At 47.4% G+C, this 70,933-nt stretch overlaps 3 protein-coding genes and 1 non-coding gene across 5 annotated transcripts; 3 read left to right on the top strand and 1 right to left on the bottom strand.

Moving 5' to 3' along the window:
• Window positions 1-2,129: 2,129 nt before the first annotated feature.
• On the top strand, window positions 2,130-2,235 carry LOC128057020 (U6 spliceosomal RNA). The gene has a single exon (XR_008200216.1). It is a non-coding gene; the product is annotated as a U6 spliceosomal RNA (small nuclear RNA).
• Window positions 2,236-13,361: 11,126 nt separating this feature from the next.
• CDKN1A (cyclin dependent kinase inhibitor 1A) lies at window positions 13,362-21,692 on the bottom strand. Its single transcript, XM_052649783.1, has 3 exons — window positions 21,542-21,692; window positions 16,609-17,055; window positions 13,362-15,176 (listed from the first exon to the last, which is right to left on the bottom strand). Exons 2-3 carry the CDS (start codon window positions 17,042-17,044, stop codon window positions 15,127-15,129), a joined length of 486 nt encoding a protein of 161 aa, XP_052505743.1. The 5' UTR covers window positions 17,045-17,055; window positions 21,542-21,692; the 3' UTR covers window positions 13,362-15,126.
• LOC128056952 (uncharacterized) lies at window positions 20,183-22,013 on the top strand. The gene is made up of 2 exons (XM_052649782.1): window positions 20,183-20,629; window positions 20,792-22,013. The coding sequence occupies exon 2, from the start codon at window positions 21,107-21,109 to the stop codon at window positions 21,827-21,829; it is 723 nt and encodes a 240-aa protein (XP_052505742.1). The 5' UTR covers window positions 20,183-20,629; window positions 20,792-21,106; the 3' UTR covers window positions 21,830-22,013.
• A 17,101-nt stretch (window positions 22,014-39,114) lies between these two features.
• Window positions 39,115-51,845, top strand: LOC128055131 (40S ribosomal protein S4, X isoform-like). Of its 2 annotated transcripts, none has more exons than XM_052647519.1 (2): window positions 39,115-39,333; window positions 50,937-51,845. In XM_052647519.1, exon 2 carries the CDS (start codon window positions 50,939-50,941, stop codon window positions 51,728-51,730), a length of 792 nt encoding a protein of 263 aa, XP_052503479.1. In that variant the 5' UTR covers window positions 39,115-39,333; window positions 50,937-50,938; the 3' UTR covers window positions 51,731-51,845. The 2 variants fall into 2 exon arrangements, with proteins under 2 accessions (XP_052503479.1, XP_052503478.1); XM_052647518.1 differs by having other exon boundaries at window positions 50,932-51,844.
• The last annotated feature ends 19,088 nt before the right edge of the window (window positions 51,846-70,933 follow it).

Raw genomic sequence — 70,933 nt, forward strand, 5'->3', positions numbered from 1 at the left:
ACTGAAGAAAGCTGTAGTGGGTGGAGAGACCCCTGTAATCAAAGGCTCAGAAAAGTAAGGTCACCCAGTTCTCAATGGCAAAGTCAGAACTTGGACCTGAGTCTCTGGTTGCCAGAGGGATGCTTCAACTTATCCCAACCAGAGTGTTCAAGAGCATAGTTACGGCTAAAGCCAAGTGTATATACCATGCCTTACCTCAGATCCTCACACTCAGACCAGGTCTTGGAAATCCAGGGGAGGCCCACACCCAAAGTATCCTTTAGAGAATAGTCTAACCTAATACCAGAATTTACTGTTGAACTACATCCATTAGAACTGCATGGTTCAGTTCAGTTCAGTCACTCAGTCGTGTCCGACTCTTCGCGACCCCATGAACCGCAGCACGCCAGGCCGTCCTGTCCATCACCAACTCCCGGAGTCTACCCAAACTCATGTCCATTGAGTCGGTGATGCCATCCAACCATCTCATCCTCTGGCATCCCCTTCTCCTTCTGCCCGCAATCATTCCCAGCATCAGGGTCTTTTCAAATGAGTCAGCTCTTCCCATCAGGTGGCCATAGTATTGGAGTTTCAGCTTCAACATCAGTCCTTCCAATGAACACCCAGGACTGATTTCCTTTAGGATGGACTGGTTGGATCTCCTTGCAGTCCAAGAGACTCTCAAGAGTGTTCTCCAACACCACAGTTCAAAAGCATCAAATCTTCAGCACTCAGCTTTCTTTATAGTCCAACTCTCACATCCATACATGACCGCTGGAAAAACCGTAGCCTTGACTAAACGGACCTTTGTTGGCAAAGTAATGTCTCTGCTTTTTAATATGCTATCTAGGTTGGTCGTTAACTTTCCTTCCAAGGAGTAAGCGTCTTTTAATTTCATGGCTGCAATCACCATCTGCAGTGATTTTGGAGCCCAAAAAATTAAGTCAGCCACTGTTTCCCCATCTACTTCCCATGAAGTGATGGGACCAGATGCCATGATCTTCATTTTCTGAATGTTGAGCTTTAAGCCAATTTTTTCACTCTCCTCTTTCACTTTCATCAAGAGGCTCTTTAGTGCTTCTTCACTTTCTGCCATAAGGGTGGTGTCATCTGCATATCTGAGGTTACTGGTATTTCTCCTGGCAATCTTGATTCCAGCTTGTGCTTCTTCCAGCCCAGCATTTCTCATGATGTACTCTGCATACAAGTTAATAAGCAGGGTGACCGTATATAGCCTTGACGTACTCCTTTTCCTATTTGGAACCAGTCTGTTGTTCCATGTCCAGTTCTAACTCTTGCTTCCTGACCTGCATACAGATTTCTCAAGAGGCAGGTCAGGTGGTCTGGTATTCCCATCTCTTTCAGAATTTCCCACAGTTTGTTGTGATCCACACAGTCAAAGTCTTTGGCATAGTCAATAAAGCAGAAAGAGATGTTTTCCTGAATCTCTCTTGCTTTTTTGATGATCCAGTGGATGTTGGCAATTTGATCTCTGGTTCCTCTGCCTTTTCTAAAACCAGCTTGAACATCTGGAAGTTCACAGTTCACATATTGCTGAAGCCTGGCTTGGAGAATTTTGAACATGACTTTACTAGCATGTGAGATGAGTGCAACTGTGCAGTACTGAAGCATGAATACAAATGGATGAACTAATGGGGACAAAATAAAGAATAGAAAGGAATAGACTCACTTTATGTGGGAATTTATTGTATAAAAAAGATGGCATTTCAAATTAGTAGAGAAAAGATGGTTTAGTCAATAAACTGTGAGAATGGCCTCAGTATCTGCCAAAAACAAAGTTGGAACTCGAACTCTAAAAGAATTCCAGAGCAAAAGTTCAGGCATGGACTTCCCTGGTGGCCAAGTGCATAAAAATCTGCCTGTTAATGCAGAGGACACAGGTTTGATCACTGGTCTGGAAGATTCCCCATGCTGCAGAGCAACTAAGCCCGTGTGCAACAACTACTGAAGCCCGTGGCCTACAACAAGAGAAGCCGCTGCAACGAGAAACCTCCAAACCACAGCCAAGAGTAGCGCCAGCTCACCACACCTAGAGAAAGCTCGAACAAAGCAACGAAGACCCAGGGCAGCCAAAAATAAATAAATAAAGCATTCTGGCTAAAAAAAAAAAAAAAAAATTTAAGCATTCCAGTGCTCACTTCAGCAATACATACTAAAGTTGGAATGATGCAGAGAAGATTAGCATGGCCCTTGCCCAAGGATGACATGCAAATTCATGGAGTGCTCCATGTTTTTTAGTACAGAAAGACAAATATCATATGAGATTTCTCGTATATGGAAATCTTTTTTTTTTTAAGGGTACAGATGAACTTTTTTTACAAAACAGAAGTAGAGTCACAGGGATGTAGAAACAAACTTATGGTTACTAGTGGATAAGGTGGGAAGGGATAAATCGGGAGATTGAGATTGACATATACATACTGTTATATACTAGGGCCTTCCCTGGTGGCTCAATGGTAAAGAATTCACCTGTCAATGCAGGAGAAACAGGTTCAATCCCTGGTCTGGGAAGATCCCACATTCCTCGGAGCAACAAAGTCTGTGAGCCACAACTGCTGATCCTGTGCTCTCGAGTCCAGGAACCTAAACTGCTGAGCCCATTGACTGCAACTACTGAAGCCCAAATGTTCTAGAGTCTGTGCTCCAAAAAAGAAGCCACTGCAACGAGAAGCCCATGCATCACTACTAGAGAGTAGCCCCCACTCGCCACAACTAGAGAAAGCTGTCGAAGCAGCGAAGTCCCAGCACAGCCAAATAAATAAATAAAATTATTTTTTTAAGGTAAAATAGATAACTAATAAGAAATTGCTGTAAAGCACAGGAAACTCTACTCAGTACTCTGTAATGGCCTGTATGGGAAAAGAATCTAAACAAAGAGTGGATGTATGTATATGTAGAAACCATTTTGCTATACACCTGAAACTTACACCGCATTGTAAATCAACCGTACTCCAATGAAAAAAAATTAAATAGAAAGAAAGAACTCTCTGCCAACGCAGATAACTGTTTAATATACTGAAAGTGAGTGGGAAATCAAAACTATCTGGAATTTCACCATTGTTATTTTTTGCACCTCTTTACAAATATACCATTTATGTTTTTTAAATTTTAAACATAAAAAAATTCATACGACTTTATGTTGTTTGCAGTTTGCTTCAAAATAGTCAAGGGATGGAGGAATGGGTGGGGCATAGCTGAAATGAGACTGAAGGTGAAAGTGTTAGTCACTCAGTCTTGCCCCACTCTTAGAGACCCCATAAATTGTAGCCGACCAGGCTCCTCTGTCCATGGGATTTTCCAGGCAAGAATACTGGAGTGGTTGCCATGCCCTCCTTCAGGGGATCTTCCCAAACCAGGCATCGAACCCGGTTCTCCTGCATTGCAGGCGGACTCTTTACCTTCTGAGCCACGAGAGAACCCACTCTGCCCTGTTCTGATTGCCGCTGAAGCTGTTGAGGGTACTGCTGCTTCCTTCCTTCTCTCTACTTTTGTGTCTGTTTGAACAAATGCCAAAAGAAATTACTGGGTAATTTAAAAAAGAATCTTGGAGCATTCAAGGCCTTTCCAGTCACGTCACCAAGCGTTAGAAGCCATAAAAGAAAAGACTGAGCTAGTCCACTAGATATCAATTTTTTTAAAGAAAAAAATTAAATAACTGAATGGCAAAAAAATTCACCATTGATGCAGCAAAAGGTAAACAAACTATGAAAAAGTATTCATGTAGCATAGAAAATAAACTAATTTCCTTTTTATTAATATATCACGAGTTCCTATAGATCAATGAAAAACCAGTAATACATATGAGAAATTGGTATCATTTATGAATATACAATTTGTGAGAAATAAAACAGCTTTCAGATACATGAAGAATGTTTATCTTCACTTATGATAAAGGAAATAAAAAATAAAGCTATAATGAGATATCATTTTAAGTTAACCAGTTGGTAAAATAAAACAAAAAGGGGATAATATGCTGTGTTATAAAGGATGTAGAAACACATTTTCACAAGTTGTAAGAATATATATTTGTACATCTTTCATGAAAAGTAATGTGATAATATCTGTCAACATTTAAAATGCAAAAAGCTTTTTACTCAGCAATTTCACTTCTACTCATTTGTCCTACAGGTGATGTACGAAATAACGATATAAAAGGCTATTCATCACAGCACTGTCTGTCGTAGCAGAAGATTGGGAACAACCTAAATTTCCACCAACAGGAAACTATTAATACTTAATAAGTTCTGATATAAGCATATGATGGACAACGAGAAAGATCCAGGCAGACTTTCAGAAGATATGGAATGACCTTCAGAAGATACTGTTGAATGAAAAAAGTGAAGTGCAGAACACTGAGTATAGTGTGTTTTGCATGAAGAAGTGTATGTGTGTGGACGAATGTATGCTATATAAATGCACACGCAGTTGTACATGTTTGTAAATGCATAGGATATTTCTAACAGAAAAGACAAGAAGCTGGTAACAGGTAGGCTGGAAAGAAGTATTGTGATGGACAAACAGGGAGATTTATGTTTCATTGTTTATTTTCTACCATCTTTAGACAATATCCATTCAAAAATAAATTTAAAATCCTTTGTACATATTCAAAGAGAAAGTGATGAAGAAAATGTAGTAAAATGTTAACATTTAGGGACTGTTGGTGAAGGCTCTATGGGAATGATTCTACTATTTTTGCAGCTCTTCTGTAGGTCTGAAATGATTTCAAAACAAAGAGTTTCCAAGATGAATAAACTTAATTTCTAAAAAAATACTCTCACAACCATCACTTTCACTCCCTTCTTACTGCTGAAAAATTGGTACTCAGAGTTTCCATGGCATTATTGAGCTAAATAAAAATTCATTTTTAATACAACAAAAATTTTTTCACAATTTTATTCTTGTAATTTTTATTGGTACACAGTTGATTTACAATGCTGTGTTAGTTTTAAGGGTATAGTGAAGTGATTCAGTTATACAGATATGCATATCCTCTCTTTTTTTTTTTTAGACTTTTTTCCCATATAGGCTATTACAGAGTATTGAGTAGAGTTCCCCACACTATACAACAGGTTCTTCCTACTAGTAATTTCATATATAGTAGTGTGTATATGTCAATTCCAATCTCCCAATTTATCCCACCCCTGACCCCTGGTAACCATGTTTTCTTTCTATATCTATGACCCTACTTCTATTTTGCAAATAAGGTTTTTCGTACTCATTTATTTTAGATTCCGCATATTATGCAATATGATCTTCGTTTTTCTGTGTCTGGCTTACTTCACTCAGTATGACAATCTCTAGGTTCAGCCATGTTGCTGCAGAAGGCATTATTTTGTCTTTTTGTGGCTAATATTCCATTCTATATATGTACCATATCTTTATCCATTCCTCTGCTGCCAGACGTTTAGGTTGCTCCCATGTTCTGGCTATTTTAAATAGTGCTGCAGTGAACACTGGGGTGCATGTATCTTTTTGATTTACGGTTTTCTCTGGGCAGTGCTGAGGAGTGGGATTGGTGAGTCATATGGTGGTTCTATTTTTAGTTTTTTAAGGACCCTTCATACTGTTCTCTGTAGTAACTGGACCAATTAACATTCCCACCAATAGTGAGGAGGGTTCCCTTTTCTCCACGCTCTCTCCAGCCTTTACTGTTTGTAGATTTTTTTTGGATGATGGCTATTATGACCTGTGTCAACAAATATTTATTGAGTGTCTAATATGAGCCAGCACTGAGGATACAAAAGTGAGAAAAATAGGGAAAATCCATATACAATATAATATAGTCTGATAGCAATAGGTGGTATGGAGAGAAGTAAAGCAAAGCAAAGGGATTGAATGGTGAGGGGTATATTTTAGATGGTGTCGGGGGTGGCGGTCAGGAGAAGTCTGTCCGAGGAGCTGATACTGGGATAGAGTATGTGAGGAAGGAGTTTTGGAAGAAGCATGTTCAGGGAGAGGAAACAGGGAGTGCAAAGCCCTGAGGCAAGGACTTGCCTTGTGTACATGAGAAGCAGTGAGGAAACCACTGTGGCTGAAGCAGGTAGTGGAGGGCAGAGTGAGATGAGGCCAGAGGTGCGACCCGTAGACCCTGTAAGGACACGGTTTTTTATTGTAAGTGAGACAGAAGCCACTTGGAGGATGACAAGATCCTGTGTGGGTTTTAAAAGGATCTTTGTGGCTGCTTTCATTGTGGAGAATAAACTGCCTTAGGCAGAGGCAGAACGAAGCGGGAGACCAGTGAGGGGGCTGCTACAATAATCCGGACAAGGGATGGCTGGGAACAGGGGGGCAGCTGCAACTAACGAGAGGCAAGCGGACTCCGGATATATTCTGGAAGGAGGGCCAGCAGTGCTTGCTTCTGCGTTTGGGCAACTGCAGGAGATCTGGGACCTTTTTCTCTCCAGCAAGGGACTCCCCCCACTTCTCTGACAGTAGAGTGCGTTTGGATTGTTAAGATCAAGTACCCAGGATCTCAAGGCATCCCGAGTCCATTTTCTCCCACCCCCACCACCCCACCGCCCAACAGTGGAAACAAAGCGGCAGAGAAACAGCAGGAGGAGGTCCCAGCCGTCTCTGCTGGAGCCTGTGTCACAGAGTCGGATCTGTAGGTGGGGAGAGCTCAGCCTGGCCTCCCCTTCACACCGGCCCCTGGGGAGAAACCTGCCCGTGAGACAGCTGGCAGGAAGACATAGCTTGATGCTAGGGGGAAAATTAGATGCAGGCTTTTTGGGACACAGTAGAGGTAACTTGAAAATGCAACGTCACTGGAATGAGCTCGGAAACTAAATTTTACAAAAACGGAATGAAGGAATGAGGATCAAAGACAGTGAGACGGTTTTTTGAACGTGAAAGTTCCACGCTCACTGATTTTCTTTTAAAATTTTTTTATAGGATGAAAGTGACGTCGCTCAGTCGTGTCCGACTCTTTGCGGCCCCATGGACTGTAGCCTACCAGGCTTCTCCGTCCACTCAGGCAAGAATACTGGAGTGGGTTACCATTTCCTTCTCTAGGAGATCTTCCTGACCCAGGGATTGAACCCGGGTCTCCCGCATTTTAGGCAGACGCTCTACCGTCTGAACCACCAGGGAACTGTTGATTGATTGATTGACTTTCATATGTATTTTTTTAGCTGTGCAGCATGCAGTGTCTTAATCCTCCAACCAGAGTTAACCACAGGACCTCCAGGGAATCCCTAATTTTCTTTTTCTTTTTTTTTTTTTTCAGCTTTTTATTTTTTATTGGGGTATAGCTGATTAATAATGTTGTGATAGTTTCAAGCGAACAGGGAAGGGAGGGAGTCCCTAATTTTCAATTCCCTAAAGGGCTTCCTTGGTGGCTCAGACGGTAATCTGCTTTCAATGTGGGAGAGCTGGGTCCGATCCCTGGGTCAGGAAGATCCCCTGGAGAAGGGAATGGCAACCCATTTCGGTATTCTTGCCTGGAGAAATCCATGGACAGAGGAGCCTGGCAGACTACAGTCCATGGGATTGCAGTCAGACACGACTGTGTGACAAACACTTTCAAAGATGCTTGGATTCACGTCACAGTTTAGTAAACTGTGAAGCAAGATACTCTCTGTTCTGGGGTTCAGTGGTGAGAACTGGGGCTCAAACCGGGAGACCTGGGTTCCTGTGTCCAACTCCCAGGTCCAAATTATTTCTAGAATGAGCTTAGATGAGCTGGTGATCTCAGGGGAAAGGAAAGCCAGGGAACTGGTTAAAGTTACATTTATATAGCACGTTTTACCTAAGACTGAGAAAATCTAAGCAGCAACAAAAACCCAGGAGGGACACAGAAGGAGACAGGTGCCCTAGGCTCCTCTGAAGAGCTGTCACGCAGCTGTAGCCCTGGGCGAGGCACTTCCCCTTTCTGGGTTATCCAGCAAGCAATATGACCTGGGTCATCAGCGTGAATATCCTGGCGCCCCACCACTTCCTAGGGGTGTGATCTCAAGCATGTGACGTAAAGGTTGGTTGCCTCAGTTTTTTATCTGTGAAATAGAGGCAATAATGGTGCCCACCTTGGAGGTGTGTGATAAGGATTTGATGCTATAAACCTTATAAAGCACTTGGAACCATGTTTGGCAGATGATAATCAGTGTCAGCTGTTGCTACTTTTGTGGCTGTTAAAGGGAGACGGAGTTACAGAACTGCCAATGTCTCCATCCTAGCACTTGGCCGGTGGCCTGGTTCACACGCCAGACTGATTGTCGAGGGATGAGGGGCAGTGACGTGGAAGCTGGGATGGGGTGGGGGTGAAGCTGAGAACGAGGGCGAATGTTCAGGTCAAGGAAATTCAAGCCCCAGTGAATTTCAACAAATACTGGTCCAGCACCTATGATGTGCTGGGAACTTTCAAGGTGCTGGAAGACAGCAGTGAATACAAGAGGCAAAGACCTATCTTCGTGGTGTTCGTGCTTCTGTGGGCTGAGTGGGAAGGGCAAAGCTGCAGTGATCTTTGCTACCCTGTTCACCCAGACCCTAGGCTGGCTGAAGGGTTATTCACCAGAAGTTTTGGTAAATGATTCCTGGCAGGGATACAGCATCTCATCTCAAATGCTTGCATCTTTCTGGTTTATTCTGGCATCGCGAAAACTACATCCACCCAGGGAGCAACCTGAATTTGCTCCTGGAGGCTGCTCTCAATTGACAATGGCTGGCGTCCGTAGTTACGTACCCCAGAGGTACCTAGGCAAGTACCCTGAGAGACAAACCTAGGACACGTTCCACACAGTCTCCTCAGACCTCACGGTTGCACACAGCAGAATTTGCTCACCAATATCTCCATTGGCCTTTTTTTTTGAAAGTGAAAGTCGCTTAGTTGTGTCCAACTCTTTGCAACCCCATGGACTGTACAGTGCATGGAATTTTCCAGGCCAGAACACTGGAGCGGGTAGCCGTTCCCTTCTCCAGGGGATCCTCCCAACCCAGGGATCAAACCCAGGTCTCCCATATTACAGGTGGATTCTTTACCGCCTGAGTCACCAGAGAAGCCCCCCTTCTTTGTTATTATTATTTATGTATTTATTTGGCTGCCCAGGTCTTAGCTGTGGCATGCAAGATCTAGTTCCCTGACCAGGGATCAAACCCAGGCTCTCAGCACTGGAAGCACCCAGTCTTGGCCACTGGACCACCAGAAAAGTTTCCCCTCCACTGGCTTTTGCCTTTCTTTTCCTTTCCCACATTCCCCACTCTCCATGCTTCTAGAGCCACTTCCCAAGTAAACCACCTACATACACACCCATGTCTCAGGTTGCTTTTGGGCGGAAAAAAAAAATCTAAGAAAGTTGGTACCAGAAATGGCAGAAGGGCTTCTGAAAATGGCTCCCTTACCAGTGAGGTGACTATGGGGCCTGGCACTGGCGGTGAGTGGGGAGATGATAAGTTCCCTGCAGGCTGCGGCCTCCTACTGACCGAGACCCAGCTGTGGGAGATAGACCTGGGAGAGGTACAGAAAATACAGGGCTTCCCTGGTGGCTCAATCAGTAAAGAATCCGCCTGTAAAGCGGGAGAACTGGGTGCAATCCCTGGGTTGGGAAGATCCCCTGGAGGAAGGCATGGCAACCCTCTCCAGTATTCTTGCCTGAAGAATTCCATGGACAGAGGAGCCTGGCAGGCTGCAGTCCGTGGGGTCGCAAAGAGTCGGACACGACTGAGCACCTAAGCACACACAGATGATAATATGAGGACTGGGCACTGGCTGACCTCTGTTAACTTCCCTAGAAGTCTTGAAGAAAGAGAATCACAGGCTCAACTCAGGGCAGACCATGGGAGACAAAGAGACCCCCCACACGCCCCACAATCAAAGCATTTGAAATGGTCCTCATCTCTTGTGGCCCAAGGGCAGACTGTGCTGATAATCAGCCTCAGTTCAGTTCAGTTCAGTTCAGTTCATTTGCTCAGTTGAGTCCGACTTATTGTGACCCCCATGGACTGCAAGCCTGCCAGGCCTCCCTGTCCATCACCAACTCCCGGAGTTCACCCAAACTCATGTCCGTTGAGTCGGTGATGCCATCCAACCACCTCATCCTCTGTCATCCCCTTCTCCTGCCTTGAATCTTTCCCAGCATCAGTGTCTTTTCCAATGAGTCAGTTCTTCCCATCAGGTGGCTAAAGTATTGGAGTTTCAGCATCAGCATCAGTCCTTCCAAAGAACACCCAGGACTGATCTCCTTTAGAATGGACTGGTTGGATCTCCTTGCAGTCCAAGGGACTCTCAAGAGTCTTCTCCAACACCACAGTTCAAAAGCATCAAATCTTCAGCACTCAGCTTTCTTTATAGTCCAACTCTCAGATCCATACATGACCACTGGAAAAACCATAGCTTTGACTAATAATCATAGCTAATAACCATAGCTTTGATAATCAGCCCCAGAGTTTGGTATAAAGGTGGTAGAGCTACAGGAGAGATCATGCGTGGCTGCAGCCAGCAAAGAGAGAGTGGGGCTCTGAGTCCTGGAACGGAGGTGTTTAGATGGGTGAATCTTACACTCCCTACTTCCCTGAGCCTTCCAGGCCTGCAGAATGCCCGTCCCCTGCTAGAGGAGAACACACACCCATCACTTTTAAGATTCACCCCACCTCCCCTCTCTGCCTGTAGACGAGAGTCAGCAAATGCTTTAAGGGCAAGAGAGGAAATATTTTAGGTTTGTGGGCCACATGGTGCCTGTCGCAACTACTCACGTCTGCTTTTGTGCTACTTAAAGTATAACAGCAGCCATAGACAGCAAGCAAATGGGTGAGTCAATATTGAAGTAAAACTCTACAAAAATGGGCAGCTGGTCCCTGGAGGTAGGGTTTGCCAGCCTCGTCTCTTAGACCAGTAACTGGGTCAGGTCTCAGCATTGCCGGAGTAGAAAAGGTAGAATTTCTGCTACTGGAGGAGACAACTTGCCCGAATGCTACGGGTCTGACCGATATGTTTTGGCAGGAACAGGGTGAACATATGGGAGGAGATCTCAGGGGTGTGGGACTGGCACTGGGGGAGAGGAGGAGTACAAGGCAGCCAAAGACAGTGTTTATTGAGCCCTCTCTCTTGACTCGATTAAACTTCCCAGGGAATTCCCTGGTGGTCCGGTGGTTAGGGCTCTGCACTCTCACAGCCCAGGGCCCAGGTTCGATTTCTGGCTGGGGAACTAAGCTCCCATAAGTCATGCGGTGCTGTTCCCTCTTGGCGTCCAATGGGTCCAAACGAGTCTGTGGCTACTTCCCAGCCCCTGAATGCAAATCGGAATGGATGTACTCAGCAAGTAGCAGAACGCTCAGATTGTTTCCCTAACCGGTGAAATAAAAGCCATTAGGGAAAGGACTCAGTAGAAGTCTCTTCAGTTATCCCACTGGTCAAGATGGTAAATCAGAAGCAGTACCACGTCCCTGGTAGAATTGCAAAGGTTAATCCTACCCTCAGAAACTTAAAGGACACAGTGTTTCCCAATCTGCCCTCACCTGCTCCTACAAAAAAACAAACAAAGCATGATGACTGATAACCGTCACGACAGCCCTAGTTGCAGCCATTATATCATAAAGTATGGCATGTCTACTAGAATAGTCTCCAGAGCTCTGATTGTAAGAAGCTAATAACATGGCCAATGCATTCTTTCCAATCCATATCAGGAAAGTAGATCAAAAGTCATGACCACATTTCCCACAAAAATTCAGGAACTTATATTAGTTAAGATTTAAATGGCCAACTGAGTTGAGGCATGCCGGGACATTCCCCCTATGTTATTGTTCAGTCACTCAGTCATCTCCGAGTCCTTGCGACCCCATGGACTGCAGCACACCAGCTTCCCTGTCCTTCACTATCTTCTAGAGCTTGCTCAAACTCATGTCCATTGAGTTGGTGATGCCATCCAACCATCTCATCCTCTGTCACCCTCTTCTCCTCCTGCCTCCTTCAAAAGCATCAGGGTCTTTTCCGGTGAGTCAGTTCTTCGCATTAGGTGGCCAAAGGATTGGAGCTTCAGCTTCAGCATCAGTCCTTAAAATGAATATACAGGGTTGATTTCCTTTAGGATTGACTGGTTTGATCTCTTTGCTGTCCAAGGAACTCTCAAGTCTTCTCCAACACAATTCAAAAGCATCAATTCTTTGGAACTCAGCCTTCTTTATGGTCCAACTCTCACATCTGTGCATGACTACTGGAAAAACCATAGCTTTGACTAGACTGACCTTTGTCAGCCAAGTGATGTCTCTGCTTTTTAATACACTGTCTACGCACCCCATGTGGTTAAAGGACAGATTATTATACTGTGGACATCCTACCACTAAAAAGAGGCATAGTTCTAGTGGCCAATAGGGACATTGGAGGCAGTATACTGAATACCGCTCCAGCTCATGTATTGGATGACTTATTTATTAAGTGGAGTCCAGAGCTAAAGAGGCTCTGCAGTAGGTCCTCACTATGGGGAAAACACTTGGGATGTGACCCAGCATATCCCATAATACTGGAAATATCCACGGGAGATAAGCAAACTGTGTAAAGTCTCCCAAAGCCCCAAGGGCAGAGCCTCATCTCAGACCCTGAGGGTTCTGGAGCAAAGCCATGGTCCACAGAACAGAAGATTATTCAGTATTTGAAAAGCAGTTCTTGGCCAAACTGCAGGATCCAGAGCAAAGAAATGATTACTGTTTTAAGCTACTAAGGCTTCAGTCAGTCAGTCTTAGGGTTGATAAATATAAATAGATAATCAGAAGATTCATGTAAGAGTACTTTGTTCTTTTTAATGTCATATAGGATTCCACTATATAGATACCACAGTTTATGTATTTGTTCTTATGTTCTGGACATTTAGGTTGTTTCATAGGCTGTTATGAATAACGCTGCTATAAAAATATCTTTAGGCACAACTGTGTGTTTATTTCTCTTGAGAACAAACCTAAGAATGGAATTTCTAGACATCATTCCTCCCCTAGGCTTGAGGGGAGGCATCTTTAGAAGATATTGCCAAAGAGTTATTCCAAAGGAGATGAAATAGTTCATGCTTCCACCAGGAGGTATGAGTTCCAGTTGCTCTGTATCCTCACCAACACTTGACATTGTCAGTCTTTTTCATGTTAGTCATTCTGGTAGATGTGTATTGGTATTTCATTTGTGATTTTAATTTGCATTTTTTTCTGATGAGTCACAATGTATTCTTTACTTTTTAAAAAAACACACACAAGAACCCACAATACTGACAGTGGCAATCTGTAGAGGTGTGATGACTTATTGTTTTGTTATTGTCTGCTTTTTGTTTTGTGGTCTTGGTCTTTCCTTTTGCTAAACTGTTTTGCTTTTTTATTAAGTGAGTATTTAATTTAAAAAACCTCCACCTACTTGTTCTTATAAATAGTAAGGTATACCAACCACAACACTAATATTATGAGTAAAGTCATCAGGAGTATTTATTGAGCACCTGCTGTATACTCAGCACTGTGGGCGGGGCTTTGAAGCGCACAGAGCAGTACAGGACTTACTCCCTGCCCTTGAGGGGCTTCCAGTCTAGGTGGAGACAGAAGAAACAGGACCTATGGGAGCCAGGAGAAAACAGTCCAGGCCAGGATGCTACAGGAGCTGGAAGGCGTCTGGGCTCAGGCCCACCAAGTGGTTCAGCGCCAGGAAAGACAATGACTCACAGCTCCCAGACCCATATTTGCCCACTTAGCATATCCTATCCACAGCCTCTGCTCCCGCCATCTGACTCCTTCAGCTGTTATTCAAAGTGCAATGAAATGGGGGAAGGGGTGGGGCCAATGGAAAAAGTCCTTGGACGAGTTCCAGGGGCTGGTGTCACACTGTCCCTCCTGGAAAAATCTGCTCCTCACCCACCTACCCCTAACACAGAGAGATCCCCATTCAAGGAGGCCTGCCTGACCACCCAGGACCCCCCACCCCAAGAGCTAAGAGGAGGAGGCAGTCGCTGCTTGAGGTAGAACTGGGGAACCCTACGTCTAGCATGTCCCTTCCCCCACCAGTCCACTGAGTTGGGGGTTAGGGCACCCCCTCAGAGCTGCCACCCAGGGCTGAGAAGATACTAAAGGGAAAGGGCATGGAGGAAGGGAGAGGAGCAGAGAGGGACTGAGAGCCTGGCTGGGAAACAGGGGCCTCTGGGGCTCCTGGAAAAATGCAGGGGACAGGGAAGCCAAACACTGAGACTGGCTCCCCTGAGGATGGGGGTGGGGGGGTGGGAGGCAGGGGTGGTTTGCTACGGGCCCCTACCTTCCCCATGCCTTCACAGGACAGAGGTGGGAATCAAGGGCCAGAAGGGTGTCCAATCCCGCAGCCCCATTTCCAGGCTGTGCCCACTTCAGGGTCACCCTGCCCAACCTTAGAGGGGCAAGGGGAACCCAAAGTTTTGATGATGCCTCCAACTCTGTTGGGCCCCCTTCAAAGTGCTATCTATTTACTTCTCAGATTGTAAGGAATTCAGGTCTGAGAATGCAGGAAAGAGGGGGCGAGACTTCAAGACTTCGTAACACCCATCAGATGGCAGGGGGGAGGGAGCCAGGCCCCTCCAGACAGTGCCACCCAGAGGATGGGGGTCACGTCAGCCTCAGAGGAGCGAGGACGAGGAAAGCAAAGAATGCTGCTGCTGCTGCTAAGTCACTTCAGTCGTGTCCGACTCTGTGTGACCCCATAGACGGCAGCCCACCAGGCTCCCCCGTCTGTGGGATTCTCCAGGCAAGAACACTGGAGTGGGTTGCCATTTCCTTCTCCAATGCATGAAAGTGAAAAGTGAAAGTGAAGTTGCTCAGTCGTGTCCAGCTCTTAGCGACCCCATGGACTGCAGCCTACCAGGCTGCTCCGCCCATGGGATTTTCCAGGCAAGAGTACTGGAGTAGGGTGCCATTGCCTTCTCCGAGCAAAGAATGAAGAGGGTTTAAATAACGGTTCATATAATAAAAATACCTAGCAATCTAATAAGCCTATTTTTTCTGCTAATTTTTTTCTTTTTTAAATAATTCTAATGCCAGAGGCTGGGGGTGTGGGGAGGGTGGCAGCAAGCAGGGTATGTACAAGAGGAGGCGTTTAAATTAAAACACAAATAATAATTAAGACGCACAAACTGAAGGACCAAGGCAAAAGTAGAGAAGGGGCCTGCAGTGGGCCCCTGTTTCCACGAGGACGTGCTTCCAGCAGCGGGGTTAGGGCTTCCTCTTGGAGCAGATCAGCCTGCGTTTGGAGTGGTAGAAATCTGGGGGGAGAGAACAGACGTCAGCCAGGTCAGAAGGAAGAGGGCCCAGCAGAGTCACCCTCGCAGTGCAAACTGCAGAGGGGCCAGGGACCCCTCCCCAGGGCCAGAGAGACACACTGCCAAGTATAGGGAAGAACTCTGGAAACTTCTAGCCTCTCTCCTGGAGGGCTACATACATACAGAATATCCCCCCACGCTTCACAGAGGTGATCAATAACAGACTTTACATGCATGGGCCTGCTTTAAGCCAAGCTGCCCAAATGCAGTAGTCGCTAACCCTAGGCGGCTGTTTAAATTAACTAGCATTAGACTAAAAGAAAAATTTAGTTCCTCATGGCAAACACTCAGCAGCGATATGTGGCCAGCGGTACTGGGCATCTGCTTCTTTGCAGAGCCTGATATATCAGAGAGTGTTGTGCATGATGTCTGAGCCATATAAAGGTTAGTTATTATTATTATCATTATTGTTAGTTTTGACCCAGCTGCAAATGTGCTGTGGGATTCTTGGCTGCACTGCTCCAAGCTTCCATTTCCTCACCTATAAAATGAGGATAACACTGGTACGATGCTCGGAGGATTAAATGAAATGTTTCCGGAAAGACCTTGGTGGGGACTTCCCTGGTGGTCCAGTGGCTAAGACTCCTTGCGCTCAACAGAGGTGGCCTGGGTTCTGTCCTTGCTCAGGGAATTAAGATCCCACAAGCTGTACAGCCAAAATAATAACAGTAATACATTTGTAAAGTAAAAAATAAAAAGACGTTGGCTGAAGGCCTGGCATAGTGTTCAAATGCCAGCCTCACTTATTCCATTTCCCTCAAGCACCTACTATGTGTCACACACCATCCAAGGTGCTGAGGACTCAATTATGAACAAGAGAGATACAGATTTCTTTCTTGTGGAGATAGGATCCTATTTGGGAAGATGGACTATATCAAAATACGGAAGTAGCTGTTGATAGTTTAAAAAGTGCCAAAAAGAGAAAAATAGGCTGGGAAGTCCAGGTGAAGGTGTGTATGTATGAAGGGGAAGGCGAGTTAGGTTTGGATAAGGCAGCCAGGAAATTATCATTCATTTACTCTCCATGGCAAATTCAGTGTGGGACCTAAGGCAAATCATTCTACCTCTCAGAGTCCTGTTCCTTTGCCTATAAAAGGATGCCAAGAATGTCCTATGATATTAGATCACTATAAGGACTAAAAGAAATCTAGACACTTATGAAAGGTCCTGGCACATAGTCAATGTTCCAAATAAATGTCAGCTAATTGGTCTTGGTAGTAGACTTGCTGTGTGACCTCAGGCAAGCCACTTCCCCTCTCTGGGCCTGTTTCCCACCCCTCAGAGCGATGAGTAAGCTGGGCCAGACAGGTCAGCCCTGGCACAGTGAGTTCTGGGAGTCCTAGTCCCTTGCCACCCCCTCTGCTCCTGTCCTCACCTGTCATGCTGGTCTGGCGCCGTTTCCGGCCCTGGGAGGGGCCAGGCCCACCAGGGGTCCCCTCGGGCCGCTCAGGGGAGCGAGTCACGAGGGTGCAGGACAGCGACAGGTCCAAGTGGTCCTCCTGAGACGTGCCCTGCAGCAGGGCGGATGAGGGGCTCGGCCGCTTGCCCCCTCCCACGTCGTCTCGGGGCCCCACGGGCAGGTAGAGCTTGGGCAGGCCGAGGCCCCTCACGCGCTCCCAGGCAAAGTCCCCCTCCAGGGGCGTCTCGGTGACAAAGTCGAAGTTCCATCGCTCTCGGGCCTCCTGCACGCAGCTGGCCATGAGGGCGTCGCAGTCCTGGCGCAGCTGCTCGCTGTCCACTGGACCAAAGAGGCAGCGGCAGGCCTTGCTGCCGCGGGGGATCTGATGCGCGTCCCTGGACGGCTCAGACATGGCACCTGTGGCTGGAACACAAGGAAGACCCGGGGCACGTGAGACACTCAGGAAGTCGGATGCTCCCTCTCCGGGCCATGCCGCTGCGTAACCTCAGGCGCAGTCTCCTTACTAGAAAGTGAAGTGAGAGGGGCTCTTGGGTTCCTCCCACAGGCTCTCCCAACCTCCACCCACAGAAAGGGTGTGAGGGGCAGAGTCAGTCAGCCTGACTCCCCCAGGGAGTGGGCAGCTGAGGGCAAGTTTATGTCAACAAAGGCAAGTTTATTGCAATAGCAGGGATCAGGGTCCTGTTTGCCACCGGGTGTTATCAGCTAAAATCAATTTGTTTTTCCCACTGAGGTGTCCCTCATGGGTGTGAATGCCCCCAGGTATGTGTGAATTGTCAGAGTCCAGCAGTTTCCTAACTCCAGGCCTGGCCGGGGAGGTCAGTTCCCAAGAAAATGGACGCCTCCTCTCAAATCCCTCCGTCTAGATGCTCATGTGGAGTAATCCTGCTCAGTGACTTAAAACTACTCTGGATTTGGGGGTTAAAAGCACCTGGGTTCTAGTCCTCGCTCTGCCACTTCCTACCTCAACTTTCAAAGAGTCACTTCAAGTCCCCCGGCCTCAGTTTCCTCATCTGTAAAATGGGACTGCATACATGTCTAAAGAGCAGGACTGTAGACGCAGGCGCAAGGAAATGATTGGCGGGCCCCGCCAGGCAAGGCAGATGGAGCAGAGTTGAACGGCTGTATCTTGGTGGTTCAAGGTGAGGGCTTTGGAACCAGGCCACTTGGGTTGGAATCCAGGCTCTGCTGGGCAACCTTCGACAAGTGGCTTAACTTCTCTGGGTTCTGTTTTCCTCCTGTATAAGATGGAGATTTCCATGTGTAGAGTTGTCTCTTGTGTATGTTGGACGAGGGTGTTTGCTGTGACTAGTGCGTTCCCTTTGCAAAACTCCGTTTGCCCTGCTTCACTTTGTACTCCAAGGCCAAACTTGCCTGTAACTCCAGGTACCTCCTGAGTTCCTACTTTTACATTCCAGTCGCCTGTGATGAAAGGGACATCTATTTCTGGTGTCATTTCTAGAAGGAGATAACAACAGCGACTGTCTCAGAGGCCAGATGTGAGAATTCGCTAAGCGGTTATAGATAACGCCCTCTGAGCCGTACCAAGTACAGAGAAAGTGTTTGGAGAATATTATTTCTCTCTGCCTTTAGTTGTGGCTGACTCCTCCCCATCACTCCACCTGGGCCACCGCCTCCTTCAGACAGCAGCTGACAGGTGTTGTGGGCTGAGGGCCTTTCCCAAGGATGTCATCAGGCAGGCAGCCTGCGGGTAAGGAGGAGCCAGGCAGGGCAGGGCAGAGCAATGATTTCTCCCAGGCTGAGCCACATCCTGCCAGGTACATCAGGTGACCTGAAGTCTAGACAACCTGGAAGCCCCTGCCCCATTCTGCCTGCATCCAAGGAACCCGTTTTGCAGGCAAAGAAAATTAAAGGTACCGGTCTACCTGGTTCCTCTCCTCCCACTAAAGTGGGAGAGAGAAAACTAAAGGAGAGGGAACACTGAAGGTGAGCTTGCCCATGAGGGGGTGCTGGCACCTCCCTGCCCGGCTCTGGCTTGACTCCAGGTCTGAGCACCTGCATGACTTTAACAGGGACCGGGTTTTCCTGGGGACAAGTCCTGATTTGCAGGCTCTGAAGGTGAAAGCCCTGCTGAGGGTCCTCCTGGAGCAAGCAGCTCTGGACCCACACCATACCTACGTGTCCCCACTCCACCTCTCACAGTGAGTGAAGCCCACAGCTCCAAGTCTCAGCACACAGGGGAGGGGAGGGCACTAGATGACCTCTGACCAAGTTTAAAGGGCAGGAGTTTTAAGACTTGCCCTGAACCCACATGGTTAAAAAGATCAATAGCGTCTACTCAAGCTGCCACATAGACAGAGGGGTTACATAGCACAGTGGACAAAGCCCATAAATAACCTTTGCTCACTCTCTTCAGGGGTAAGGATTGAGACTTATCTACACATTTTATGAGCCAAGAGCTGTTGTAAAAAAGTTTATGGATATTAATTTTCGGAAGAAACGGCTATATCAGCTCTTTTACGGAAGAGGTAACCAAGGCTCAGAGAAATTAAGTAAGTTTCCCAAGGTCACACAGCTCACCAGTGGCACAGTCAGGATTTGAACCCAGCCCCGAATGCCCTGTGTTCTGCGTGCTGGTGTTGAACCCTACTCCCTCTCTAATTCTGAGATTTCCTCACCAGAGAGGAGCTCCTCACCACTTGAGGAGCTTTTTCAAAATGTAGATTTGACAGGCCCCTTCTTCCCCAGATGATTAAATTCAAGGGCTTGACAGTTCTCCAGATGGGCATGCTTGGGGTGCCAGCCAAGAAGGGACACACAGAATGGCTTGAATAGACACTACAAATCTCAGGGCTTCATTGGCAAGAGGAGGAACCCTGCTAGGGTTTTATCATGCCTTGGACTTCAACCATATTTTCATTCCCAAATAATCAGTAAGCACTCAGTAAACACTGCAGATCCAATGGGGGCACTACTTTTAAGAGAGGAGTGGGCAAAGACTCAGCATCAGTACCAGAGCAGATTACATTGGGAAGCAAAGGCTGGTGAAGACTCATTCCGCGGGAAGGCGGGTTAGCTATTAGCGATGTGGCCAGAAGAGGGCGCCGGTCTCCAGGAAATCACGCGCGGAGGGGGAGCTGCGTGGGCAGAGCTTGGGAGGCCGGCAGCGAGCTGTGATGAGTCAGTTTCCTGCAAAGCGCTACCCGCCCGCCAAAACTTCGCTTCCACTCCCGCTGCACGTCACCCTGGGGTGGGGAGGGGGAGTGGGAGGGGGATCGGGGGCCGCGAACACGTCACGCTGAGCCAGTCAGGCTTCCGAAACGCCCGCCACTATTGGGAAACAGCGCGCTCTCGCGCCGCCTCTTGTGAAACACACGCGCGCACGCGCGTACATACACACACACACACACACACACACACAGCACGCACGCAACAAGCGCGCCGAGATCTGGTCCCTCCACCTTATCTCCACGCCCAACGCAAGGGATGAGTCAGATCCCTGAAAAATAAAAATAGACGGGAGCAACGAAAACAAAATCGCTCTTAAGTCCTCCCCGAAACGCAACGTGGAGGAAGAGGAAGGAGGGAGGGAGGGAGCTGCCCGGGCGCCCTAAAGCACCAAACCCAGTTCTAGGATTCTTGTCCCTACGGGGAAAGCGCAAGTGTCCTCCGAGGGCCCCAGACCAGGCGGACAAGGCGGACGCACTACAGTCCGCGCTGGGCGGTGGCGTCCGAAGGGCGAATCGCCCTGCTCTGCTAGCCCTGTTGTCCTTGGAGAGGGAATTCCGGACTGGCTTGGAGTCCCTGAAAGCAGGTGACCGGAGGCCCGGAGCAGCGACGCCCCTCGAAGCCCCATCCCTCAAACACAGGACCTTTCCTTCCCTTCCCCCACCGCCCCCGTCCTGGGCTGGGTGCCCCCACCGCGCCGCAGAGCAGAGCTCGGCTCCCGTCCCCGAGTCCGTCCGGCCGACCCAAGGGCAGGCTGGGCCGGGGTTCTCACGGCAGCGCTGGGAGAGAGGTAGGTCTGGCTTCGGGGCTTCCCTAACTGACAGGCTGGCGCAAGCCCACCCAGCGCCCGGCCGCGGCTCCGGGTCCCAGAGGGCGCGCCTCGGGGCAGGGACCGGACACCCGGTCTTGGACCTCCCGGTGTCCCGGTTTCCCTGAGAACACTCTGTGCCAGCCAAATAGGTCACTGTGCTGATTGATGGTGGCGGCGTGGGGGCACAGAGACCGTGGAGAGGGAGAGAAGGGACTTCTGGCGGAGCCACAGTCTCCCAGCCCTGGCGGAGTTCTGATGTCACCCGGCTCGTTCCCCGGGGTCTTCTTGTCACCGTGAGTCACCTCCCAGCTTACTCTTAAGGAACGTGTCCCGACACGTTCCCAGGGGCCCAGGACACAGCCGGAGCTGACCTCAGCAGCACCGGGGACTCCGACCTCGGTTCTGGGCCAGGACGACACCGATCGGATCTGAGAACCGCCCGGGAATGGATCCCAGATGAACCTGTTCGGCTTGGCTTTCCCCGCCCCTCCCGGAGTCCTGCGCGGACCGGGCTTTGTCCCCACGCAGCGAGCGTGCCGAGCCTGGAGTCCCGGGCGCACCCTCGGCCGGGTCCACGCCTTCCCTCGCCCCGGCGGAGTTTCCAGGGGAGGGATCGCAGAGGGGAGATCCCTAGTACTTGGGCGCCTTCTCCGCGCCCGGAGCCTCCGACGCATCCCGGGCCCTGTCCCCACACGCGCACTCACAGCCCTTGGTGTACTCCAAACCGAGACCCGCGCGCAGGGCCCCGCGCGCCATTCACCTGTGAACACAGGACACACGCGCCCCCGCGGATACACACCCCCCAGGGGCACGGACAAACACGCGGACTCGCTCGGCTCGGCTCGGGAGCCTCAGCTCGGGATCCGCTCTGGCCCGCCCCGGCTCCCTCACCTCTTCTGGGGGTCTCGGGACGTCTCCGTGAATCTGCGCGCAGCGCCGGGTCTCCCAACCACGGTCTCCAGCCGCTGCTCACACCTCAGCTGGCGCCGCCGGGTGCCGGGCGCCGGGCTTATAAAGAGGCTGGAGGCGGGACCGGCCGCTCCGCCCACAGCGGCGCTTCTGCTCCGACGGCTCCCCGATGACTCCGCTGCCAACCTCACAGGCTGCAGGGGGGCGCTTCCCTCCTTCCCACTCTCCGCGCCTGGGTTTGTGCACTTGACATATTTCCGCACGAACTGAGTCCCAATTCTGTTTTTTTTTTTTCCCCCAGTGCGGGGTGGTTGGGGTGGGGAGGGCGAGTTGGACCTCCCACCAACGTGACGGCGGCGCTATTGGGACCAGACGGACTAGCCCCCCCTCTCTGACCCACCACCGACTGACTCTGGGCAAGGATTTACCCCGAACACCTGAATAAACCACGAGCAGTGACATTAATAAAGGAAAAAAAGATCCTTAAATAATTTTGTTTTTAAAACAACACTTCACTTTGCAATTACCAGAAAAGCCCCACTGTACCACCATGGGTCCCTCACTACACCACCTCTCCCCATCACCTGAGGCACCCAGAGACCCCAACAAAGCATTCTTGGGGGCCAGAACGGATTCAATTCGCTTTATTTCACAGAAGAGGATTCAATTCCCCGTATTTCACAGAAGAGGAAACCGACCGAAGCTCACAGAACTAAAGGGGTGAGAAGTTATTTGTCAAATGCTCCAGGGAAGGACGGAACTGGGGACACTGCTAAGAAAGGGCTAGCTTGGTCTCCAGGGAAAACGGGACACTGAGCTAAGCTTCCCACCCCCTCCTCCTCACCGCCTATATCCACCTCCCGTCTCACCTTAGCAGAGGAAAGCTCAATCTGATTGCTGTGGATTTGCGGGCTGGGAAGGGGAGAAGGATTGGGTGGGTGAGTTATCTCCTGGGTAATCCCCACCCACCACATACACTGCTGGAAAGGGAGGCTCAGAGCTTGGAGGCCTGACTCAGGGGATACAGCAAATCAATGGTGATGGTTAGAACACAGACCTTTTGCTTCTCATCCAGAGCTCTCTGCTTATTGCCCTGTTTCAGCGGCTTTAGAATACAAGATATGCCCAGCACCTGTCATTTCCAGGCAATACTCTGAGGTGACACCGATGAAAGCAATTCTAGAAAGGCCAACCAGAGCTTCCAACAGATGCAAAAGCTAGTGAGGTGCCCTGCTGCTCCCCATCCCCACTTGTACCCCACCTTTGCTTCCTTCCTTCATCTGAAATATTTTTGATTTCTGCTTGTAAAAAAATTGCAGAGAACAGAGTGTTAATCTGAACAGAAATCTACTAAAACATAGAATGCAGGCTGGAAGCAGCTACAATTACTGACCTCTAGGGCTGTTCGGCGTCTGGAAATCTCTGCCCAGACATGCCCAGTCTTCTTCCCCCAAAGCAGCTGACCTCAGGGAGGACAGGCTTGCTTCTCCTCTACTGCTGGAACAGGAGCCCAGGGAGGGGTGGGAGGACCCTTTACCAGACCCCCTTGCCTGCCTGATATTGGAATCAAGCCAGAATTGTAGGTGGACTTTGGAAGAACCTCAAACAGGGCAAGACCCCAGGACCAGCCCTCTCCTCTCCCAGCTCCACCGTCCCTTCTTCCAACACACCCGTGCCCACATCACCTAAAGGCTGGGTTGTCAAATGTCCAGGACAGGACGGGCACATCCTCCTACTGTCTCGAATCCCCTTGGCTTTCAGACATTGTAAATAGACTTGACATTGTCTATCTGTTTACTTTTGGGAAAAAAAATTTAACGACAGCTTGTATTGAATTAGTTTTATGGTCCTGAGCTTCACAATGAAATAATTCTTTTTGTTGTTTTTTGGGGAAGTGATTTTTTTTTTATAATTTTTAACTCACCACCACCACCACCACAACAGAACTCAGCAAATATATATTAAGCACCTACTGTTGTCTAGTACTGTTCAGCACTTAAAAAAAAAAAAGTTTCCAAGCATTCACTTGAATGTGTAGCCAGGTTTGCTCTTAAGAGAGGGCTTTCTGCCCTAAAGAGGCAAAGAAGCAGGTTGATAAAAGCCACACTCAAGATCCAAGTCCCAAAATACACACACACACACACACACAGGCATGCAGGTACACAACAGATCCCAGACCAGTCCCAAGGGGTCTGAGGCAAATCACATATTCTGTTCAGAGAAATGCAGACCAAGGTCTCTCCGGGGTCTTTGGGGGTCTCCTTTTGTCTAAAACCCCACTCTTGTCTAAAAGCAGGCAGTCCCAAGGACAAAATAGCCACCATCTTCTTCTATGCCAGGGCTCAACATGTTAGGACGTGTTCCCGAAGGCCTGAATGCTAGTCGGGCCTGCAGCCCGATGATCAGGCCTGCTCCCAAGGAAGCAGGTGGCTTAGGGATGTAAAGAGATTGAGCCTGAGGAACAAGAGGACCCAGATTAGCCCCATCCAGGAGGGAAGTGATGATGGAAAGGAAAGTTAGAAAAGCCCTAGCCCAAAGAAGGAGGATGTGAGGAAAACTCAATGGTGGCCACAGGAGCTACCCAGGAAGGGAGGGGAAGTGCTAGGAACAATGTCACTATTTCTCAGAAAAGGCCTGGGGAGTCCCTAACAGGGGCAGAGAGCTTTCAGAGGAATTCACCTCCACACAGACTCCCAAGAAGTGAGACCCCAGAGAAGAGGCAGAACAGAGACATTATTATATTATTGAGCAGAAGTCCCACTTGCTTTTCTTTTTTTTTTTTTTGAATAAGATTGGGAGCTCCTCCCACCCCACCTCCTGACCTTCCAGGGGCTTTACCCAGCCAGTACAAAGATCAGGACTGAACATAAGGTGAGGTAGAGGAATTTGCGACAGAATTCATGCCACACAAATACTTCCAGCTTCCCTAAGCTAAAGATTTCATCTTATCTAAGTCTGAAATTTCACCATTAGAAATTCATTTCTTTGGCATTAAGTTCTGCTCTTCATTAAATAAAACCATAGAAGTAAATTGCTTAGCATAGTGCCTGGCACATAGGAATCAGTGGGGATATTGAATGTGCAGGTCCTGCAGAGGGTTCTGGGTGGCACAGAACAGTATGAATGAGTTGATCAGATCATTTAGGGACTAAAAGGTGGTGAGGAAATGCTGTGAACACAGGCCACCTGAGGAATGAAGGGCTATCTGTGCCTTTGTACATATTGTTCACTCTTCCCAGAATGAGTGTCCCTGAACAATATGCCCCACCTCCACTTCTTTCTCCACCTATCGAACTCCTATTGATCCTTCATGACCCAACCTACATGACCCCTTGGGGTAAGACTTTCTCTGGCTCCCAAAGTTCCTGGTAAGCAGTCCACTCCACTCTGCTTTGCTGGTTGTCTGGTTCATGTGCCTACTGCATCCTCTGAGCTGGGAATCTAGCGGGGATGAGCCTATATTTTATTCATCTTTGTACCCTCAAGGCCTAGCAGCCTCAACCACAGCTCAGTGAATATTTATGGAAGAGCTATTTTTGCCCTGCACTCTGAGGTTATGCTTCAATGCCGCTGCTTCTGAGCCCTCTCTTTTATTTCATTCATCTATTTACTCATTTATTCATTAAAAATAGTATAATCAATACTCACGGCTCAACCCATGGATTAGAATATTACAAATCATTGCTATTAATACCTTCCTGTGACTTCTTCTATGCTGACCCCTCCGCCCACCCCAAAGTAAACACTATCGTGAATTTTATGTTGAAGTGTCCTTTGTTTTCAGTAGTTTTATTACATGTGACTGGAATAGTAATGCTCTTCCATTTTTCTATGGAAAAATTGTAATTTAGGCAGGATAATGTGATTAGTTCTAGCCAATGAGATGTGAACCTAAGTGACATTTGTATCTTTAGAGCTGAGGTCAAGTGAAATTCTCCAGCCCTTCTGTCCTCCGTGGCTGTGGCAAAAGTGAGATGTCCCAGATGGTGCCATCTCAGTATGGTAGATCCTCTATCAGCCTAAGTTCCTAACTGGCTGGCTGTGTGGGGCCAAGCACTCCACCGGCTTGTGTAAGATGTGTATGTGACTGGACTTCCCTGGTGGTCTGGTGATTAAGAATCCACCTTGCCATGCAAAGGATGTGGGCTGATCCCTGGTCAGGGAACTAAGATCCCACACGCCAGGGAACAACTAAGCCTGTGCACCACCACTAGGGAGTGCGTGCGCCTCAACAAGAGCCCACGTGACGCAGTGAAGACCCCACGTGCAGCAACTAAGGTCCAATGCAGCCAAATAATATATATTTTTAAGATATGTATGGGAGGAAGAAATAATCCACTGTTACAAGAAATCACTGAAATGCAAAGCTTATTTGTTCCTGCAGCATAACTTACCTACGATTTATCCATATGGCTATGGGTGGTTGTGGTTGTGCAAGTCTGTGGCACACAAAGTATAGCTCTGGTTATTCACACTCTTTTGCAGTTGAATCCGACTTTATCACTCTTTCAACCAATAGAATGGGTTATTCTGTGCCTATTCTAGGCCTAAGCCTCAAGAAGATCCAGCGACTTCTGCTTTTGCATTCTTGGGGACATTGAGACGCCACCGGAGAAGTCTGATTATTTTGAGACCACCAGGCTGAGAGAAGTCACCTGGAGGCCACATGCAATATAAGAAGGCTACTTCCTCACACACAATAGCTCCAGCTGATCTCCTAGCTGACAGCCAGCATCAACAGGCCAACCACATGAGTGGACCATCTTTAAAGTTGATCTTGGGACTTCCCTGGTAGCTCAGTGGTAAAGAATCTGCCTGCCAATTCCAGGGACATGGGTTCAATCCCTGATCCAGGAAGATCCCGCATAACACAGAGCAACTAAGCTTGTACACCTGTGCTCCAGGGCCCGGGAGCTACAGCTACTGAGCCGATGTGTCGCAACCACTGAAGCCAGCAAGCCCTGGAGCTCATGTTCTGCAACAAGAGAATCCACTGCCGTGAGAAGCCCGCACACCGCAACGAAGAAGAGCCTCTGATCGTTGCAACTACAGAGAAACCCACACAGTAACAAACACCCAGTACAGCCAAAATGAATATTAATTAATTAAAACCCTGATTGTTCACCCTCAGTTAATCCTCCCCAGTTGAAGTCACATGGAGTAGAGACAAAACATCCCCAATGAGCCCCTGCCTAAATGGTAGAATTGTGAGCAAATCAATGATTGTGGTTGCCACTATGTTTTAACATGGCCTGTTATGCAGCAATATGTTATTAAAACAGGGCTCGATCATTTTCACTGTTATTTCACGTCCAGTGATCCCCATCTTCTGTCAACGGGCACTTTGGTAATTTCCAATTTTGTGTTATTATGCATAGGGCTGCCGTAATTATTCCCATCCATGTCTTTGGGCCACATGTGCAAGTTATTCTTGGATATACACCCAGGAGCAGAATTTCCCCCACAATCTTCCTGTCAGGAGATAAAACGATTAATGAAGCACCTGCGTTCGGCGTTTGGACCTGTCTGTATCTTTCAAGATTCCTGGAAAAAGTCTAAAGCAGTGAACACATGTTTGGGATTATCACTGCTTGCATTTTTGTGGAAGAATAAAAAAGGAATCCAAAGGAATGAAGCGCTAATGGTGGAATTTCAGATATTGGACACCTGTCAATAAACATTTGGTGGCAAGAGGAACTACCCGTAGACACTGAGTTCAATCCTCGGAGGTAGCGTGCAAAGCCATCAGAACATCCCTCTTCCAGATCCTTTAGCCCAGTATAGCTTTCTGAATGATCCCCCCAAATGGAGGAATCAGGCATTCTTTCATGTTTTCTTTCCTAACAAATTATTTTTAAGCCCCTCCCAAGAAAAAGCCCCAGCACACATCAAAGTTCTGAGGATCTTGGGTTTGGGTCCTCCGACTGCATAGAGAGATCCACTATCTGACCCCTACCATCTCCACCTTCCCCTCTTTCCATCCAGGATATGTGCTTTAGATTCATGTTACAGATGGGGAAATGGAGGGCCCAAGAGATGCTGGCTTGGCTGAGATGACACAGTCAGAGATTCCAGACAGACGCAGGGCTCTGGTTGTGGGCCCTCCCTCTCTGCTCCCCCCTCCTATCAGCTGTCTGTCCTTATCTTTGCTCCTCTAGGATGGCGCTGAGTGTCACACATAGTCAAAATGCTACCAGGGCCTCTGTGGAATGTGACAGCTGCAAACCCAATCCCCATATGCTGGTGACCCCAAGTTCAGAGCTAAGGGGAGATGATGCCTCCCTCTCCCCACCCTCAGTGGTTTTTAACAACCCTGCACCTGCTCTGAGGGATGATTACCAAAGTTTCCTTTTGGGTACAAGCAAGTGGCTCAGTGAAGGACTGAGGAAGAAAAGTGGGAGTCTGGGTTAGGATGACACTGTGCTGTGCTGTGCTTAGTTGCTCCATCATGTCCAATTCTGCAACCCCATGGACTGCACCTTGCCAGGCTCCTCTGTCCATGGGACTCTCCAGGCAAAATACTAGAGTGGATTGCCATGCCCTTCTCCAGGGGATCTTCCTGACCCAGGAATCGAACTGGGGTCTCCTGTATTGCAGGCAGATTCTTTACCAGCTGAGCTACCAGGGAAGCCCAGGGTGACACTAGCCATTGTAATAAACGAACTCTCAAATTCTAATGACAACCCAATAGTTTATGTCTCACTCACATAATGGATACGGTTGAGTTGTTCTGGTTGGCAAGTAGCTGACCTCCAGGTGTGACAATGATTCAGGGACTCAGGCCCTTTCGATCCTGCAGCTCCACCATGCCCAAGGGCATCAGGATCTCTGCTTTCAGCTGGAGGAAGAAGGAAGAACACGAAGAAGGTATATGCCTTTCTTCACACCTGGTTCAGAAGTAACACGGATCATTTCCTACCCACAGTGCACTGGTAAGAACTTGTCATGTGGTCCCACTTAGATTAAGGGTCTGTGTAGTCCCCGGCTGGGAGCACAGATCTATGATGACCTGCCAGCCGTCTCTGCCACAGCAGAGGAGCAAGGAGGGTCAGAAGCCCTTCCTCTTCCCACTCCCTTCCAGCAAGAGAGTTTTTTCCTGCTGAGTTTCTGGACCTGACCACAAGGAGAACAGGAACACCTCTGAGCTGCATGAGCTTGGACCTCAAATCTTCATCTATAAAACGTGTACTGTTTAAAATTTTTTATTTTTTAACTTGGCCTTGCCACGAGGCACATGGGATCTCAGTTCCCCAACCAGGAATCAAATGCCTGCCATTTCAATGCCTCTGCATTGGAAGCGCAGCATCTCAACCACTGGACCTTCAGGGAAGTTCGAAAATGGGTACTTTCATATCCATGATCTTACAACCTTTGTGAGAGGTTGAAAAAAAAAAGTGGGGGGGGGGGGCGGCAGACATGATGCTCCTCATTTCCCAGAGGAAGAAACCAAGACACAAAGAGACTGTGTGACTTGTATAAAGTCACACACCAGGACCCAATTTCCCCCTTCTGGTACACAAGTTTGGTTTGTTTTGTTTTGACTAGACAACATCAAAGTCTGCTGAGAAATCACTGGATTGAAATGCAGGAATATTCCCTACTCAGCAAATCCATCTGAAAATCTCCAGGGGACCTAGGAGTATTACTGAGAAAAAGCCGTTTACTGTCTGAAATACAGGTAGTTTAAAATATATATATTTATTTATTTGGCTGCATTAGGTCTTGGTTGCGGCTCATGGGAACTATGCTGCTGCACAAAGCCTTCCCTAACTGAGGTGCACGGGCTTGGCATGTGGGATCTCGGCTCCCCAAGCAGGGATCGAACCAGCATCCCCTGCATTGGGAGGCAAATTCTTAACTACCGGACCACCAGGGAAGTCCCTGCAGATAGTCCTTGACAGGGACCCAGCCTGGACCTGGTAGGGGAGAGGGGGCCTGCTGTGGTGAGACTTAAGGGAAGGCCAGCTCCTCCTTTATCACTTTGCAGATACCCGAACTCCATCTTTCAGACCATCTGCCCTCCAGCTCAGGGATTCTCAACATAAGGAATGGGAGGAAAGGGAACCCCCTTTTGAAAAATGTTCACATCCTACAAGTACACTGAATCTCTCTGGAAGAAGACAAAAGAAATGATGAAAGTGGCTGCCTCTGGGGAGAGAGGCAGGTTTGCTGTGTCACCTACCTCCATGGGCACCATTAGCACCATCTGAGTCTGTGTGGACAGCGCCCCCTGAGTTGTGCTGTGTACAACCCTGAATGCAAAATAGGCTATTCCTCATAATATATTAATAGCTAACTCTATTTAAAATAATAATTAAACACAATTAAGAACCTATTTCCAGGACTTCCCTGGTGGTCCAGTGGTTAAGAATCAACCTTCAAAAGCTGGCGCTTAAGGTTCCGATCTCTGGTAAGGAACTAAGATCCCACTTAACCTAAGCCTGTACTGCAACAAAGATCCAACATGCGGAAACTAAGACTTCCTTGCAGCCAAAAATAAAAAAGTAAATATTCTTTTAAAAACTTATTTCCAATTTCTGGCCCCCTTTCTGAACCTACTGAATTAAAATTGTGTGAGGGTCAACCAGCTACACAAGGATACAGGGGTTTGAAAAACCTCCCCAGTAACTGAAACCTCCCAGCCCTCCAGCCTCACAGCTTTAGGAACCCTGATTTAGCCTATCCGTGCACAAGGGCCCCTTTCTTACCTCTAGAAGTTCTCAGCAGAACTTCATCTCAGTTGAGAATCAGAGAACTGGGAATAGTGTCTGTCACTAAGTGGAGGTGGAGGGAAAGGCTGAAGGGGCAGGTGGGTGAGAGCGCAAGGCTTAGTGAGCAGGCCAGCTTTGCCCCCCAGGCAGTCTGGTCCCCGAGACGCCTGCAGCCCCGAACCACTCCGGTTATTCCCGCCCCACCCCCACCCCAGTGTATCGCATCAGCATCTTTGGCCGGCACAGCCCCGGCTCGGCCTTGCCCGGGCTTGCCTTTTGTTGCATCATCCTCTGGCCTTGCCGGCTGCCAGGGGAGCAAGCCGCCCACTCACCGCTGGATAAAACCAGCTAATTATATCACCGGGAGACCCAAGGCGGGAGCACGTGGGTATTTTCAGCTGACCCAGCCTGTTTCTACTTGCTTTGCACGATTGTTCTTCTTTCAAAATAATAATAACAACTACCAACCAGGAATAAAAAAAAAAAAATCGCCTGGGGCTGTAGAGCGTGCTCCTGAAGCTAGAGCAAGGGTCCACCTGCTGCTCCAGGAGAGACCTTCTTAGCACTCAGCTAAGAAAATGACAATCAAGTCTCTTGATTCTCAAATCAGGACTCAACAGACAAACAGCTGTGAGAACAGGATACACTGGAATCAGCAGAATCAGGAAGACAAATATTTCTCTGAGCGCATCAATAACATCCTGAACTTCCCTGGTGGTTCAGATGGTAAAGAATAACAGCAGCATAGTAATTTATCTTCTCAACATTTTAAAAAATTATATCTGTAGTTTAGTCAAAAGTAGAGAGTTTTGTTTTCCCATGCATTCCTATATTTATTTTCTGAGCAGTTAGTAGAGTCCAAAGATACAAAATGATAGTGAAAATTCCCTCCTAACCCTGCCCTCAAGCCATCCATTTCCTTTCCAGAGGTTGCGGCTGGTTGTTTCTATCTCCTTCCAGGGATAGTCTATGAACATCCTGGACTTCCCTGGTGGCTCAGGTAGTAAAGAATCTGCCTGCAATGCAGGAGACCCAGGTTTGATCCTTGGGTCAGGAAGATCCCCTGGAGAAGGGCATGGCTACCCACTCCAATATTCTTGTCTGGAGTCCATGAACAGAGGAGCCTGGTGGGCTGCAGTCTGGGGAGTGGCAAAGAGTCCGATACCACTGAATGAAACACTTTCACTTTCATGAACATCCAGGTCCACAGTCTTTCATCCAAAACATGTGGGGACAAACGCGTTTCAAGATGCAGAACTTCTAGGATTTTAGGCAAGTAATGAGGTACATGTACCATGTATTTTGTGACACTTTCCCTCCATTCGAGGGTCCATCTAGGCTCTGTATAAGATGATCCTTTGTCCCAGTTTTAATACTGTAAGTTTCACGTCCAAGGAATCCCTCAGTCACAGGCAAGCATGATGATGGGTTACCTTAGGTCTGAGGTATTAACTGGGATAAATAACAGCTACAAACAGCTCACATCCTTTCAGCTCTGGTTTTGCTACCAATAAATTTGCCACAAACTGAAGGAAAAATTGCAGCCATGAAATTAAAAGACGCTTACTCCTTGGAAGAAAATTTATGACCAACCTACCTAGCATATTGAAAAGCAGAGACATTACTTTGTCAACAAAGATCCGTCTAGTCAAGGCTATGGTTTTTCCAGTAGTCATGTATGGATCTGAGAGTTGGACTGTGAAGAGGGCTGAGCGCCGAAGAACTGATGTTTTTGAACTATGGTGTTGGAGAACTCTTGGGAGTCCCTTGGACTGCAAGGAGATCCAACCAGTCCATTCTAAAGGAGATCAGTCCTGGGTGTTCTTTGGAAGGAATGATGCTAAAGCTGAAACTCCAGAACTTCAGCCACCTCATGCAAAGAGTTGACTCATTGGAAAAGACTCTGGTGCTGGGAGGGATTGGGGGCAGGAGGAGAAGGGGCCGACAGAGGATGAGATGGCTGGATGGCATCACCGACTCGATGGACGTGAGTTTGAGTGAACTCAGGGAGTTGGTGATGGAAAGGGAGGCCTGGTGCTGCAATTCATGGGGTCGCAAAGAGTCAGACACGACTGAGCGACTGGACTGAGCGACTGAACTGGACTGAAGGAAAAAACCCTTGATTTTCTGAGTTTTTTGAATTTTGAAATTGTGGACGAGGGGTTGTGAACCTGTCAGCAAATATGCATATATTCTTTTCACCCACCCGAATGGAAACACAGTGTTGGACTCACTGCTTTTTGTTTTGGTGTTTATCTTAGCGCTGTCCCACACCAGTGCAGAAAATACCTCCTGCTCCTTTGTACTGCTGTATAACACTCCGTCGCATGGAGGAACATTTAAGCTGTTTCTGTCCAGTCTTTTGCTGTCATAAACACACATAGTTTTAGGTGTAGCTAACTACATGGAGGGGGCTGGGAGCAGAGGAGGAGTCAGATCTTCATTCCTATTGCTTATTTGTGACTGCGGGGTTAACCCCAAGCCTGCTCAGAAGTTGAGGGAGAGACACCAAAACCTGCTGAGGTCTCCCAGATCTCTTGTACCTGTCCAACCACATGCGTCATGGAAAGTCATTCACATTAAGAATGGTTTTCCAAGCAAGAAAACAACTTATATTCAGGCCTACTGTCTTAGGGTTCTCCAAAGAAACAGAACCAATCGCTCATTCTTTCCCTCTCTCATATAGAAAGAGAGCTCACAGTCACAGAAGAGATAAAGCTGGGGTATGTAAAACAACCCTGGAGAGTATGAAGTGTCTTGTGTGGGATAAATTGGGAGTTCTGAGCACCACCTGAAAAAGTCCCCTCAAATATAGTCCAGAAGGGGCTTCCCTGGTGGCTTAGCAGTAAAGAATCGCCTGCCAGTGCTGTGAACATGGGTTCCAGCCGTGGTCCTGGAAGATCCCACATGCCTCAGGAAAACTGAGTCCGTTCACCACAACTGCTGAGCATGTATTCTAGAGCCCACGAGCTGCAACTACTGAAGGCCACATGCCCAGAGCCCATGCTCCGCAACAAGGGAAATCACAGCAGTGAGAAGATAACGCACTACAACCGAGAGTAGCCCCCACACTCTGCAACTGGAGATGGGCCACGCATAGCAGCAAAGACCTGGTGAGGCTGTAAATAAATAAATAAATCATATATATATATATATATAATATGTTATAATATATGTATGTGTAATCCAGAAAGCCAGAGAGACACTGGGAGTTCCTGCCAAACACTGAAACAAGCAGGCTTCCCCTCTGGTCAATTTCACTTGTTTTTCAATAAAAACCCAAATCTTTAATAAAATGGGTGAGCACAGCAGTATTAATAAAGTCTAAATGTAAGAACACAAGCTCTTAATAAAGAATTCAGGTACATTAGGGCTCCTTTCTCCCTGACCTGTGACCATTCATCAGTTTCATCCTGGTTAAGTCTCCAAATTTAAAACATTTCCCAACTAGACTTGTCATCCTGTTTCTAATCTGCCAACCACCGTGGGATCTCAGAGGCTTCTTGTTCCACGTAGATTCAAAAGGCCTTCCAGCTTCTCCTGTCTGCCAAGGGCTTTGCTTCACCCCAGGACGGAGCCATTTTCCTTGAGACTACAACAGTACAAGACTACATTCATTCATTCATTTATTCATGACATTACCAGCCCCAAATGATGATGTGTAGAGGTTATGGCTGCAAAAGGGGACACAAAATACTGTGCACCAATAACAAAGGAAAACAGACTCACACGGGTGAAAATGCTACCCGAGTAAGTCTCTCTGACCAGACCCAGGTAAAGAAAGGGGCTGAATTTCAGCAGATGGGAACTTGAAAGTCTGAATGAGGAATTCCCTTCCTAAAACCAAGGGAGGGTCCAGGTGGGGCTTAAGTTTATGCAATGATAGAAGTCTTTTATAATTTAAAAAAAAAAGTCACAGCTATAAATATAGTACTGCCAGGGCCCTTCCCATGCAAATAAAAGTCATGGAAACTTGCCTTCATTAGCTTACCATCAACCCACCCTCTGTGTGGCTAAACAAGGATCAGGGAGGAGGTGGCGTATTGGCAAGGAGTGGCACCTGGGGCCACAGTTTAAAATGTAAAGGACCAGAATGACCTGGGCTGGAGGAGAACGTGGGAGAGGCGAGAGAGAATGGACAGGGCCATCCTGCTGTGCCCAGAGCAGCTTGTCTCATGCACCCTGGACCCCTCCCCCTGCTGGCTCTACACAGGGCACTCCAACGGATGGGGCCCTAATCCCTGCCTCCCCCAATAGTAATAATATGATAATAATGGCGACAGCAATAATTAGCATTACAGAGGCTCACACTTACTGAGCACTTTCTATGTGCCACATGTTATTCTCAGTACTTTGTCCATAGTCACTTGGTGAGTTTTCGTAACAACTCTATGAATGAGACACCACTCTTTTCATCCCCATTTTAAAGATTGGGAAACTGAAGTAGAGACAGGGATTAACTCATTTGCTCAAGACAGACAGGGTCAGAACAAGGATTTGAACCCAGACAGGCTGGCTCCAGAGGTAAAGCTCTTAACCACTAATAACAATAACAGCTAACACTTAGGTCATGATTACCCTGTGTCAGCTGCTCTTCTAAGTGAACACATGTATCAGCTCAACTAATCCTTACAGGTACTATTACTAGCCCCATTTTACAGATGAGGCAACCAAAACACAGAAAGGTCAAGCCGTTTGCCCAGGTCACACAGCGGGGAAGCTGCATAAGAGGGACTTGAACCCAGGCAGTCAGGTTCCAGTGAGCACATTCTTGTGCCCCGAACTGTACCCTTGTGCTATGACTGGATTTAAGGGTAATCTGAGGGCAGTGGCCATGCCTTACATCTCTCTGCATCAAGTGTGGTGCAACACTGTGGGATCTAATCAGCACTCAACAAGTAGTCAATGAATTTTTCTGTAAAATAACCCTTCCTGAATATACAAAAGTTGTGTTTCAAGTCTGTTGTAGAAAATCCGAAAAATACAGAAAGGCTCCAAGAAGAAATGCAAGTCATCCTCATGCAACAGAGACAACCACAGTTCACATTTTGGTGTCTTTCCAGCCAGTGTTACAAAATAGGGATCCCACTCTATGCCCTGTTTTGTAACCTCCTTTTTTCTCACTTATCAATACATCACAATCATTTTCCCACGTCTTTACATTTTCTTCTGCAGCTTCCACAGAGCAATCATTTGTGAGTGCTCAAGTGACTTGCTCAGGGTGCTGCCAGCAATGAACGGGAATGTCACCCACAAACAGCCCCTTCCCCAGGGCGCTCCTCGTAAACAATCCTCTCCCGCCAACCTCTCTATCCCCTACATATGCCCATCTTATACACTTGACCCTCTCCTACTTCCTGGCATCTCTAGAAATCCCTTTGCCTTCCTTCTTAGACTCAGGGTCTCCTCCTCAGTTCCTGCCAAGGGTGTGTCCCCATCCAACACCCCTTACTTCTGTTTTCCTATTTTCTCCTCTCCAAGTTACCGTCACCTTTCTCATACCCTCCCTCATCCACGATCAAACTTTTGCTATCCTGTGCCCCATTCCCACAGAACTTGCTAGAGACATCCAGTTCCATCAACAAGCAGGCATTAGGCAATGTCTGTTGCAATGTACTGAGTGACACAGGAGACGATGCCAGCCAAGATGCTAGAGGCTGCAGTGCGGGAGTCGCTCGCAGGCATTCTGAGCAGGAGTCAAGATACAACGCCTTTACCTAAAGGAGGGGGGTCTCTCCTGGTGTGTGATTTCTAGCCACCAGACCGGGGCTGTGAAAGATATTTCGAGGCAAGGATCTCTTTTGATGTACTTTAAACCCCAACAGGGAGGTGGAGGCCTAATCCACCCTGAGGGTGGGGCAGCCTGGGCACTTTGCCCTAATGGGATGGAATGAAAGACTTTTGAAAGTGGTGGCTCAAGACAGGTGGCTTCTTGATTCTAGCCGCTGTGTCTCAGGATGGGGGGGGCAGTGGGGGACTGTGCAGACAGCTGGCAGGAGCAGGAAGCCTGAGTGAGATGACCAGGACAGGACTTCCTTCAAACTTGCTCTGCCTGCCCTGTGCCATGTGACCACAAACAGGTGCCTGTGCTTTTTGGCATCTTGGCATAATAGCATCTACCTTACCTACCTCATAGTTTTGTGTAAGGATCAAACGAGGTAAGCTCAGTAAAAACCTTTTTGCCAAGGGTAAAACCTCCAAGTTAGTGTGCTTAGGACTCTCTGCCTCTTTCCTTTTTTTGGAAGGTGCTGATAACAACTTTGTTTTTAGGGCATTTCCTCCTTAGCTGCATTCCTTTTGTAGACGAGGGATAGTAGTGGCTGCAAACAGGAACCACTCCCGAGCCTCTTTAGATCTGGGCCACTGCAGCCCCTTATCTCTTTGACCCCGAAGCAGCCTGATTTTATCACTGGTACTAATTGAAGGTCCAAGCCTGATTCATTTGAACAGTGTGTAGGGTGACTACCATCACGGATTCCGCGCTCCTCCCTCCCCCCACCCCACCCCCATTCGAGGCATTTCCTGGGACTTAGGACTTTCAGTGTTAAAATCAGACCAATCCCAAGCACAGAGAGACGGCTGGGCACCACAGGTGTACCAGGGGTTGGGCGCATCTGGGGTGGAGTGTATACCTGTCCAGCCTGCTGAGGTGCGGATATGTGTGATTATTCATGTTTGTGCACAAACATGTAGCGTGGATCTGTTGGTACCTTGGGGTTTTGTGTGTTGAATAAATGTTGCTGAGTGTGTAATCATAGGATGTGTGCGTGTCTGTAAGATGCGTGAATTATGTGCAGGGTTTCTATAGTATGTTGTATTTAACATGGTGTGGGTAATATTAGCACTTGTGTGACAAATGCATTGTTCTTTTCAGCCAGGGTTTAAGTGTATATTTTGTGTCTGGTGTCAGCAGGGGCCACAGGACTGGAAAAGGTCAGTTTTCATTCCAATCCCAAAGAAAGGTAATGCCAAAGAATGCTCAAACTACCACACAATTGCACTCATCTCACACGCTAGTAAAGTCATGCTCAAAATTCTCCAAGCCAGGCTTCAGCAATATGTGAACTGCGAACTCCCTGATGTTCAAGCTGGTTTTAGAAAAGGCAGAGGAACCAGAGATCAAATTGCCAACATCCGCTGGATCATGGAAAAAGCAAGAGAGTTCCAGAAAAACATCTATTTCTGCTTTATTGACTATGCCAAAGCCTTTGACTGTGTGGATCACAATAAACTGTGGAAAATTCTGAAAGAGATGGGAATTCCAGACCACTTCACCTGCCCCTTGAGAAATCTGTATGCAGGTCAGGAAGCAGCAGTTAGAACTGGACATGGAACAACAGACTGGTTCCAAATAGGAAAAGGAGTATGTCAAGGCTGTATAGTGTCACCCTGCTTATTTAACTTCTATGCAGAGTACATCATGAGAAACGCTGGACTGGAAGAAACAGAAGCTGGAATCAAGATTGCCAGGAGAAATATCAATAACCTCATATGCAGATGACACCACCCTTATGGCAGAAAGTGAAGAGGAACTAAAAAGCCTCTTGATGAAAGTGAAAGAGGAGAATGAAAAAGTTGGCTTAAAGCTCAACATTCAGAAAATGAAGATCATGGCATCTGGTCCCATCAATTCATGGGAAATAAATGGGGAAACAGTGGAAACAGTGTCAGACTTTATTTTTCTGGGCTCCAAAATCACTGCAGATGGTGATTGCAGCCATGAAATTAAACGACACTTACTCCTTGGAAGAAAAGTTATGATCAATCTAGGCAGTATATTCAAAAGCAGAGACATTACTTTGCCGACTAAGGTCCGTCTAGTCAAGGCTATGGTTTTTCCTGTGGTCATGTATGGATCTGAGAGTTGGACTGTGAAGGCTGAGCGCCGAAGAATTGATGCTTTTGAACTGTGGTGTTGGAGAAGACTCTTGAGAGTCCCTTGGACCGCAAGGAGATCCAACCAGTCCATTCTGAAGGAGATCAACCCTGGGATTTCTTTGAAAGGAATGATGCTAAAGCTGAAACTCCAGTACTTTGGCCACCTCATGCGAAGAGTTGACTCACTGGAAAAGACTCTGACGCTGGGAGGGATTGGGGGCAGGAGGAGAAGGGGACGACCGAGGATGAGATGGCTGGATGGCATCACCGACTCGATGGACTTGAGTCTGAGTGAACTCCGGGAGATGGTAATGGACAGGGAGGCCTGGCGTGCTGCGATTCATGGGGTCGCAGAGTCGGACACGACTGAGCGACTGAACTGAACTGTAGTGTGCAAGGTATGCGTGTCACTTGGATTGTGGGGTGTGTGTGTGTGAAATTGAACTCCACGTGGGGTTGAGAACGACTCAAAACACACGGTGTTTGCAGTCTTCACATGTGGAGGTGGTGCCCTGTGTGTGTGTTGTGTGTGCTGTGCTTAGTGTGCCACAGGATGCACACAAGCCTTTGGCAAGCAGAGTGAAGGCTGGGTGTACCCTGGCAGGTCTGCACCCGGTGTAGAGGTTCAGACGTGCCGTTCCCGTGTAGATGCAGTGCATGGTGCTCTGCGCAGGCTCTGAGAAGCTGCGCCCTCTCCCACGTATGGCGGTGTGATTCCTGTGTGGACAGAAACCAGAGGGTGTTGTGTGCGGAGGTGTATCAGCGGCGGTTGTGCAGCGTCCACTGTAGATGTTGCTTGTGTGGGGTGGGCGTTAGGCGGTGGCAGGAAGCCAAGAGCACCGCGGCCACTTCCGCAGTGAGGAAGAGGATGGGGGCCCATTGCCAGGCCTCGCCCCGGCCGGACTCGCACTTCCGGGCCCGCACTTCCGGACCCGCCTGCGAGGCATTCTGGGAAGCGGGGCCACGCCCACCGCGCAGGCCACGGGGAAGCGGCTGAGTCGGTTGCGCGCGCCGTTACCGGAGCAGTCTCTTTCCTCTCCTGCTGGGGGCTGCCCTTTGAAAGCCGCGTGGAGTTTATATTGTCCAACTCGCCGGCTCCTACCAAGCGCCATACCCAGCACGTCTGTTTTCTCCTTTAATCGATACGGCCAGCCTCTGAGGGACCTTCTAATCCCCACCGCACAGGTGAGTTACCTCAAGCTCCAAGAAGGGAAGGAGCCATACCGGCTTAGGCCCCTGACTCCCAGACTTGGCGCGAGAGAATTTATGACGAGAAAAAGGGCCGCGGGATAACGAATACCGTGCGTTTCCCCCGAAACCTGTCGAAAGATACCAGAAATCTCTCCTCAGACCTTTCTGAATTTCTCGCACTTGCTGGAAAGGGAGGGAATCGTCGGTTAGTGCAATGAAAACGAAGTTGGAAGAATGGAGGTATTAGATAAGCTCGTATGGTATAATATGATACTTCCCAGAGGGTGTGCAGTTAAATAATGAAGAAGGTAACTGTCCAAAGTTATGTTTAATACCTGTTGTGGAGTGAAGGATTAACATCAGTTTTTAAGTTCCACGTGGTCATTCTTCAGATGTGCTTCCGGTGGCGTCTTCCTCCTCCCATCCCTTATTCCTTCCTCCTCTTTCTTCTGCCATATCTTCCTATGTATTTGATCTATTAGGCTGAGTCATATAAAGTTACCTTTTATGTAAATCAAAACTAGTTAAATGTTGGCAATTTCATATGTTCAACCTAATGCATTTTAGAAAGCTTTTTTTTCTTTTTGGGGCGGCTAGGGGGAGGGGTGTGTCGTGCAGGATCTTAGTTCCCAGACCAGGGATCGAACCCACACTGCCTGCAGTGGAAGCAGGGTATCCTAACCACTGGACCACCAAGAAATTCTTGGAAAGCTTTTATATTTTGTGTTTCAGAAACCCTGAGATTTTCACTGATTGTAGCTTATACTTATGTATTATGGCTAGAGGGGTGGCATATGGGAGCTGGCTCTCCAGGAGATTGTTAAATATTCAAGGATTTTGCAAGAGAGTTGTTAAACCATTGGTAGCTTGAAATTGGCCATGGAGGGAGTATTTACACTATGGAAATTGGCTTCCCTCCTTGCCCTCCTGGGATCCAGTTTAGCAGAACGCTGTTGGTTGTTTGATTTATCTTAGGCCAAGTGAAATCAGTTCAGAACCACATAGATCCCCAAACACTGAGACTGAGGAAAGAGTAGAATGGATGCTGGGGAGGCAACCAACAAGTTCAGTGGTTGTGGGAGAAAACATTGAAAACTTGGGGATGTGCTGTAACAGTTCATAATTAATAGTTTACTTTAGTTAGTGTTAAGCATTTATCAGCACTATTTGAAGTACTTTATATGTGTTAACTCATTTGATCCCCACAGCAACCTTATGGCATAGATATCATTGCCATCCGTATTTTACAGATGGAGAAACTGAGGCTTAGAGAGGCTGAGTAACTTGGCTGAGGTTATACAGATAGTAAGTGGCAGAGTTTGGCTTTGACCTCAGGCTATCTTAACTCAAGAAAACATGATTTTAACTACACTGTATTATATACGTTAGGTTATGCTGCAGTAATAACTTCCAAATTTCGGTGTTTTACAGTAAAGACGGTTTATTCTTGCTCACATTTTTACATGTTGCCAGTGTGTCAGATGTAATTCTGCTTCACACATATTATTCTGGAACCCAGGCTGAAGGAGCAGCTCCTATCTTGGCCCCAGAGAAAAAAAACAATTCTAGCACCATGCAGTGATTCTTAAGATTCAAGTAATACGTGGCATACTTCTTGTCACATTCCATTGGTCAAAGCATATCACGTGGCCAAGCTTGACTGGGGGGGCTGAGAAATAGAATCCCCCTCTCCCTAGGCGCTGCAAGTCACGTGGCAACCTTCTGGGTAGTGAATAACTGGGAACTGTTTTAGGTTAGGTTCCCAGAAGCAGACCCTGAGTCAGGGATTAGAGTGCTCTATTAAGGAAGTGTTCCTAGGAGAATCCAGAAAAGGAGTGGAGGAGCAGGACAGGGAAGGAGGCAAAGCTAAGTAAGGGTATAATTTCAGGCCAAGTCCTGGGCTGAGCCTTATCCAGAGGGGGTTCTGGGTATAAATTATACCCAGAGTTTATCCCAACTCAAGGCAGGAGAGCTGGACTTTCGTATTTCCACAGCTGTGAGTCATCAGTTAAGGACTGCTCTAAGGGCACGTTTTGCTTTCTGAATATGGATGAAGCAGTTCCAGTAGCCCTGGACCAGTCCTTCGAAAAGAATCACGGGTGCATGGCTCTTAGAGACAAAGTCACGCAGAAGTCAGGAGAGGGAACAGAACCTGAAAAGAGATTTAAGGAAATGTGGACAGAGCACCAATAATTGACACTAAAGGAATAGTAATGCCAGCTACCACACTGCCTCTATTTCATACTGTTTTATTTTGATATCAAAGGTATGACTTTTTTTTCTCCTGTAGTTAGTGGCATGTCTTTGATGTCAGAAAGAGGGACCACAGTTTTCTCCTCTTGAAACAAAAGGTAATAGGGAATCATTACAGGTTTTTCAATAATCCTGTGTAGTACTTACTGAGCATGTGTGTCTAACACTGAAATTTCTCCAGAGTGAAGAAATCTGTGTATAATACTGTGGTGCAATTCTGTCAGTAACCCAGAGTTAGTGCAGCCTCCATAGGTTAAGGGTACAGTCCCTAATAAGACTGCCCTGTTCCACCTATACCAGCTGGAGGTTCAAGGGTTCCCAGGCCCTGCTTGCTTCTGACCTACAAATTCAGGGGTTCCCATGACCTTTTCAGGTTTCTTGATTTGCTAAGATGATTTATAGAACTTGGGAAAGTGCTAGGCTCTATGATTAGTTTTGTTACAAAGGATACATTAGTTTTGTTACAAAGGATTCAAATCAAAATCAGCCAAATAAAGAGACATACAGGAGGGGGTCTGGGAGAGCCCTAAGCATGAGCCTCCCAAGCCCCTCCTTGAGGAATCGAATGTGTCACCTTCACAGGACACTGATCTATTCATCTGGAAGACTCAACCAAACTTTGAGTGTTCAGAGTTTCATTGGGATTTCATTATATCTGCATGATTGACTGAATTCAGTCTCCAGTCACCCTCCTCTTCCTGGAGAAAGTTGGGCTAATATCACATGACTCAAATCCCCAATCCTTTAATCACATTATTGGTCTTTCTGATGTAACCAACCCCCATCCTGAGGCACTCATTAACATAAATTCAGGTGTGATCTGAGAGCCCCACCATGGTTAACAGAGACACCCTATCTCTCAGGAAAATCAGGAAGGGTTCAGAAGCTCCCTTCCCAGAACCTAGGACAAAGACCAGATAAATTCTTTATTATGCAGCATGTATCATCAGATTGGAGAACAATACTTAACTGAGCGGAATTTTTGTAATTCCACAGGTAAACATAAATGTAAAAGCAAATACAGTACACCAAAGACAAAAAATCCTATCCAAAAATGCAACCAGGGAAGTAAAACAGATGACTTAAAAAGGAACTGTGGAATAACAGCAGACTTATTTTGCACAGCAGTGAAGGCTAGGAGATAATGGAGTATCTCCAAGAGAATTACAAGGTAGATTGCTCTTACTGAAAGATAAAGCATAAAATAATTATAGGATACTGTAGTGATATTTATCTGACATCCCAGAAGAAAGTTAATCTGTTACTGAAGTTATCCACTTAAAAACCAAAACATTTTAATGATTTTTGATATAAATCATTCCAAAGTATATCACCCCATCCCCCTGCCTTCTTAACTGGTGAGTTCAACATTAGTGTGCTTTTAGGTAGTGAGACTCCCCAGGGTTACTGAGATCTTCTGTGCTGTTTGCCCTAATATTAAATGTTTCCACATGCTGTATTTTATACCTCTTTCTGCTTATTATGATCTTGTCTCACTGCAGCAGCAGTTTTATTGAAGCTCTTAATCTGCTGCTGATTTAATGTGCATTTGTCTGAATATGGGTCACAGGCTTTCTCCATCCTCCTAATATATATAGCTCATTAGCTATATCTGACAGATTTTATTTTCTGAAAATGAGCACCTTGGTACAGTACATCCAGCACGTTCTTCTTACTGTGTAATGTTGACATCATGTAGGCTTTCCCCTCTTGAATCTGAGTATGTCCATGGGTTATAAAAAGATGATACAGCTTCCACCTCTCGGAATGCTTGTTCTTGGAACCTTAATCACTATGCCACAAGGACGGGGAGAAACCACAGGGAAAGGCCCCATGTAGGTGTCTGATAGAACCCCAGCTGAGGCTCCCATTTAGCAGCCAGCACTAATCTCCAGCTTTGTGGATAAATGAGTGAGCAAATGAGCTTTCAGGCGAGTCCAGCCCTAGCCTTCAAGCCACCCTAGTTGAGACCAGGTGGAGCAGAAACAAGCTGTCCCTGCTGATCCTGCAAATAATCCAAATTATGAATTTAATAAGCCAAAGAGTGATGGTTTTAAGCTGTCTCTAAGTTTGGGATGGTATCATTCACAGCAATATATAACTGGAAAACAATGTGACTACTTTCTACTCACAGCTTAAAAGTTGTTCCATGTGGCTTGGAGCCACCTGGGAGCTCTTAACCCAGAGGTGTCCTTTGCCAATTTTAAGGAAGTTAAACCTTGTAAATTATTTTAAGTCTGTTCCTGCTCTAAACAAAACTTCTTTGGTTTCAAGGAAGGAAAAAAGAACCCGTTCAATTTACTTCAGGAAAGGAGGATTTAATGAAGCGACACAGGGGCTTATAGGAACCCCAGAACAGAAGCTGCTATACAGCATGGAAACTGCAGCTGTTTTTACATATGTAAAATATATGTATACATAATATATAAACAAATACAGATTTTATATATACAGACATATGTATGTTTGTAATTTCTACCACTCTCTGCACGTGTACTATATTCTTTCCTCATTTTGTATTCTCATTTCAGAAGTGGTTCATCATAACCCTTCCCCACTTTGTAGTCCCCTTTCTAATCTCAATCTTTATAATTCAAGTGCTGTTACTGATTCAGTGCCCAGTTTCCATTTCTTGAAAAAACATCTGATTAAAACAGCTCCTCTTTGCTAAGTAAGGTCCCACAAAGGACAAGCATCTGGGCTAATTACACCTAAACTAACTTTGGTCCGGTGTCCATCTCAAGGAAGACAGCTGCAGTTTTGAGGTAAAGAGTCCCCCAGAAAGAGTGGGTGGGCATGTAGTGACTGACCTCTAGAGCAGCTCCTCATTAAGGCTGTTAACTCCTGGCCAGAAAATGAAATCTGAGATGAGATAAGCATGACCAGATGAGAGAAGCACATAATCAGGAACTGGCAGCCCAGAGGAGGATCAAGAAGAGGGAGGAGGAGGAAGAATTATGTCTGGCAGCAGATGGTGAGACCTGCAGGCCCTGATAACATCTGCAGGTGTCATTTCACCCTAGGTGGGTCCATGGTGTCCTACATAGAGACCCCAGAGTACAATAGTTCAAGTTCTAGGTCAACTAATATAAAAGCTGTGAGACCTCAGGCAAATTACCATCTTTGACCCTTGATTTCTTCATCTGTAAAATGGGAATAATAGCGCAGCCTTGCTGGGCAAGGGTGGGAATTACCTAACTCGTGCCTCATCACAGCCATTCAGTAAGTGTGAACTCCCTTTTCTTCCTCCACTTGGAAGTCAGAGCTCCCCTTCCAGGTTGTGGAATGTACTGGGACAAAGATCCTGTGGCTAGAGGTCAAAAGTTTTCTCACTTCAGTTACTCACAACCTCAAAGGAGTTCCCTGCCTCAGGGCTTCACACCTTGCAAAGGTGAAACAGGCCTTTTATGAGTCCAGAGCTACCCTGATGGGGCCACTGACTATACGTTTTTCTAAAAATCACCAGATTTCTGGAACCAGTAGATGTGCACTTTAGAAATCAGTGAATAGAAAATGCACAGCGAAATAGCACTGAAGCTCTTGGATAGGCCCCTCTCATTTTAAGAACATGACAGAAATTATGAAACTATCAGGCAGATCTCAGTTCCATGAAGACTCTCACTCTCCTCAGGTGGCTCAACACTGTACAGTGGCAATTACTGAACTGTGTGTGTTGCACGTCAAATGCGAGAACAGAGGCACGGAGCTTGAGGGAAGGGGCTCTGGATCAGGAGTTCCAGGCCTGAGGTCCATTCCCAGCCTTGCTGCTGCCTAGCACCATGTCCTTGGGCAAGTCACTTTCCCTCTCTCATCCTGATTCTCCACACAGGTAAAATAGGATGATTGGACCAGTTTCCAAGAGGCCTCAAACTCAAATAGGAAAGGAGTCTTAGTGATTAAAAAGAACCCTCAGAATTACCCAAAGTGAAAGTGAAGTCACTTAGTTGTGTCCAACTCTTCGCGACCCCGTGGACTGCAGCCCACCAGGCTCCTCCATCAATGGGATTTTCCAGGCAAGAGTACTGGAGTGGGATGCCATCGCCTTCTCCGAAACATTAGTTCAAATCCTGTTTCTTCCACTATTAGCAGTGTGACCCTGAGTAAGTTGTTTAACCTCTATACACCAGTTTCCTTATCTGTAAACTGGGGATAGTTACAGTATAAGGTTGTTCTGAAGATCGAAGAAGGCAAACCACGAGGGCATGCAGCACACCACCTTGTACATAGTAAGTTCTTGATGAATGGTAGATATTGTTGTTAGGGATGGGGATTTTAAAATATATTTTTGAAAGTGTAGCTCTATTAATCATGTGACCCCTGGGACTCCTCAGGCCAGAATCAGTAGATTTCTGGAGTGTCTAAAGAGGAACAGATACAAATTTGTACAAAAAAGTCATGGCACTCCTTCAATTAACAAGTTTCCCTTTTTTGATGATGGTGGGGACCTCCTTGTAAGACAGTGATCTTGAAAGCCAGGTTATGGGGAGAAAGAAATGATTTTATGAATGTTTTAAGCTCCCACTCCTTTATATCAGCCTGGAGGACTTGATCATTAAGGAGGTTACTTAATCCAGGCTACAGAGAACTTAGTATACAGAGCAGTATTTCTGTAATTTCTCGAGAGAGAACAAGACTCAGATTCCTGGGTCACATCCCATATTACTTGATGGCTAGGAATCTCCAAGGGTAGGAGCCTCTGAAGGGACATTTATTTAAGCTGGTGCCCAGTTACTCTTGTCCTAGAAGTTTAGGAAACCTTGGCAGAGAGGCTAGATTGCAAGACTGAGAACTGACCCTCCCCAGGGTACATGGGAGGAGGAGAAGGGAGAAATGGCCGTTTTAATGAGGTGACTGAATATTTATCTGTAAAGTGCAGTTGAAATGGAGGCAGACCAAGATGCCTAATGGACAAGTTATCCCCTTCCTTCTCAGTTCCCACTCCATGAGGTGTGGACTCATGAGACAAATTAAATGAGGGGAAGAAAAATAATGTCTTTGTACATCTGAGTGTTCTGAGAGTCCTGTGAATGAATTGCTGCTCTCAATGATGTCACAACATCATCATCAAAACATCAAACCATCGTTATCAAAAAGTCTTCATCTAAGAATCTCTTCAGCTTTGAAACCCAGCTTCTATGGGTGTGAGGTCACCCAGGAGCTAAATCAGGTTAGGGCCCGCTTTAGGTCTGAGAAGTTGCCCTTTGCCTCCAGGGCAAGAACCAGAACATGCTCTTCTAGTCTTGCTGGGAAACAGTTTGGGAGCAAGAGGCTGGGAATTAAATCTTCTGGAGGAATCACATAGCCAAACAGTTAAAGAGTGGGTCCACACAGATGGTTATAAGAGAACAGGTCAGTGTGCTTCTCTGGCCTTGGCATTCTGGTTTTCTCCAGTGGTCACACTTCTGGGCCAAGGGTTCATGTCCCTGGGGCTCTGTCCTCTTCCTGAGAGGGATTTCCTTCTTTTTTCTGGTCACTTCTTGCTCTTCCCTAGTACAGATGAAGAACTCTGAAATTCTGAACATCTAATGCCTTTGATTATTGATTGTAGAAATAATCATAATAATCTCAGATTTGAACCATCATTTATACTGTTTTTTAAATTGTAGTAAAGAACATATAAAATCATTTTAACCATTTAAAGTATGCAACTCAGTGGTATGTAGTACACTCAACAATGTTCTGCAGCCAACACCACTGTCTAGTTCCTGAGTTTCCTCACCTCAAAAGAAACCCTGTACCTATTAAGTAGTCACTGTCCATTTGTTCCTAACCCCCAGCTGCCAGCAACCACTAATCTGCCTTCTGCCTTTGTGCATTTGCCTGTTCTGGATATTTCATGTAAGTGGAAGCATATGACATGTGACCTCTGGCTTCTTTCACTTAGCATAAAGATTAAATAGTATTCCATTGTATTTAATATACTACATGTTGTGTATCAATCAGCTGGATATCCTTTATACATTTAAAGTGATTTTTTTAAAAATTATTTATTTTTGGCTGCACTAGGTCTTCATTGCAGTTCGGGGACTTCTCATTGTGCTGGCTTCTCTTGTTGCTGAGCATGGTCTCTAGGGCACGTGGGCTCGGTAGTTGTGTTGCGTGGGCTTAGTTGCCCTGCAACATGTGGGATCTTCCCGGACCAGGGGTCAAATGTGTGTCAGCTGCACTTGCCAGGTGGATTCTTAACCACTGGACCAACAGGGAGGTCCTAAAGTGCTTTTCATAAACACCGTATCACCTGATCCTCACCAAAACTCTGGGAGGTGGTCAGGGCAAATATTATTCATTATCATGGAGATTTTCCCCATTTTACAGATGAGACTGAGGCTCATAAAGGTGGAGTTACTTGTCCAAGGTCTCATAGGTGGTTAATAGCAGAATCAGAACCCAGGTGTCTGAGTTAGGATGACCAAAACCTTTCTTGAGCTGTTTGCTTAGTAATACTGAACAGTGTCCTTCCTCCAAGATCATGAGTGGACATGTGCTCATCATAGCAAGACAGGTGAGGACCAGTGAGAGTTGAACCCTTCAGTTCAGTTCAGTCACTCAGGTGTGTCCAACTCTTTGCAACCCCATGGACTACAGCACACCAGGCCTCCCTGTCCATCGCCAACTCCGGGAGTTTATTCAAACTCATGTCAATTGAGTCGGTGATGCCATCCAACCATCTCATCCTCTGTCAGCCCCTTCTCCCGCCTTCAGTCTTTCCCAGCATCAGGGTCTTTTCAAATGAGTCAGTTCTTTGTATCAGGTGGCCAAAGGATTGGAGCTTCAGCTTCAGCATCAGTCGTTCCATCAGTGAATATTCAGGACAGATCTCCTTTAGGATGGACTGGTTGGACCTCTTTGCAGTCCAAGGGACTCTCAAGAGTCTTCTCCAGCACCACAGCTCAAAAGCATCAATTCTTCGGTGCTCAGCTTTCTTTATAGTCCAACTCTGACATCCATACATGACTACTGGAAAAACCATAGCTTTGACTGATAATCATAGCTAATAACCATAGCTTTGATAATCAGCCCGACGGTTTGGTATAAAGGTGGTAGATACAAGACAGACCATGCATGGCTGCAGCCAGCAAGGAAAGAGTGGGGCTCTGAGTCCTGGAATGGAGGTGTTTAGATGGATGAATCTTACACTCCCTGCTTGCACAGGCCTAATTTTGTCCATTGACAAAGTTGATCACTGCCTAACAGGGCCTGATCTTACAAGGCTTTTCTGCTCAGACCTCCTTAAGAATTCTCCTTCCATCTCTGCATGAAGTATACATACTTTCCTAGAATACTTTACTCTCCAACAGCAAACCTAGCAGTCAGGGCTTCATAAATGTTTGCCAGCTAAGTCAGTTTAAGGACTTAGGTCTCTGATGTTTCACCCTTTTTCCTCAGCAGTGTGTCACCAGTAGCAATCTTCAGTGCAAATAAGCAGGACTTCGGGGAGTAGAATCCCACTCTGCTGCAATGAGAGTTTTATTCTCACTAATAAAACAGCAAAACTAATAATGGAATGTTTGGAAAGCTGAACAAAGCAACAAAAATGATCCATAGCCTTACCGCCCTAACACAACTGTTATATTGAATAATTCTCTTCGCCTGGCTTTCCTGCCTTTCTACCTTCCTTCCATCCACCCATCATGAAAGTGATGCACAATATTGCAATATTTTAAACATTACCTAATACCTCACACCCAGAGACAACCACTGTGAACATTTTGCCCACTTTCTTTTTTTTAGGGTTTATTCATTTATTTATTTGGCTGCACTTGGTCTTAATTGTGGCCTGCAGTCTCTTTGGTTGAGTTATTTGGACTCTTAGTTGCTGTGTGTGGGATCTAGTTCCCTAACCAGGGATTGAACCCAGGAACCCTGCATTGGGAGTGTGGAATCTTAGTCACTGGGCCATCAGGGAAGTCCCAGAAAGAGACACTTAAAAAAAAATTTAATTTCAACTGCACTACATGGCATGTGGGATCTTAGTTCCCCAACCAGGGATCCAGTCCCCACAGCCTGCATTGCCAAAGCACTCTTAACCGTTAGATCACCAGGGAAATCCCTTCTTGCAGTTTCTTTCAATGTTTTTTTCATAACTGCAGCTATACTGAATATTCCATTCTGTTAGTATATATGTTGTTTTTGTTACTAATTTTTTTTCTAATAAATATGTTTATTTACAGAAATTTATGGAAAAAATTAGCCAATAGGAAATAAAAATTACCCAGAATATCCCTTCTACATATGGAAATTTTAACATGCGTTTTTAAAAAAGGTTTATTTGTTTTTGCTTGTTTGGTTTTGGCTGTGCTTGGTCTTCGTTGCTGTATATGGACTTTCTCTAGTTGCGGCGAACACGGGCTATTCTTCGCTGCAGTACTCAGGCCTCTCGTGGTGGCTTCTCTTACTGTAGAGCATAGGCTGTAGGTGTGTGGGCTTTCAGTCGTTGCAGCTTAGGGGCTCAGTAGTTGTGGCACATGGGCCTAGCTGCTCCACAGCTTGTGGGATCTTCTGGACCAGGGATCGAACCTGTGTCCCTTGCATTGGCAGGTGAATTCGTAGCCAGTAGATCACCGGGGAAACTCTAACATGCATTTTTTTTACATAGTTGTGATCCTACTGAATACAGTTTTTTTTTCTTTTTTTCCCACCTATCTTAATCTCATTTCCCCGTGTTGCCCCATAGTCTTTACATTAACTTCATTTTTGTCTTTTTAATATGTAACACATTTATATAGTACGGTATTAAAAAAATTAGGATACTATGGAAAGGTTTTTTCCCCACTTATTTTTCATTTGCCTGTTTTTCCTCCCATAGCACCCACTGCCACCTGTTCCTGTGGACCCTCCTCCTGAAGCACCCTTACGTGCACATGTAAAATACATGAGACTTACGTATATTCTTTCCTCATCTTTCCATTTTTTACATAAAAAATAATGAACTATGCACATTCACTTTCTAAAACTCAACAGTATATCTTAGAGTTTTTCCTATTTATATTCAAACAGAGTTTCCTCATTTTTTTTTATACCACATAGGATTCTGCTTCATGTAGGGTAGCATAATGTATCAAACTAGGTCCCATGAGGGGAAAGGCAAGATAGGGGAATGAGTACAAACTACTATGTATAATGTAAATATGCTACAAGAATGTATAGTAAAACAGAATATCACCAATATTTTATAACTATAGATGGAATATAACCTTTAAAAATTGTGAGCTACTGTGTTGTACACCTGAAACTTATATAATACTGTATATCATCTATACCTCAGTTTTAAAAAAATGTTTTTTAGAAATTAGGCCCCATCAGTGAATATTCAGGTTATTTTCCTCTCTTTGTGCGCAGTGCAGCTATGGCTCGGGGTCCCAAGAAGCACCTGAAACGTGTAGCAGCTCCAAAGCACTGGATGCTGGATAAGCTGACCGGCGTGTTTGCCCCTCGTCCATCTACCGGTCCGCACAAGCTGAGGGAATGTCTCCCTCTCATCATTTTCCTAAGAAACAGACTTAAGTATGCCCTAACAGGAGATGAAGTGAAGAAGATTTGCATGCAGCGTTTCATTAAGATCGATGGCAAAGTCCGCACTGATGTAACCTACCCTGCTGGTTTTATGGATGTCATCAGCATTGATAAGATTGGAGAGAATTTTCGTTTAATCTATGACACCAAGGGTCGCTTTGCTGTTCATCGTATTACACCTGAGGAGGCCAAGTATAAGTTGTGCAAAGTGAGAAAGATCTTCGTGGGAACAAAAGGAATCCCTCATCTGGTGACCCATGATGCTCGCACCATCCGTTACCCTGATCCCCTCATCAAGGTGAATGACACCATTCAGATTGATCTGGAGACGGGCAAGATTACTGATTTCATCAAGTTTGACACTGGTAACCTGTGCATGGTGACTGGTGGTGCTAACCTGGGAAGAATTGGTGTGATTACCAACCGGGAGAGACATCCAGGCTCTTTTGATGTAGTTCATGTGAAAGATGCCAACGGCAACAGCTTTGCCACCCGGCTCTCCAACATTTTCGTTATTGGCAAAGGCAACAAGCCATGGATCTCTCTTCCCCGTGGAAAGGGTATTCGCCTTACCATTGCTGAGGAGAGAGACAAGAGGCTGGCGGCCAAACAGAGCAGTGGATAAAATGATCTCTATGTAACATGATTGGAAAAGTCTTTGTACTTAGTTAAAGATAATAGCACATAAAAAAATAAAGCTGTTTCTAATCTGCTGCCAACAATAGTACTGTGACTAACACTGTATGTGTGTCATTTCAAATGTGTGAGCCTCCATCTGTGGAATAAGCTCCTAGAAGTGGAATTGCTGGGTCAAAAAGTGAATGCATTTTTAATTTTGATAAGGCCAAATTGTACTCTGTAGGTTAGCAACACCAGCATGTGATTTAACCCAGTGTCTAGCCTTGGTTACTTTCTCCATGTTCTTTTGTCCCTATAACAGAGTTAGGACCAGCCTCAGGCATAAAGCAGTTTTCCTTTCTGGCTACTCATACGTTATCTGTAATATATTGAAGGCTACTGGATGACAGGCACTTGCTGTGTGTTGAGAGACAAATAGGTATAAGACACAGGTGCTGCCCTTGGGAGCTGATCTCAGAGCTAGTGGGGGCTGGGAAGGGAGCACAGAGGAAGGGATATGTAAGAAGAGCCCACCAGGCCCTCAGCCTCTGAAGGGGAGGAACTGGGTGTGGTTTTGCTCTGCTTATCCTGGCACCTAGCAGAGCAGATGGTAGGCAGCCAGTGTTCAATATACACTGAGGGAATAAATGATTAAATAACAATGTCTGGTGTGGGGGAAAAGGGAAAGGTGCTGGAGCAAGGGTGTTGGTCAGGGCAGGCTTCACAGAGGAGAAGAGCATTTGAGCACCTCTGAGAATTTCACCAAGTCAAATTCTAGGCCAGAGAGGCTAAATATTTGTTGGCTTCCTGACTCAAAGACCAGTTGGGCAAGGAGAGTAGGGTGTCAGGAAGGATCTGGAGACGGATCTGAGTGGGTGGAGTTTGGGGGTCCCTCTGATAAGTGCTGGATGGTATCTTCGAAATAAGGCAGAGGGTCTTTAAGTTAAGACAGAGGGGGAGAGGCTAGAGAAGACTGCCAAGGAAAAGCCCCCCCATTTCCCCACTCCAGTGCAGAGTGCAGCTCCTGTGAGGGGCAATGACCATTCTCCTTACCCTGTCCCAGACCCTGGTACGCCCCGGACAGTCCAGATTCTGCACCCTGCTGGTGCAGGCTACACAAAGGATGCCCACCCCTTCACCATCAACCAGATTCCAAACCCCAGAAACTGGTCTGATGATTTGGAAGCTCAGCCTGCATCCCCAGGAACACAGATCCCCGATTGTCTCTGGGGAGCAAAGCAGCATGATTTTAGCTTCTCTAGTTCATTTCCTAGAATTTTAGAACATTTTAAGGATCCGACTCCTACAGAAAATCAAATGCCAGCCCACCTATTTCACAAGTGAGGTCACTCAGAAGCAGCGCTAGGTCCTGACTCTGTATCCAGTGCCCTCTTGTTCTGAACCAGGGTATGGCGGTCAGGATGCGACACACAGAGCTCTGAGGCTGGAGAGGGGAGCCCAGTGCAGGAGCAGGAAGCAGGGTAGGGAGTCAGCTACCTACACCTGTTCCAGTTGCTGCGCTACAAACCCTCATATTCCAGATAATACACTCGTCCAAGCTCAAGTCCTTGGCCCAGGAAAGATAGGTGTGTCACTGAGAGAAGTGGCCTGGCTGAGGAGGTGAATGCTGGAATGCCAGGTTCAGGAAGCCATCTCGGGTAGAGCTGTTCCACGCCTGCTCTCCCAGGGGCCCGATGGCTTCTAATAGTGACTCAGAGTCTGCAGGCAGTGTCCCTGGGAGCCTAGCCAGAGCGGAGTGGCGGCTGGCCTCTGATTCCTAGACAAAGGATGGGAGGCTCCTCCTCCTGACTTCTTGGGACCTTGGCTGCTCTCGGGAAGCTGCTTTGAGAATACACCAGAACTTGATTTTCTCTTCATAAAATCCACAGGGGAGTCTACTTTGGGATTTAGCCTCTGAAATGCTTTTCTGGGTACACTTTCAACTCTGGCCCACTCCAGCCAGGGATTCCTGAGGGGTGAGGGGCAAGCACATTCCTTTCTCCTGCAGTGGAAGAGGAAGGAAACAATTCACCTACTAGAGCAGACAGACCTGAATGAAGTGATGAAATCACAAAATGATGAAATCAAAGAACTGTCTCTTACATCAGTGAGTGGGTACCTTCAGGTTTCTTGGCTCCTGGTAGTCCTGGTAGAACCCTGTGAGAGGTTTTGTAAGTCCTCTCACAGATGGGGAAACAGGCCCAGTGGTCATGTCACTCACTCTAGGACACAGGAAAGTGCCCAAGGCCAGGACTCCATGACTGTTGGCCTAGATAGTGACTCCTCCCATTCAGGTCCTTGCCACTACCCCACCCCAGGCCTCCCCTGAACAGCTGATTGGCTTTTCAATCATAAACTCACTCAAAGAGAAACTGAACAATACTGGTTGAGGGCTGTGTTTTTTCAGATTAGGGGATTGTGATTCATATTAAGAAATGCATTTTTACACCACGATGCAGTAACCAGACACAAATATAATTCACAACACTTAGAATAGTTGGTAATTATTTTCTGTCTACTTACAGATATGTAAAAACGAATGCAAGTTTCATAAAATAATGCTTCCTCCTCCTGCCTGTAATGCAGTCTTTCATTTTCTAATTCTCTTGCTATTCCATGTCAGCCTTTTTTGAAAAGTGCTCATGTGATTCACTAAATTAACTCCATGCCTTGAAGTTTGAGAAGCACTCTGATGGATGGCAGCTGGGTCCCCCCACCCTTGTGTGCAAGCGGGAAGTGGACAGTGAGGCAAGAGATCAGACTTAGTACACTTTGTGCCTGGCACTGAACTGTGTCCTCTGGGGACAGGAAGAGATACACCCACGGGATCCCTCCCTTCAGTCACTTATAAACAGAGGAAACAAGACTTGCCACGTGTAAAGCAGAGCTGACACAAATTAAAGGCAGAAAGAATCAGGGCCTCTTCAGGACTATATTAATCTTCTCAGGGGTGCTGTAACAAAATATCACAGACAGGGTGGCTGGAACAAATTTACTTCACACTCCTGAGGGCAGGAAGTCTAAGATCAGGATGCCAGAAGACTTGATTTCTGCTGAGGCCTCCCTCCTTGGCTTGCAGAGGGCTGTCTTCTTGCTGCCTCTTCACATGGTCCTGCCTCTGCACATGCACCGCCAGTGTCTTACGTGCTCTAGTCTCTTCCTATGAAGATACCAATTCGATTGGACACTAAGGTACTGGGGGCAGGGCTTCAGCATATGAATTTGGAGCAGGGGCTGTTCAGTCCATAACAAGGACCTACGTGCACACCACATTAGCCGATGCATCTTCACCCCGGGCTGGGCACTAGAGGCCTTATCTGTTTTGAAGACATGGAGGCTAGTCCTGGTAGTGGTTGGCAATGGCTTACGGTCCTCCAGCCAACAAGTAATGGCACAGCATTTGTGTTCATGCTCTACCCTCTCACATATCCTAGACTTTCGGACTTCAGTGGGAGAAGATGGCACTGGGCGGAGTTTAAAAAGCTGTCCTGCAGGCAGATGGGAGACAAGTGAGAGCAGAGGAGAAGGAGGCAGTGCCTTGGCAGGACCTCATAGCTTTGTGCAGATGGGAGGAAGAGGAGAGAGTTCCAGACAAGGACAGTGAGAACTGGAAGGTCCTCCTGAGAACTCTGTCCACACTTCCCATTTCATCGGTGAGGAAACGGACTGGGAAAGGAGGGAGTGACGCACTGCTTCCACTTTGTGTATCTTCACTTGAAAGTCGTCCCTTCTCCCTCTACTCGAGGCCAAACAACATTGTCAGTTTCTCTGTTCTCCGCGTAGGGCCCAGTATGCCATCCAGAATAGCGGTTCGGGTGTTTAGCTACGAAACACGGACGAAGAGAAACAGTGGTAAGGGGGTCTCAGCTTTATGCCCCTGACCCCCAGTGGTGGGATGTAAAGGTATACACTACATCAAAGGAAAAACCAAGCAAATTGCTAATCACACACACTCCTAAAGCATGAGGATGTGTATTATATACACACACACACCTGCCCCCAAAACACACAATTTTTCCCCTTTTTAGACTTTTCACGGGAGAGACATCCTTCAGCCAACACTGACTCGGCATCAGAGGGTCTTTTCCCTCTCCAGGCTCCTCTTTCCTCTTCTTCCTGCCTCCACTGAAATTCTCCATGTTCTTCCATGCATCTTCAAATGAGGATTTTGCTAGATAAACCTCTCTTTGACCACATCTCAAGTGTTATTTTTCTAAAATATTTGCCCAAACAACCCAATCAAAAAAAAAGTGTGGAAAATCTAAATAGACATTTCTCCAAAGAAGACATGCAGATGGTCAAAAAACACATGAAAATATACTCAACATCACTAAAGATTGAGTTCAGTTCAGTTCAGTTCACTCAGTCGTGTCCGACTCTTTGTGACCCCATGAATCGCAGCACACCAGGCCTCCCATCACCAACTCCCGGAGTTCGCTCAAACTCACGTCCATCGAGTCGGTGATACCATCCAGCCATCTCATCCTCTGTCGTCCCCTTCTCCTCCTGCCCCCAATCCCTCCCAGCATCAGAGTCTTTTCCAATGAGTCAACTCCGCATGAGGTGGCCAAAGTTCTGGAGTTTCAGCTTTAGCATCATTCCTTCCAAAGAACACCCAGGGCTGATCTCCTTTAGAATGGACTGGTTGGATCTCCTTGCAGTCCAAGGGACTCTCAAGAGTCTTCTCCAACACCACAGTTCAAAAGCATCGATTCTTTGGCGCTCAGCTTTCTTCACAGTCCAACTCTCATATCCATACATGACTACTAGAAAAACCATAGCCTTGACTAGACAGACCTTTGTTGGCAAAGTAATGTCTCTGCTTTTGAATATGCTATCTAGGTTGGTCATAACTTTCCTTCCAAAGAGTAAGCGTCTTTTAATTTCATGCCTGCAGTCACCATCTGCAGTGATTTTGGAGCCCCCCAAAATAAAGTCTGACACTGTTTCCACTGTTTCCCCATCTATTTCCCATGAATTGATGGGACCAGATGCCATGATCTTCGTTTTCTGAATGTTGAGCTTTAAGCCAACTTTTTCACTCTGCTCTTTCACTTTCATCAAGAGGCTTTTGAGTTCCTCTTCACTTTCTGCCATAAGGGTGGTGTCATCTGCATATCTGAGGTTATTGATATTTCTCCCGGCAATCTTGATTCCAGCTTGTGCTTCTTCCAGCCCAGCGCTTCTCACGATGTACTCTGCATAGAAGTTAAATAAGCGGGGTGACAATATACAGCCTTGACGTACTCCTTTTCCTATTTGGAACCAGTCTTGTTCCATGTCAAGTTCTAACTGTTGCTTCCTGACCTGCATATAGGTTTCTCAAGAGGCAGGTGAGGTGGTCTGGTATTCCCATCTCTTTCAGAATTTTCCACAGTTTATTGTGATCCACACAGTCAAAGGCTTTGGCATAGTCAATAAAGCACTAAAGATTAGAGAAATACAAATCAAAACTACAATGAGGTATCACCTCATACACAAGAATGGCCATCACCAAAAAAATCTAGAAACAATAAATGCTGGAGAGGATGTGGAGAAAAGGGAACCCTCTTGCACCGTTGGGGGGAATGTAAATTGATACAGCCACTATGGAGAACAGTATGGAGATTCCTTTTTAAAAAAACTAAATAGAACTACCATATGATCCAGCAATTCCACTCCTGGCCATATACCTGAAGAAAACCATAATTCCAAAAGATACACCCACCCGTGTTCACTGAAGCACTATTTACAATAGCCAGGACATGGAAGCAACCTAAATGTCCATCAGCAGAGGAATGGATAAAGATTTGGTGTGTACATAAAATAGAATATTATAACAGACTGGTTCCAAATAGGAAAAGGAGTACGTCAAGGCTGTATATTGTCACCCCGCTTATTTAACTTCTATGCAGAGTACATTGTGAGAAACGCTGGGCTGGAAGAAGCACAAGCTGGAATCAAGATTGCCGGGAGAAATATCAATAACCTCAGATATGCAGATGACACCACCCTTATGGCAGAAAGTGAAGAGGAACTCAAAAGCCTCTTGATGAAAGTGAAAGAGCAGAGTGAAAAAGTTGGCTTAAAGCTCAACATTCAGAAAACGAAGATCATGGCATCTGGTCCCATCAATTCATGGGAAATAGATGGGGAAACAGTGGAAACAGTGTCAGACTTTATTTTGGGGGGCTCCAAAATCACTGCAGATGGTGACTGCAGGCATGAAATTAAAAGACGCTTACTCTTTGGAAGGAAAGTTATGACCAACCTAGATAGCATATTCAAAAGCAGAGACATTACTTTGCCAACAAAGGTCTGTCTAGTCAAGGCTATGGTTTTTCCAGGGGTCATGTATGGATGTGAGAGTTGGACTGTGAAGAAAGCTGAGCGCCAAAGAATCGATGCTTTTGAACTGTGGTGTTGGAGAAGACTCTTGAGAGTCCCTTGGACTGCAAGGAGATCCAACCAGTCCATTCTAAAGGAGATCAGCCCTGGGTGTTCTTTGGAAGGAATGATGCTAAAGCTGAAACTCCAGAACTTTGGCCACCTCATGCGAAGAGTTGACTCACTGGAAAAGACTCTGATGCTGGGAGGGATTGGGGGCAGGAGGAGAAGGGGACGACAGAGGATGAGAAAGCTGGATGGCATCACCGACTTGATGGACGTGAGTCTGAGTGAACTCCGGGAGCTGGTGATGGACAGGGAGGCCTGGCGTGCTGCGATTCATGGGATCGCAGAGTCGGACACGACTGAACAACTGAACTGAACTGAGCCATAAAATGGAAATGTAAAATATAATATTACTGAGCCATAAAAGGAACAAAACTGTGCTATTTTCGAGACTTGAATGGACGTAGAGACTTAAACAGTGAACTAAGTCAGAAAAAAACACAAATATTGTATAATATTGCTTATATGTGGAGTCTAGGAAAATGATACAGATGAACTTATTTGCAAAGCAGAAATAGAGACAGAGACGTAAAGAACAAACATAACAAACATACAGATACCAAGTGGAGGGCAGGAGGGTGGGATGAATTGGGATATTGGGATTGACATACACACACTACTGTATATAAAATAGATTACCTACTAAGAACCTACTGTATAACACGGGGAAGTCAGTGCTCTGTGGTGACCTAAATGGGAAGGAAAACCAAAAAAGAGGAGATATGTGTATACATGTAGCTGATGTACTTTGCTGTACAGCAGAAACACAACATTTTGAAGCAACTACATTCCAATAAAAATAAAATATTTGCCCGGTGTTGGGCTGGTAAATATTGAACAACCAACTCTCCAGGGGAAAGCAGATATATCAACTATTTCAAAAGAGTCAATTTTAAAAAAAATGGTAGTAAACTAACTAGGAAGTGATGAATTTTGAGTATATTTTGTTTTTAATATAATTATGAATTTATATCATGCATTGTCAACAGGGGTGAAAACTGGTTTTTGGCAGGGGATGAAAAACAGTCTTTTTCTCTTTATATATAAAGCACAAAAATATATCCAATACATAAACAGATATGCAATGTATCTGTGATATTAAAATTTTACAGGGAGAGTGGTAGGAGATTAAGGGGAAAATGTCTAAAAAGGTCCTTAGGAGGCCATGAACAAACTGTTGAGCAACACTGAATCATATCGTTTGATTTTTAACAACCAGCTCACAGAACTCCTGAATATTTAGTAACTGGCTCTTGCAAGCCTGTCTGAGCTGGTTCCAGCACACCCCCAGAACTGGTGTGAGGCAGGTGGGAACAAAGTAGAGGAGAGAGAAGAACCCCCTCTGCCACCCAAATAGTACAGCAGGCTGGTAGGAAAGATGGCATCAAGGGGTGTTAAAGAACCTCTGAAAGTGAAAGTGAAGTCACTCAGTTGTGTCCGACTGTTTGCAACCCCTGGACTATAGCCCAAGAAGCCTCTCCGTCCATGGGATTCTCTAGGCAAGAATACTGGAGTGGGTTGCCATTTCTGGACCCCCATAAATCATGGTGGCTGCCCCTCTATCAGCCACTGAGTCTCTGCCCACAACCTTGGGTCCTGGCCCATGTCATCCCATCAGATGGTTTCCCTGTCCTCCAGGAGCCCCAGGGCCTAGGCAGCATGGCAGGTGGGCGGTGGCATCCCACAAGGCCCCCCTACCCAACAGGGCACAGCAGGGATTTGTGCACACACCCTCATCCTCGCCCAGGGCGGCAGAGGATTCAGACTGTCATTGTTCAGTGCCTCTGGTCGGGTGGTTCTGCTGAAAGGTCTCAGGCAGGCATAGGGTGGAGTGGGAGGCGGGGGGATGCTGTTCAGGAAGGGAGGGGCTTGTTTTCCCGTTGGGAATCAGAGGGGCCCATTCAATGATGTTCCTCCTCATCAAAAGTTTCCAGTGATGAGGATGACACAGGCTTCAATGCTGGATTAGGTTGGGCCCATGAAAATCTGGAAGGCTTTGGGCACATTTTCAGAGCTTCCTAAAGCTCTGGGGGTAGGGGTGGGGGGTTGGGGACCTCAGGCATGCAGATCGCAACAGATTCCAGCATGGGGCCCCCATCTGGGCCTTCAGCCTTGCTGTGTCAGTGGCAGGACTGGGGAGCAGAGTGCCCTCCTTGAAGCACTGACGGTGGTCACTCTAATTGCTTCAAGGAAGCCCGTCCAGAGTCAGCCAAAGGCAGTTTGTTTTCTGTAAGCAGGATGGAGAGGAGGCACTGGGAAACCTAGGAGGAGGCAGTTCCCTTTCTGCCCTCTCTATCTCTCCCCCTTTCCTGACCTGTTAGGAAGCTAGGGGCTTGCCACTCATCCCAGAGGTTCTCTGAGTCTTCACAAAACCTCTACATAGCTCCTCAGAATCTCATTTTCCAGAGGCTTAGCTGCCTCTGGAAAGGATCAGGCCTAGCAGTCACCCCAAAGAACAGCTTTCCTCCCCACCCTTGCCTTTCCCTTTTCTTGTCCTGTAAAATAGGTTTAATCATTGCCTTCTGACCCAGTCAAGGGGTAGGAGTTAATTGGTATGAGTTCAGTGCTCTGAGACCGTCAGTTGAGGCTTTGGTGACCACTGCCCTTTTGTGCCCCCAGCTGCTCTGAGGCTTCTTTTACAAAGTTCATTTTTACAGTGCATGTATGCTAAGTCGCTTCAGTTGTGCCCATCTTTGCGACCCTATAGACTGTCCAGCCTCCTCTGTCCATGGGGTTCTCCAGGCAGGAATGCTGGAGTGGGTTGCCATGTCCTCCTCCAGGGCATCTTTTCAACCCAGGGATCAAACACGTTTCTTAGCTCTCCTGCACTGGCAGGCGGGTTCTTTACCACTAGTGCCACCTGCCCTTCACTATTTCTCCAAAGAACCACTGGGGGGTTGCCCCGCTGCCTATCTGACAACACTGTCCCTATCAGTCACCACATCAGCTTCTACCTTGAGGCCTTTGTCAGACCTCCCCTAGGAGGCCCCTGAGGCCAGCCTATCACTTGGAGCTGAGGGAAGCTGGAATCTGCACTAGAAGAGGGTGGCCAGCCTCCAGCCTGGTCATGGAAGACTTAGCCACAGTGCTCCAAACAGGTGGGCCACATGCCTGGAAGGGCTGGCCAAGGTCAGCTGGCCAGAGATCAGGGCAGGCCTTCCAGTGCCCACGCTCAGCACGCCCTACCAACTCAGAGCCTTTACACATACCGTTCCCTCTGCCTGGAAGTCTCTTCATTTGATTAACTCACTCATCTGCCCCAGCCCAACCATCCCCTCCTCCAGAAAACAGCTTTCTTCTCATTTTCCACGTTTATGACACACCTCTGTGATTACAGTTTTCCTAGCCAAGGGATCCTATGTATCGGACCTAACTTCTTTGGGTGTTAAAATGTTGTTAATTTCTATGTCTCCACGTGAAGCTTCCCAAGAGTGGGTAGAATGTCTGTTCTTGCTCATCATTGCACCCTCATCTAAAGATTTACTGAATGAGGGGATGAAGTGAGTTACCACCTCTGTGAGGCCCTCACCACATAGCATTCCCTACCTTGTGCTGAAATCAACTGTTCGTATGTCCGTCTCTCTAGGACTTGAGGTACTGAGGTGATTTGGTGAAGAGCATGGGTAGTGGAGCCGCACTGACTGGGTTCATACTCAGGCTCTGCCACTTACTAGCTAAACAATAACCGTAGGCAAGTTACTAAATGTCTCTGTACCTCGGTTTCCCCATCTGTAAAATGAGGGTAATGATAAGTGAGTTAACACATATGAGATGCTTAGAGCAGGGTCAGGCAGGTAAACGCTCCAGTGAATGTGGGTGCTGTTACTATATGTCACCCAAACCCTAGGGCCTGGGGCATAAGAGGTGTTTAGCAAAGGCTTATTGATTGAACCAGCAACATCCAGAAAAAAGAAAACTGAAGAGATGGGAGAGTGAGCCTAAGGTAAGAATTGGAGGGCCTTCAAGGGTAGAGAGAAGTAAGACAATCAGGAACCTAGCTGCCTCAGTATTTCCCTACCTAGCAGTGTTTTTCCCCCTGTTAGTAACAGTTCATTCCAAGAGTAACAGCTGATTCCAATTTGCTTTTTTCCACCAGTACTCACAGAACCAGCCTCCAAGTTTGCCCCCAGGGACACCAGGACCACCAGCTGACACCCCCTCACCAGAAGTCTGGGTTTCAGTTGCAAGGCCAGCCATCCTCCCACCTTCTAAGTTTCAACAACTGCAACCTTTTCCCTTTGTTTCTCCAGCCCTAGGAAAGCCCCACTGCTTCCTGTGGTTGTGACTCACTGATACTCCGACATTCTCTCTTTGCCTTTTTCAGTTCTTTACGTACTTTAATCATATTTTATATTAGATTCTCTGTTGAAATGACTGGTGTGGTTTCTGGCTCCTGACTGGACCCTGATTGATAAATTATCAGATCCTCGAACCTGAGGCCCAGAGTAATACAGCAGGAGCCAGCACCTCACAGCCCTGCTTTGCCTGAATTCTAATGGGAAACAGCTGCTTCAACCCCTTTTCGGGAATCCTATGGACAAGAGAGGGATATACTGCTCACAGGGATATCTAATCAGCTCTGGAAAAACTGGGCCAATAATTAAACCACACAAACGAAACAGTTACAGCTCCACACAGAACTAGCTGCCTGGGATAATGCCAAGACCAACACTCAGGGGGCTCTGGGCCCCACCAGGGCAGCAGGCTTCTTGGCTATGCATGGATACATCTCAAGAAAGAGGTGTTGAGTCCCCAGGGGCTGTCATTCCTGGACTCCAAGTCTTCCTTCATGCCTCTTGGATTCTCTAGAATAGGCTGCCCTGTTTTATTTTAGAACCTTCTGGTAAACTGTGGAGCCTTCCAGGGCTTCCTTTCCTGGTGCATGTCAAAGGCAGTGATATACACATGGGAAGTTTCTAAAAATACTGATGCCTGAGCCCCACCTCAGTGCTGGTCAGAGATTCTGGTCTGGCCCAGCATTGAGCATTAAAGCTCTCAAGTGATTCCACTGTGCAGTCAGGATTAAAATCCACCGAGCTAAAAGAATGTATTAGGACAGCAATTCTCAAATTTGAGAATGCATCAGAATTACCTGGAGGGCATGTTAAACCACAGACTGCCAAGCCTCACACCAGTTTTCCAATTCAGTAGTTCTGGGGCAGGACCCAAGAATGTGCATTTCTTCTAAGTTCCTGGCAGATGCTCTGGTGTAAGGACCACATTTTGAGAGTCCCTTACTTATGAAGTACACCCCAGGTCTGAATCTCAAGTTTGCCAGATGTCGTTGACTATCCACCTGTCACGCGAGTGTATGCTTCTCGGTTCTGTCTCGTCACAACAAAGATTTGGAGTGACGGACATTAAAGCCCCCTCGGCGTGTCACAGCTCTCGGGTCTTAGACTGTGATATAGCTCTCAGGTCTCAAGCCGACCGTCTTATAGCTCTTAGACAAATCAGTGTTACAGCTCTATTTTATTTAGATAATAGCAGGAAAATACATCATCGAGGCATGGGGGCATGTCGACCCAAAGATGTGAAGAGAAGAGCGCCCCAGCGCTCGGGAGAGAGGGGCAGAGCTTTGGCTCCTCTTTTTATCTGTTTTTCTCTCCCTGGGCCTGTCCTATGTAAACTGGGCCAACCAGGAGTGCTGTTTATTTTACCTGAGGTCCTCACTCCGGTCCTCAGACCTTCCTTTGTTCTATTTTCGCAGGCTTTTCTCTTCCTTATTTTTAGCCACCGCCATTCTGGACTCCTTTTCCCTATTCTAACTACCTAACACACCTGTGAGAGTTTTGTGAGGAATAAGAGACATAACTTGGCCAAAGAGCCCCACACAGTATGTACTTATGATAATTAGTAGGCAAAGCTACAGAAGTCTTTTTTTTTTTTGGAGGCGGGGTGGGTGGGGCCATGTCACACAGCTTGCAGCATCTTTCTTCCCCGACCAAGGATTGAACCTGGGCCCACAGCAGTCAAAGTGCTGAGTTCTAACCACGGGGCCACCAGGGAATTCCCGATAAGGCGGCAGAAATCTTGACTTGCAGCAATGTCACACTGAACCATCATTTTAATCAGAGCCTCAAATTTCCACATCTGGAAAATGCAGATAATGATACTCTTGCTCACCTCACTTTACAAGTTGCAGAAGGATCAAGGGAGTTCCTTGATGTCAAAGTGTCTTGGATACTATAAAGCCCTGTAGGAGAGCTTTATTATAGAGCGGTCAGGCCAGCGCAGCCCCATGCTGGAGCCGCAGGTAGGGCTCCCTGCTCACGGACGACATCTGAAACAGCAGTGCACAGGCTGGTGAGAGATGAAGTCCAGTGAGTCCTGCCGAATTCCTGCCCCCCGCAGTGTATTCAGATGTCTCAGGGGAAGAGATAGGGGGATGAGGGTGTAGGCAGGCCCCACCTCAGCAGCATTTCTGCAAAGAAAAGGAATGTGGTGGAAGAGAGCAAAGTTGTATAAAGGTTCCCTCCCCAGGCCTGGCCACACTGTGGCCATCAGGTGCCTGTACCTCTGCCCACCTGGCTCCAGGGAGGGAAGATGGGCAAAAGCTTCATTCCCAGCACGACTGTTCTGCGCCGGGTAGGCGCGTGTTCACTTGGTGCTGTCTCTGCAGTTCAACTCAACAGACACATATCGTACATCTGCTAGTACAAGGCTAACAGGCTAGTTAGTATTAATGCTTTCTGAATCTTTTTTTTAAATACATATTTTGGAGGAATGGCCTCACAGGGGCTGAGCTGAAAAGAGCTAAGAGCCCTTAGCAGTGAGAACTTGAGAAGCCAGTGGGCCTCTACACTGCCAGCAGGGAGGGACAGGGGGCTTGACTTGACTCAGGGGCCATTTGTCAGAACAGATCAAAAGTCCAAAAACGTGCATTGTTTGTTTGACTTGGGGAAGTCTAGGAATCCATCACAAGATGATATCACAAAACGATCTGATTTTTTTTTTTTTTTTAGTCTTGGCTCTAATGTGGGTGCCTTAGGGCAAGTCACAGCTTCATCCCTAGAATGGAGTTTAATAATGGCATCCCATCAGGCAGGGCCGAGGAAGAAATGAGACAGTGCTTCAAACGCAGTAATTTCTCACTGATACCAGCATCTTGCTCGGGGGACCCTCAGATATAGAGCCCCAGATAAGAATTTGGGAGGCAAGCCCAGGAATCACGTGGGGCTCTGAGACGGGGAGGGAAGGAAGTCCCTGCAGGGAACATGCATCACGCTGTGCACAGAATGAGCTGCCTGACAAGCAGAGTCCCGAAGGTGAGGGCATACCTGGAGGTCTCTATTCCTTTAAGTCTTGCTTTTAAAATGCTCAAGACTGTCTCCACAGTTGAAGGTGAGGGAAAAATATTCTCAGGTTTAAGCCACATATTTTGCTCTTCTGTTATACACAGCTGAGTTTAATAATCCTTATCTGAAGCTGGAGGCCAGTGGCTGTCCCCAGCAAGAAGTTTTCCAGGGGGACCCAGTGTGGAGGCCCAGTAACACAGGCAAATGCTGTGATACTAACATCTCCCTAGGGAAATGATCTCACCAAGGGACTCTACTCACACTACCCACCCTCCTGGAGCCTAATTTTGTAGTGGAAAAAGCGCTCCTAGGTAGGAGTTCATCCCTCCCACCCAAATCCCTAGGGTGTCTGGCACCTCCTTCCTGCTCAGAGGTGTCACGGCACCTCCCCAAACGCGGCCTCCCTGCGCCCAACCCTTCCCAAGCCCTCCTTCACAACTGATCCGTTCCCTGTGCCCGTCTGGTCTCTTAGGCAGCAGCTAGCACTTCTGACAAGTGAATTGGTGTTACTGGGTTAATGTGTCACCCTCCAAGTAGCCAGGAGGCTACTTTGACAGGAGCCAGGAGGAGTCGAGGCCCTGTGCCCAGAGCCGAGTGACACGAAGATCACCAGAAAAGCTAGAGGCCACCCTGCTGCTGGCCTCACTTCCTGTGTGCCACTCCAGTTTCCCCCTTCGTCCCATGCCCTCCCTTGGCACAGCCGGCCGTGGTCGTAGCTCCTACATCAGCAAATGCCAGGTCCCCCCTCCCCTGCCATTTGGCCTGAGCTGCCACACTGAAAGCGAAAGGAGGAGTCAGAACAGAAAGAAAAATAATAAAACTACTGAGAGAGAAGAAACAGCTGGCAGAATGTTGGAAAAATTCCCAGGCGGGAATCCCCAGCCCTCAAGGGCTATGCCTGGCTGAGGACCTTCTTAAAGGGCAATCTTGAAATATGTTCTTCACATCATGGCCAACTCACAGGAGTACCCGATCCCTGGACCCCACCCTGCCGCAGAGTAGGGTATATGCGGTCAGAGGGTCAGAGCTGAGTTAGGGTGGGAGGGCAGGGGGAAGGGCTGAAGGACGAAGCAGGGACGTGATGCATGAGGATCCAAGCTCTTCTGGGATTCCGGGGGACAGGCAAACCCAGCAAGGAGAGGGCTTGGCAAAATTGTGCAGCCGAGTGGGCGTGCGTGCAGGTGCAGGGAGGGGGCCGCCGGGAGGCTGCACTGGCAGCAGCCGGGTGGTGGCGGCCAAAAAAAATAAAGTTGGCCGCTCTTACCTAAACCCAAGTGGAACTTTATATCCGTTCAGGAAACATGGATGGAAACTGGAATAGGTTGAAAAAGGGGTCTCGCTTGTGCTTCTGCAAGTCTGAAGCAGGCATGACAGAGGTTGGTAGGCAGGGAGGCAAAAGCAGTGGTACCGTGAGCACAAAAGCAAGGCTCCCACCAGGCCCTGGGACCGGCAGACCGGCCACCAGGAGGGGCTGGCGTTAGGATTTCTGATGAAGAAATATGAAGGGGCCTGCAGGGCAGAGACGGGGGTGGGGGACAGCGGGTGAAGGAGAATAGGAGCGGGTCTGCAACTTACCCGGACGCTGGGTTTGAGGTAATGGAGTTTGGAGAGAAAAGAGCAAGGCTGGACCTGGCACAAATCATGTCTTCTGGCCAAGTCTGGGTGACCTTTCAAGCCCCCATGTTTTGGGCTCAGGACCTGACCCACCAGAGAGGCCCCCTCACCCTTTGTGAAATGCAGTTACTGATAATACAAAGAATAATCCACAATAAACCAGCAGTCAGTCCTCTTCAATGAGGAGAGAATAATTTCCACCAAGTTCACTAATTGCAGACAAGCTATGAGCTAAGGAATGTCCCGAGCCCTATCTGCTGATTCTTCTGTCTTCACTCTTCTCCCTCCAGCCAGTAAAGTTAGAGGGGTTCGCTGCCCGCCCCCAAGCCCCCAAGTCCTTCCAGCCATGTGCTTCTCCCCATTTGACTCCACACACACCCCCCCAGAGTGGGCTTCCCCTGTGGTTCGGCTGGTAAAGACTCCACCTGCAGTGCAGGAGACCTGGGTTTGATCCCTGGGTTGGGAAGATACCCTTGAGAAGGGAAAGGCTACCCACTCCAGTATTCTGGCCTAGAGAATTCTACGGACTGTATAGCCCATGGGGTCGCAAAGAGTCGGACACAACTGAGCGACTTTCACGTTCACGCCCCCAGCGTAATCTTCCAAAGACACTTGGATACCCACTTTCCCTGCCCAACATGCGCCACCATCCAGACCAGCCCGTGTTGCCTGGCAACCTGACCTCCCACCCTTTCTCACCGAAGGTGGTGGAGTAGAGGAATGGCAGGGCCGGAGAGGCCAGAGTGGGGGCTCTGAGTCTGCAGATGCCTCCACTCTCCGTGCCAACACTTCCTCATCTGCGGACTAGAGACAATAACCGTGCCTACTTTATGTGGATGTTTTGAGGATTAAATGAGTAAATAAAGTACTTGAAACAAGTGCGAGGTATGTAGTAAGCACTCAATAAGTGTGAGCTATTATCATCTTGGCTATGCACTACGACGTCCACAGAGGAGGGATTTTTGTTTTGTTCACCAGCTTCATCCCGGTGACTCGAACAGGGTCTAGCACGTAGTAGACAATGGACATTTATTGTTGGAAACTCTGTTGCAACCTAACTCTTCCCTGTAACGCATTTTATACATTCCTACCTCCATGCCTCTGCTCATGCCATTCCCGCCTCTTGAAGGGCCATACGCCATCCAGGGTTATTCCTCCTCCTATTTTGAACTGCCACTCCAGCCTCCCCCCGGCCCCTCCCGCCCAGACGCCTTCCCGGGCTCAGAAGCTGCACAAAACAAGCTCTCAGTAAAGCCTCAGTGGTTTGTGGCCGGGATTTTTTTTTAACGCTTTGGCTCTAAAACAGAGTTTCCTCACTTGGCACTTAATGTTCACCACCTCCTGGGGTGGGCCCTAAGAAGTGGCGGCCCTCCCCACCAACCAGCTACTATATATGTCACTTATCGTGTGGCTTTGACACTCAGAGAGGGCTTCCCAGGTAAAATTACCTGAATAACTAGACATAACTGGACACGTGGTCTCCAAACCAGTTTCTAGGCTTCCTAATTGGTGAGTTGAGAGACATGGCATCTGTTTGCCCAAGAAATATGAGCCAGGCGGCTCTACATCAACAGCCCGCTTTCCGCCCTGGATGGGGCAACAGCTGCCTTAACTTGGCTGTTTGTGCACTAAAAAAAGGAATTCCATGGTGACCGACCAGTTGACTCAAGCCAGCTCCCAATGTGAGGAGGTACTTTCAAAGTAATCCCTGATGACACCAAACGCTCCCCACTCAGTCCTTAATGAAAAGAAAAAACAAGCGCAAACCTTGAGCAGGAATTTGCATCAGTTGATATTCTAAACCTCCTGGAGTGTGTGGAGTCCCAGCTGGAGTTGCATCTAGGAGGTCACAGGCCTAACAGCCCCCTCCAGGCAAGCTGGTCCCCCCTCCCCAGAGACAGGGCACTCTCCCCACTCCCTGAGAAGGATCACAGCACCATCAGGAAGGTCCGCTTCTGAGACTGGGGGTGGGGAGAGAGCGGGAGATTGACTTGACCAGCAGCATGTCCGGGCCGGACTGTCCATGGGCCTCCTTGGATAGCATGATCAGGTTTTCTCCACAACCACACTTATCACACATTAGGCTTTCTTCTCAGTGCATTCCATACATAGCTCTTTTTAAAATTTTATTTTTGGTTGCAGTGGGTCTCCGTTCAGTGCACAGGCTTCCTCTGGTCGCAGAGAGCAGGGGCTGCTCACTGCCCTGGCCTCTCGTCGCGGAGCACAGGCTCTAGGCACAAGGCGTCTTAGATGTGGCCCCCATGTACTTGTGGCGCACGGGCATAGTTGCTCCAGTTCCCCAACCGGGGATCCTGTGTCCCCTGCACTGGCAGGCGGATTCTTGTCCACTGTGCAGCCAGGAGAAGTCCCACACACAGCCAGGAAGGTAGGCCAAATTATTTCTGCCATTCTACAGGCGGTGAAACTGGAGCCCAGGAACGTTGGCTGTCCCACCTGTAACCACTTGGAAATGGCCAGGCTGGCTGGAACCTGGGCCCCGAGGCCATTCTGAGTCTAGAGCTATGTGGACTTCAGTGTGTGCCCTTCCTACCCCTTGAGAGTGCCACCACCGCCTCTCCAGCACCACCGCCCATGCTTCATGCCTCCCAGTCACCACTATCTGCGTGAACTTTGCACTCTGCCCCTGTGGACCCAGAAGAAGTGCTTCCCCGTAAGAGCACATCGCCCGGTTTTATAGTTTCCTCCTAGACTCTCTGGCAACACCTGAGCCTGCTGCTTCCCTCTTCCCCATCCCCACACTCAGTCACCCTCACACACTCAGAATTACACTAGTCTCTCTCACACACACACTAGACATACACATTCACAGACGGACACACAGAAGCGGTGATGACATTCACACACACGTAAGAGCCACTCACCTCTGTGATGGCTAATGGGATGAGAACTACTTTCTAGAAAATCCTGCCTGACTTTCCTTAAAGCCCTTTTTCCCAGCCCCTGGAGCTCCAGGCTTCTCCCTCGTTTCATATTTCATGAGTCACTCTCCCTCCGAGGACCACGCCCCCCCTTCCTGTGCCCGCAGGCAAATCTGGATGCTCTTCCCCGTGCTGCCACCTTGTGACCCGAGCCCAGAACTGTGGGCTCTGTGCCCAGGGGAGACCCACTTCCCCGGGAGGTTCCAGGAGCCCGGCGGGCTGTTGGGAGAGGTCTACATCCAACTGTCCATCTGCAGATGGGCAAGCCGAGTAAACCAAGTTGCCCTCTTCCTCCAGCTGGTTGTCAAGGGCACAGTCAGCTGGCACGGCAGATGAGAGGGTGGGCCCCATGGACCAGTGCGTGTCAGGCTTGAGCTCACCGACGTGCGCGTGACCGGCCCTCACCTCACTCGCTCCACTCGGGGACACTTTCAGGCCTCTCCGCCTTTGGTGAGGCAGCAGCCCGGGTGTGCCCCCTCCTTTCCTCCTTGAGCCGAGCCAGTGAGTTTCAGGCAGAGTGATTTCAGCTTGTCTCTTTTACTCAGTTTTATTTTTGGCCCTCTGGTGCAGTGATGAGTCAGCCCTACTCCCCAGATGCCATCACCGTGCCTGGCTAGGCCCCTCTTCAGTGTTTCCCTTCACCCTGAGGGCCACTCCCACCCCCCGCAGCACAGGCAGCCGTTCTAGGCAGCCTTCTCTTTGTGCGCACCCGAAGTGCAGTCACCGCACCGCACAGCCTGCTGCAGCCTTCCCCTCTCTTTACCGTTTTCCTGTTATTCAAAGTGTTTGGGGGAAGGGTTATAATAGACCCAACCTGTTCCAGAGTGGAAGTGCCTTACACTGAGACTCTCTGTATTCGTGATCATGGAAGTGACTGCACTTTTTCACTGATTTGTGTTTCCTCGAACATAACCTCAGGATTGTGGG

Source organism: Budorcas taxicolor, chromosome 11 (genome assembly GCF_023091745.1).
Source record: "Budorcas taxicolor isolate Tak-1 chromosome 11, Takin1.1, whole genome shotgun sequence".
In the NCBI taxonomy this organism is placed as follows: domain Eukaryota; kingdom Metazoa; phylum Chordata; class Mammalia; order Artiodactyla; family Bovidae; genus Budorcas; species Budorcas taxicolor.

Excerpts from the sequence above, each read along its gene's own strand:
- CDKN1A (XM_052649783.1), bottom strand. The coding sequence starts at position 17,044 with ATGTCTGAGCCGTCCAGGGACGCGCATCAGATCCCCCGCGGCAGCAAG. Across the intron at positions 15,177-16,608 it reads GCGCCAGACCAGCATGACAG|ATTTCTACCACTCCAAACGC; the intron begins GTGAGGACAGGA and ends CTCTCCCCCCAG.
- LOC128056952 (XM_052649782.1), top strand. The coding sequence starts at position 21,107 with ATGAACCTGTTCGGCTTGGCTTTCCCCGCCCCTCCCGGAGTCCTGCGC.
- LOC128055131 (XM_052647519.1), top strand. The coding sequence starts at position 50,939 with ATGGCTCGGGGTCCCAAGAAGCACCTGAAACGTGTAGCAGCTCCAAAG.